The following is a 70,543-nucleotide window of genomic DNA, read 5'->3' as shown; positions in this document are numbered from 1 at the left end:
CTATTTGATGGAGCGCCCCTTAGAAATAAGAATAAGTCATTGGCTGGGAATGAAAAAAGCTTGCGTTTGACGCAGAAGCAGTTCGCATCATGAGGTCTTGCCGGTCAGCCCAACATTTCCCCGGGACCCCTTAAAAAAGGAGCTTGGTTTTAAGTTTGGTTTGATTGAACAGTACATTTTGTTGGCTGGGCTGGGACCCTCTCCTATTTAGCGCAAGAGTGGAACGAGGCAGCAAGTTCAAGGAATGACATTGCATCCAGGCACTTACAGCTCTTTGTGCCCTAATGCCATGACACAAAAACATAATTTGAAAAAACTTAGCAGAGGATGGTTTCAATCCATCGACCTCTGGGTTATGGGCCCAGCACGCTTCCGCTGCGCCACTCTGCTGGTTGGAGAACAAGAGCTTTTCTGGGCTTTTACAGCCTACAAACCGACAACCCTAGACCCAGTTTCGAGTGAAGCGGGCAGTAGGCCTTACAAAGCCAAACAACCTGCAACCACGCACTCCCATCCCATGGCCTTTTGCAGACAGGCCTCATTTCTCTAGCTCACACCCTAACTGCCAACACCCCTTCCCCTTCTCTCTCTGTCTCTCTCTCTCTGTCTCTCTCTCTCGCAAATAGATACTTTACTTCCCAGGTGCAACAAAACAAGCCTTCTCGAGCTGGCAGATATGGGAAGGAAGGAAGGAAGGGCCAGTTTGGAAACTCAACTCAATTACCATAAATCCCCTGCTAAGGGTTATGGGAGGGAGGAATGAAGGAACTTTGCTTCAGGGAAAGGGCTGCTGCTGCTTCAGCATGTGAGGAGCGCAGCCACACGTTTCACCTTCCTCAGTATGTTGGTTTACAGGATGAGAGAGATCCTGAAACCTCACTCTAATAGGCTGAAGTGATGTGCTCGGTGGCCTGCTGGGACCTTTGCCCGTCAGGGCAAGGCGAATAGGCCTTTGTCAGGCCTTCGTCAGGGCTTTGTCGGGGAGGGGCCAGGAGCCCTGCTCGCTTCAATCCCCTCACCGATAGACAGTTGCAGAAACTAGGATGCAAGAACCTTTCCTGGATGGGGTTTTGATTTTCACGAAAAGTGTGTCAGCTTTGCTTTCAGCATGAGTCTGATTTCCAAAAAATGCATTTTGAACAATTTAAAGATTTGACCTGCGTTGGCCGGGAATCGAACCCGGGTCAACTGCTTGGAAGGCAGCTATGCTCACCACTATACCACCAACGCCTGCCTGTCTGGGCTGTCTGATGGAGCGCCCCTTAGAAATAAGAATAAGTCACTGGCTGGGAATGAAAAAAGCTTGCGTTTGACGCAGAAGCAGTTCGCATCATGAGGTCTTGCCGGTCAGCCCAACATTTCCCCGGGACCCCTTAAAAAAGGAGCTTGGTTTTAAGTTTGGTTTGATTGAACATTACATTTTGTTGGCTGGGCTGGGACCCTCTCCTATTTAGCGCAAGAGTGGAACGAGGCAGCAAGTTCAAGGAATGACATTGCATCCATGCACTTACAGCTCTTTGTGCCCTAATGCCATGACACAAAAACATAATTTGAAAAAAGTTAGCAGAGGATGGTTTCGATCCATCGACCTCTGGGTTATGGGCCCAGCACGCTTCCGCTGCGCCACTCTGCTGGTTGGAGAACAAGAGCTTTTATGGGCTTTTACAGCCTACAAACCGACAACCCTAGACCCAGTTTCGAGTGAAGCGGGCAGTAGGCCTTACAAAGCCAAACAACCTGCAACCACGCACTCCCATCCCATGGCCTTTTGCAGACAGGCCTCATTTCTCTAGCTCACACCCTAACTGCCAACACACCTTCCCCTTCTCTCTCTGTCTCTCTCTCTCTGTCTCTCTCTCTCATTCTCTCTCTCTCGCAAATAGATACTTTACTTCCCAGGTGCAACAAAACAAGCCTTCTCGAGCTGGCAGATATGGGAAGGAAGGAAGGAAGGGCCAGTTTGGAAACTCAACTCAATTACCATAAATCCCCTGCTAAGGGTTATGGGAGGGAGGAATGAAGGAACTTTGCTTCAGGGAAAGGGCTGCTGCTGCTTCAGCATGTGAGGAGCGCAGCCACACGTTTCACCTTCCTCAGTATGTTGGTTTACAGGATGAGAGAGATCCTGAAACCTCACTCTAATAGGCTGAGGTGCTGTGCTCGGTGGCCTGCTGGGACCTTTGCCCGTCAGGGCAAGGCGAATAGGCCTTTGTCAGGCCTTCGTCAGGGCTTTGTCGGGGAGGGGCCAGGAGCCCTGCTCGCTTCAATCCCCTCACCGATAGACAGTTGCAGAAACTAGGATGCAAGAACCTTTCCTGGATGGGGTTTTGATTTTCACGAAAAGTGTGTCAGCTTTGCTTTCAGCATGAGTCTGATTTCCAAAAAATGAATTTTGAACAATTTAAAGATTTGATCTGCGTTGGCCGAACCCGGGTCAACTGCTTGGAAGGCCGCTATGCTCACCACTATACCACCAACGCCTGCCTGTCTGGGCTATCTGATGGAGTGCCCCTTAGAAATAAGAATAAGTCATTGGCTGGGAATGAAAAAAGCTTGCGTTTGACGCAGAAGCAGTTCGCATCATGAGGTCTTGCCGGTCAGCCCAACATTTCCCCGGGACCCCTTAAAAAAGGAGCTTGGTTTTAAGTTTGGTTTGATTGAACAGTACATTTTGTTGGCTGGGCTGGGACCCTCTCCTATTTAGCGCAAGAGTGGAACGAAGCAGCAAGTTCAAGGAATGACATTGCATCCAGGCACTTACAGCTCTTTGTGCCCTAATGCCATGACACAAAAACATAATTTGAAAAAACTTAGCAGAGGATGGTTTCGATCCATCGACCTCTGGGTTATGGGCCCAGCACGCTTCCGCTGCGCCACTCTGCTGGTTGGAGAACAAGAGCTTTTCTGGGCTTTTACAGCCTACAAACCGACAACCCTAGACCCAGTTTCGAGTGAAGCGGGCAGTAGGCCTTACAAAGCCAAACAACCTGCAACCACGCACTCCCATCCCATGGCCTTTTGCAGACAGGCCTCATTTCTCTAGCTCACACCCTAACTGCCAACACCCCTTCCCCTTCTCTCTCTGTCTCTCTCTCTCTGTCTCTCTCTCTCGCAAATAGATACTTTACTTCCCAGGTGCAACAAAACAAGCCTTCTCGAGCTGGCAGATATGGGAAGGAAGGAAGGAAGGGCCAGTTTGGAAACTCAACTCAATTACCATAAATCCCCTGCTAAGGGTTATGGGAGGGAGGAATGAAGGAACTTTGCTTCAGGGAAAGGGCTGCTGCTGCTTCAGCATGTGAGGAGCGCAGCCACACGTTTCACCTTCCTCAGTATGTTGGTTTACAGGATGAGAGAGATCCTGAAACCTCACTCTAATAGGCTGAGGTGCTGTGCTCGGTGGCCTGCTGGGACCTTTGCCCGTCAGGGCAAGGCGAATAGGCCTTTGTCAGGCCTTCGTCAGGGCTTTGTCGGGGAGGGGCCAGGAGCCCTGCTCGCTTCAATCCCCTCACCGATAGACAGTTTCAGAAACTAGGATGCAAGAACCTTTCCTGGATGGGGTTTTGATTTTCACGAAAAGTGTGTCAGCTTTGCTTTCAGCATGAGTCTGATTTCCAAAAAATGAATTTTGAACAATTTAAAGATTTGACCTGCGTTGGCCGGGAATCGAACACGGGTCAACTGCTTGGAAGGCAGCTATGCTCACCACTATACCACCAACGCCTGCCTGTCTGGGCTATCTGATGGAGCGCCCCTTAGAAATAAGAATAAGTCATTGGCTGGGAATGAAAAAAGCTTGCGTTTGACGCAGAAGCAGTTCGCATCATGAGGTCTTGCCGGTCAGCCCAACATTTCCCCGGGACCCCTTAAAAAAGGAGCTTGGTTTTAAGTTTGGTTTGATTGAACAGTACATTTTGTTGGCTGGGCTGGGACCCTCTCCTATTTAGCGCAAGAGTGGAACGAGGCAGCAAGTTCAAGGAATGACATTGCATCCAGGCACTTACAGCTCTTTGTGCCCTAATGCCATGACACAAAAACATAATTTGAAAAAATTTAGCAGAGGATGGTTTAGATCCATCGACCTCTGGGTTATGGGCCCAGCATGCTTCCGCTGTGCCACTCTGCTGGTTGGAGAACAAGAGCTTTTCTGGGCTTTTACAGCCTACAAACCGACAACCCTAGACCCAGTTTCGAGTGAAGCGGGCAGTAGGCCTTACAAAGCCAAACAACCTGCAACCACGCACTCCCATCCCATGGCCTTTTGCAGACAGGCCTCATTTCTCTAGCTCACACCCTAACTGCCAACACCCCTTCCCCTTCTCTCTCTGTCTCTCTCTCCCTGTCTCTCTCTCTCATTCTCTCTCTCTCGCAAATAGATACTTTACTTCCCAGGTGCAACAAAACAAGCCTGCTCGAGCTGGCAGATATGGGAAGGAAGGAAGGAAGGGCCAGTTTGGAAACTCAACTCAATTACCATAAATCCCCTGCTAAGGGTTATGGGAGGGAGGAATGAAGGAACTTTGCTTCAGGGAAAGGGCTGCTGCTGCTTCAGCATGTGAGGAGCGCAGCCACACGTTTCACCTTCCTCAGTATGTTGGTTTACAGGATGAGAGAGATCCTGAAACCTCACTCTAATAGGCTGAAGTGATGTGCTCGGTGGCCTGCTGGGACCTTTGCCCGTCAGGGCAAGGCGAATAGGCCTTCGTCAGGGCTTTGTCGGGGAGGGGCCAGGAGCCCTGCTCGCTTCAATCCCCTCACCGATAGACAGTTGCGGAAACTAGGATGCAAGAACCTTTCCTGGATGGGGTTTTGATTTTCGCGAAAAGTGTGTCAGCTTTGCTTTCAGCATGAGTCTGATTTCCCAAAAATGCATTTTGAACAATTTAAAGATTTGATCTGTGTTAACTGCTTGGAAGGCAGCTATGCTCACCACTATACCACCAACTCCTGCCTGTCTGGGCTATGTGATGGAGCGCCCCTTAGAAATAAGAATAAGTCATTGGCTGGGAATGAAAAAAGCTTGCATTTGACGCAGAAGCAGTTCGCATCATGAGGTCTTGCCGGTCAGCCCAACATTTCCCCGGGACCCCTTAAAAAAAGAGCTTGGTTTTAAGTTTGGTTTGATTGAACAGTACATTTTGTTGGCTGGGCTGGGACCCTCTCCTATTTAGCGCAAGAGTGGAACGAGGCAGCAAGTTCAAGGAATGACATTGCATCCAGGCACTTACAGCTCTTTGTGCCCTAATGCCATGACACAAAAACATAATTTGAAAAAACTTAGCAGAGGATGGTTTCAATCCATCGATCTCTGGGTTATGGGCCCAGCACGCTTCCGCTGCGCCACTCTGCTGGTTGGAGAACAAGAGCTTTTCTGGGCTTTTACAGCCTACAAACCGACAACCCTAGACCCAGTTTCGAGTGAAGCGGCAGTAGGCCTTACAAAGCCAAACAAACTGCAACCACGCACTCCCATCCCATGGCCTTTTGCAGACAGGCCTCATTTCTCTAGCTCACACCCTAACTGCCAACACCCCTTCCCCTTCTCTCTCTGTCTCTCTCTCTCTGTCTCTCTCTCTCGCAAATAGATACTTTACTTCCCAGGTGCAACAAAACAAGCCTTCTCGAGCTGGCAGATATGGGAAGGAAGGAAGGAAGGGCCAGTTTGGAAACTCAACTCAATTACCATAAATCCCCTGCTAAGGGTTATGGGAGGGAGGAATGAAGGAACTTTGCTTCAGGGAAAGGGCTGCTGCTGCTTCAGCATGTGAGGAGCGCAGCCACACGTTTCACCTTCCTCAGTATGTTGGTTTACAGGATGAGAGAGATCCTGAAACCTCACTCTAATAGGCTGAAGTGATGTGCTCGGTGGCCTGCTGGGACCTTTGCCCGTCAGGGCAAGGCGAATAGGCCTTTGTCAGGCCTTCGTCAGGGCTTTGTCGGGGAGGGGCCAGGAGCCCTGCTCGCTTCAATCCCCTCACCGATAGACAGTTGCAGAAACTAGGATGCAAGAACCTTTCCTGGATGGGGTTTTGATTTTCACGAAAAGTGTGTCAGCTTTGCTTTCAGCATGAGTCTGATTTCCAAAAAATGCATTTTGAACAATTTAAAGATTTGACCTGCGTTGGCAGGGAATCGAACCCGGGTCAACTGCTTGGAAGGCAGCTATGCTCACCACTATACCACCAACGCCTGCCTGTCTGGGCTGTCTGATGGAGCGCCCCTTAGAAATAAGAATAAGTCATTGGCTGGGAATGAAAAAAGCTTGCGTTTGACGCAGAAGCAGTTCGCATCATGAGGTCTTGCCGGTCAGCCCAACATTTCCCCGGGACCCCTTAAAAAAGGAGCTTGGTTTTAAGTTTGGTTTGATTGAACAGTACATTTTGTTGGCTGGGCTGGGACCCTCTCCTATTTAGCGCAAGAGTGGAACGAGGCAGCAAGTTCAAGGAATGACATTGCATCCAGGCACTTACAGCTCTTTGTGCCCTAATGCCATGACACAAAAACATAATTTGAAAAAAGTTAGCAGAGGATGGTTTCGATCCATCGACCTCTGGGTTATGGGCCCAGCACGCTTCCGCTGCGCCACTCTGCTGGTTGGAGAACAAGAGCTTTTCTGGGCTTTTACAGCCTACAAACCGACAACCCTAGACCCAGTTTCGAGTGAAGCGGGCAGTAGGCCTTACAAAGCCAAACAACCTGCAACCACGCACTCCCATCCCATGGCCTTTTGCAGACAGGCCTCATTTCTCTAGCTCACACCCTAACTGCCAACACCCCTTCCCCTTCTCTCTCTGTCTCTCTCTCTCTGTCTCTCTCTCTCATTCTCTCTCTCTCGCAAATAGATACTTTACTTCCCAGGTGCAACAAAACAAGCCTTCTCGAGCTGGCAGATATGGGAAGGAAGGAAGGAAGGGCCAGTTTGGAAACTCAACTCAATTACCATAAATCCCCTGCTAAGGGTTATGGGAGGGAGGAATGAAGGAACTTTGCTTCAGGGAAAGGGCTGCTGCTGCTTCAGCATGTGAGGAGCGCAGCCACACGTTTCACCTTCCTCAGTATGTTGGTTTACAGGATGAGAGAGATCCTGAAACCTCACTCTAATAGGCTGAGGTGCTGTGCTCGGTGGCCTGCTGGGACCTTTGCCCGTCAGGGCAAGGCGAATAGGCCTTTGTCAGGCCTTTGTCGGGGAGGGGCCAGGAGCCCTGCTCGCTTCAATCCCCTCACCGATAGACAGTTGCAGAAACTAGGATGCAAGAACCTTTCCTGGATGGGGTTTTGATTTTCACGAAAAGTGTGTCAGCTTTGCTTTCAGCATAAGTCTGATTTCCAAAAAATGCATTTTGAACAATTTAAAGATTTGATCTGCGTTGGCCGGGAATGGAACCCGGGTCAACTGCTTGGAAGGCAGCTATGCTCACCACTATACCACCAACGCCTGCCTGTCTGGGCTATCTGATGGAGCGCCCCTTAGAAATAAGAATAAGTCATTGGCTGGGAATGAAAAAAGCTTGCGTTTGACGCAGAAGCAGTTCGCATCATGAGGTCTTGCCGGTCAGCCCAACATTTCCCCGGGACCCCTTAAAAAAAGAGCTTGGTTTTAAGTTTGGTTTGATTGAACAGTACATTTTGTTGGCTGGGCTGGGACCCTCTCCTATTTAGCGCAAGAGTGGAACGAGGCAGCAAGTTCAAGGAATGACATTGCATCCAGGCACTTACAGCTCTTTGTGCCCTAATGCCATGACACAAAAACATAATTTGAAAAAACTTAGCAGAGGATGGTTTCGATTCATCGACCTCTGGGTTATGGGCCCAGCACGCTTCCGCTGCGCCACTCTGCTTGTTGGAGACAAGAGCTTTTCTGGGCTTTTACAGCCTACAAACCGACAACCATAGACCCAGTTTCGAGTGAAGCGGGCAGTAGGCCTTACAAAGCCAAACAACCTGCAACCACGCACTCCCATCCCATGGCCTTTTGCAGACAGGCCTCATTTCTCTAGCTCACACCCTAACTGCCAACACACCTTCCCCTTCTCTCTCTGTCTCTCTCTCTCTGTCTCTCTCTCTCATTCTCTCTCTCTCGCAAATAGATACTTTACTTCCCAGGTGCAACAAAACAAGCCTTCTCGAGCTGGCAGATATGGGAAGGAAGGAAGGAAGGGCCAGTTTGGAAACTCAACTCAATTACCATAAATCCCCTGCTAAGGGTTATGGGAGGGAGGAATGAAGGAACTTTGCTTCAGGGAAAGGGCTGCTGCTGCTTCAGCATGTGAGGAGCGCAGCCACACGTTTCACCTTCCTCAGTATGTTGGTTTACAGGATGAGAGAGATCCTGAAACCTCACTCTAATAGGCTGAGGTGCTGTGCTCGGTGGCCTGCTGGGACCTTTGCCCGTCAGGGCAAGGCGAATAGGCCTTTGTCAGGCCTTCGTCAGGGCTTTGTCGGGGAGGGGCCAGGAGCCCTGCTCGCTTCAATCCCCTCACCGATAGACAGTTGCAGAAACTAGGATGCAAGAACCTTTCCTGGATGGGGTTTTGATTTTCACGAAAAGTGTGTCAGCTTTGCTTTCAGCATGAGTCTGATTTCCAAAAAATGAATTTTGAACAATTTAAAGATTTGATCTGCGTTGGCCGAACCCGGGTCAACTGCTTGGAAGGCCGCTATGCTCACCACTATACCACCAACGCCTGCCTGTCTGGGCTATCTGATGGAGTGCCCCTTAGAAATAAGAATAAGTCATTGGCTGGGAATGAAAAAAGCTTGCGTTTGACGCAGAAGCAGTTCGCATCATGAGGTCTTGCCGGTCAGCCCAACATTTCCCCGGGACCCCTTAAAAAAGGAGCTTGGTTTTAAGTTTGGTTTGATTGAACAGTACATTTTGTTGGCTGGGCTGGGACCCTCTCCTATTTAGCGCAAGAGTGGAACGAGGCAGCAAGTTCAAGGAATGACATTGCATCCAGGCACTTACAGCTCTTTGTGCCCTAATGCCATGACACAAAAACATAATTTGAAAAAAGTTAGCAGAGGATGGTTTCGATCCATCGACCTCTGGGTTATGGGCCCAGCACGCTTCCGCTGCGCCACTCTGCTGGTTGGAGAACAAGAGCTTTTCTGGGCTTTTACAGCCTACAAACCGACAACCCTAGACCCAGTTTCGAGTGAAGCGGGCAGTAGGCCTTACAAAGCCAAACAACCTGCAACCACGCACTCCCATCCCATGGCCTTTTGCAGACAGGCCTCATTTCTCTAGCTCACACCCTAACTGCCAACACCCCTTCCCCTTCTCTCTCTGTCTCTCTCTCCCTGTCTCTCTCTCTCATTCTCTCTCTCTCGCAAATAGATACTTTACTTCCCAGGTGCAACAAAACAAGCCTGCTCGAGCTGGCAGATATGGGAAGGAAGGAAGGAAGGGCCAGTTTGGAAACTCAACTCAATTACCATAAATCCCCTGCTAAGGGTTATGGGAGGGAGGAATGAAGGAACTTTGCTTCAGGGAAAGGGCTGCTGCTGCTTCAGCATGTGAGGAGCGCAGCCACACGTTTCACCTTCCTCAGTATGTTGGTTTACAGGATGAGAGAGATCCTGAAACCTCACTCTAATAGGCTGAGGTGCTGTGCTCGGTGGCCTGCTGGGACCTTTGCCCGTCAGGGCAAGGCGAATAGGCCTTTGTCAGGCCTTTGTCGGGGAGGGGCCAGGAGCCCTGCTCTCTTCAATCCCCTCACCGATAGACAGTTGCAGAAACTAGGATGCAAGAACCTTTCCTGGATGGGGTTTTGATTTTCACGAAAAGTGTGTCAGCTTTGCTTTCAGCATAAGTCTGATTTCCAAAAAATGCATTTTGAACAATTTAAAGATTTGATCTGCGTTGGCCGGGAATGGAACCCGGGTCAACTGCTTGGAAGGCAGCTATGCTCACCACTATACCACCAACGCCTGCCTGTCTGGGCTATCTGATGGAGCGCCCCTTAGAAATAAGAATAAGTCATTGGCTGGGAATGAAAAAAGCTTGCGTTTGACGCAGAAGCAGTTCGCATCATGAGGTCTTGCCGGTCAGCCCAACATTTCCCCGGGACCCCTTAAAAAAAGAGCTTGGTTTTAAGTTTGGTTTGATTGAACAGTACATTTTGTTGGCTGGGCTGGGACCCTCTCCTATTTAGCGCAAGAGTGGAACGAGGCAGCAAGTTCAAGGAATGACATTGCATCCAGGCACTTACAGCTCTTTGTGCCCTAATGCCATGACACAAAAACATAATTTGAAAAAACTTAGCAGAGGATGGTTTCGATTCATCGACCTCTGGGTTATGGGCACAGCACGCTTCCGCTGCGCCACTCTGCTGGTTGGAGACAAGAGCTTTTCTGGGCTTTTACAGCCTACAAACCGACAACCATAGACCCAGTTTCGAGTGAAGCGGGCAGTAGGCCTTACAAAGCCAAACAACCTGCAACCACGCACTCCCATCCCATGGCCTTTTGCAGACAGGCCTCATTTCTCTAGCTCACACCCTAACTGCCAACACACCTTCCCCTTCTCTCTCTGTCTCTCTCTCTCTGTCTCTCTCTCTCGCAAATAGATACTTTACTTCCCAGGTGCAACAAAACAAGCCTTCTCGAGCTGGCAGATATGGGAAGGAAGGAAGGAAGGGCCAGTTTGGAAACTCAACTCAATTACCATAAATCCCCTGCTAAGGGTTATGGGAGGGAGGAATGAAGGAACTTTGCTTCAGGGAAAGGGCTGCTGCTGCTTCAGCATGTGAGGAGCGCAGCCACACGTTTCACCTTCCTCAGTATGTTGGTTTACAGGATGAGAGAGATCCTGAAACCTCACTCTAATAGGCTGAGGTGCTGTGCTCGGTGGCCTGCTGGGACCTTTGCCCGTCAGGGCAAGGCGAATAGGCCTTTGTCAGGCCTTCGTCAGGGCTTTGTCGGGGAGGGGCCAGGAGCCCTGCTCGCTTCAATCCCCTCACCGATAGACAGTTGCAGAAACTAGGATGCAAGAACCTTTCCTGGATGGGGTTTTGATTTTCACGAAAAGTGTGTCAGCTTTGCTTTCAGCATGAGTCTGATTTCCAAAAAATGAATTTTGAACAATTTAAAGATTTGATCTGCGTTGGCCGAACCCGGGTCAACTGCTTGGAAGGCCGCTATGCTCACCACTATACCACCAACGCCTGCCTGTCTGGGCTATCTGATGGAGTGCCCCTTAGAAATAAGAATAAGTCATTGGCTGGGAATGAAAAAAGCTTGCGTTTGACGCAGAAGCAGTTCGCATCATGAGGTCTTGCCGGTCAGCCCAACATTTCCCCGGGACCCCTTAAAAAAGGAGCTTGGTTTTAAGTTTGGTTTGATTGAACAGTACATTTTGTTGGCTGGGCTGGGACCCTCTCCTATTTAGCGCAAGAGTGGAACGAGGCAGCAAGTTCAAGGAATGACATTGCATCCAGGCACTTACAGCTCTTTGTGCCCTAATGCCATGACACAAAAACATAATTTGAAAAAACTTAGCAGAGGATGGTTTCGATCCATCGACCTCTGGGTTATGGGCCCAGCACGCTTCCGCTGCGCCACTCTGCTGGTTGGAGAACAAGAGCTTTTCTGGGCTTTTACAGCCTACAAACCGACAACCCTAGACCCAGTTTCGAGTGAAGCGGGCAGTAGGCCTTACAAAGCCAAACAACCTGCAACCACGCACTCCCATCCCATGGCCTTTTGCAGACAGGCCTCATTTCTCTAGCTCACACCCTAACTGCCAACACCCCTTCCCCTTCTCTCTCTGTCTCTCTCTCTCTGTCTCTCTCTCTCGCAAATAGATACTTTACTTCCCAGGTGCAACAAAACAAGCCTTCTCGAGCTGGCAGATATGGGAAGGAAGGAAGGAAGGGCCAGTTTGGAAACTCAACTCAATTACCATAAATCCCCTGCTAAGGGTTATGGGAGGGAGGAATGAAGGAACTTTGCTTCAGGGAAAGGGCTGCTGCTGCTTCAGCATGTGAGGAGCGCAGCCACACGTTTCACCTTCCTCAGTATGTTGGTTTACAGGATGAGAGAGATCCTGAAACCTCACTCTAATAGGCTGAGGTGCTGTGCTCGGTGGCCTGCTGGGACCTTTGCCCGTCAGGGCAAGGCGAATAGGCCTTTGTCAGGCCTTCGTCAGGGCTTTGTCGGGGAGGGGCCAGGAGCCCTGCTCGCTTCAATCCCCTCACCGATAGACAGTTGCAGAAACTAGGATGCAAGAACCTTTCCTGGATGGGGTTTTGATTTTCACGAAAAGTGTGTCAGCTTTGCTTTCAGCATGAGTCTGATTTCCAAAAAATGAATTTTGAACAATTTAAAGATTTGACCTGCGTTGGCCGGGAATCGAACACGGGTCAACGGCTTGGAAGGCAGCTATGCTCACCACTATACCACCAACGCCTGCCTGTCTGGGCTATCTGATGGAGCGCCCCTTAGAAATAAGAATAAGTCATTGGCTGGGAATGAAAAAAGCTTGCGTTTGACGCAGAAGCAGTTCGCATCATGAGGTCTTGCCGGTCAGCCCAACATTTCCCCGGGACCCCTTAAAAAAGGAGCTTGGTTTTAAGTTTGGTTTGATTGAACAGTACATTTTGTTGGCTGGGCTGGGACCCTCTCCTATTTAGCGCAAGAGTGGAACGAGGCAGCAAGTTCAAGGAATGACATTGCATCCAGGCACTTACAGCTCTTTGTGCCCTAATGCCATGACACAAAAACTTAATTTGAAAAAACTTAGCAGAGGATGGTTTCGATCCATCGACCTCTGGGTTATGGGCCCAGCACGCTTCCGCTGCGCCACTCTGCTGGTTGGAGAACAAGAGCTTTTCTGGGCTTTTACAGCCTACAAACCGACAACCCTAGACCCAGTTTCGAGTGAAGCGGGCAGTAGGCCTTACAAAGCCAAACAACCTGCAACCACGCACTCCCATCCCATGGCCTTTTGCAGACAGGCCTCATTTCTCTAGCTCACACCCTAACTGCCAACACCCCTTCCCCTTCTCTCTCTGTCTCTCTCTCTCTGTCTCTCTCTCTCGCAAATAGATACTTTACTTCCCAGGTGCAACAAAACAAGCCTTCTCGAGCTGGCAGATATGGGAAGGAAGGAAGGAAGGGCCAGTTTGGAAACTCAACTCAATTACCATAAATCCCCTGCTAAGGGTTATGGGAGGGAGGAATGAAGGAACTTTGCTTCAGGGAAAGGGCTGCTGCTGCTTCAGCATGTGAGGAGCGCAGCCACACGTTTCACCTTCCTCAGTATGTTGGTTTACAGGATGAGAGAGATCCTGAAACCTGACTCTAATAGGCTGAGGTGCTGTGCTCGGTGGCCTGCTGGGACCTTTGCCCGTCAGGGCAAGGCGAATAGGCCTTTGTCAGGCCTTCGTCAGGGCTTTGTCGGGGAGGGGCCAGGAGCCCTGCTCGCTTCAATCCCCTCACCGATAGACAGTTGCAGAAACTAGGATGCAAGAACCTTTCCTGGATGGGGTTTTGATTTTCACGAAAAGTGTGTCAGCTTTGCTTTCAGCATGAGTCTGATTTCCAAAAAATGCATTTTGAACAATTTAAAGATTTGACCTGCGTTAGCCGGGAATCGAACACGGGTCAACTGCTTGGAAGGCAGCTATGCTCACCACTATACCACCAACGCCTGCCTGTCTGGGCTATCTGATGGAGCGCCCCTTAGAAATAAGAATAAGTAATTGGCTGGGAATGAAAAAAGCTTGCGTTTGACGCAGAAGCAGTTCGCATCATGAGGTCTTGCCGGTCAGCCCAACATTTCTCCGGGACCCCTTAAAAAAGGAGCTTGGTTTTAAGTTTGGTTTGATTGAACAGTACATTTTGTTGGCTGGGCTGGGACCCTCTCCTATTTAGCGCAAGAGTGGAACGAGGCAGCAAGTTCAAGGAATGACATTGCATCCAGGCACTTACAGCTCTTTGTGCCCTAATGCCATGACACAAAAACATAATTTGAAAAAATTTAGCAGAGGATGGTTTAGATCCATCGACCTCTGGGTTATGGGCCCAGCATGCTTCCGCTGTGCCACTCTGCTGGTTGGAGAACAAGAGCTTTTCTGGGCTTTTACAGCCTACAAACCGACAACCCTAGACCCAGTTTCGAGTGAAGCGGGCAGTAGGCCTTACAAAGCCAAACAACCTGCAACCACGCACTCCCATCCCATGGCCTTTTGCAGACAGGCCTCATTTCTCTAGCTCACACCCTAACTGCCAACACCCCTTCCCCTTCTCTCTCTGTCTCTCTCTCCCTGTCTCTCTCTCTCATTCTCTCTCTCTCGCAAATAGATACTTTACTTCCCAGGTGCAACAAAACAAGCCTGCTCGAGCTGGCAGATATGGGAAGGAAGGAAGGAAGGGCCAGTTTGGAAACTCAACTCAATTACCATAAATCCCCTGCTAAGGGTTATGGGAGGGAGGAATGAAGGAACTTTGCTTCAGGGAAAGGGCTGCTGCTGCTTCAGCATGTGAGGAGCGCAGCCACACGTTTCACCTTCCTCAGTATGTTGGTTTACAGGATGAGAGAGATCCTGAAACCTCACTCTAATAGGCTGAAGTGATGTGCTCGGTGGCCTGCTGGGACCTTTGCCCGTCAGGGCAAGGCGAATAGGCCTTCGTCAGGGCTTTGTCGGGGAGGGGCCAGGAGCCCTGCTCGCTTCAATCCCCTCACCGATAGACAGTTGCGGAAACTAGGATGCAAGAACCTTTCCTGGATGGGGTTTTGATTTTCGCGAAAAGTGTGTCAGCTTTGCTTTCAGCATGAGTCTGATTTCCCAAAAATGCATTTTGAACAATTTAAAGATTTGATCTGTGTTAACTGCTTGGAAGGCAGCTATGCTCACCACTATACCACCAACTCCTGCCTGTCTGGGCTATGTGATGGAGCGCCCCTTAGAAATAAGAATAAGTCATTGGCTGGGAATGAAAAAAGCTTGCATTTGACGCAGAAGCAGTTCGCATCATGAGGTCTTGCCGGTCAGCCCAACATTTCCCCGGGACCCCTTAAAAAAAGAGCTTGGTTTTAAGTTTGGTTTGATTGAACAGTACATTTTGTTGGCTGGGCTGGGACCCTCTCCTATTTAGCGCAAGAGTGGAACGAGGCAGCAAGTTCAAGGAATGACATTGCATCCAGGCACTTACAGCTCTTTGTGCCCTAATGCCATGACACAAAAACATAATTTGAAAAAACTTAGCAGAGGATGGTTTCAATCCATCGATCTCTGGGTTATGGGCCCAGCACACTTCCGCTGCGCCACTCTGCTGGTTGGAGAACAAGAGCTTTTCTGGGCTTTTACAGCCTACAAACCGACAACCCTAGACCCAGTTTCGAGTGAAGCGGCAGTAGGCCTTACAAAGCCAAACAAACTGCAACCACGCACTCCCATCCCATGGCCTTTTGCAGACAGGCCTCATTTCTCTAGCTCACACCCTAACTGCCAACACCCCTTCCCCTTCTCTCTCTGTCTCTCTCTCTCTGTCTCTCTCTCTCATTCTCTCTCTCTCGCAAATAGATACTTTACTTCCCAGGTGCAACAAAACAAGCCTTCTCGAGCTGGCAGATATGGGAAGGAAGGAAGGAAGGGCCAGTTTGGAAACTCAACTCAATTACCATAAATCCCCTGCTAAGGGTTATGGGAGGGAGGAATGAAGGAACTTTGCTTCAGGGAAAGGGCTGCTGCTGCTTCAGCATGTGAGGAGCGCAGCCACACGTTTCACCTTCCTCAGTATGTTGGTTTACAGGATGAGAGAGATCCTGAAACCTCACTCTAATAGGCTGAGGTGCTGTGCTCGGTGGCCTGCTGGGACCTTTGCCCGTCAGGGCAAGGCGAATAGGCCTTTGTCAGGCCTTCGTCAGGGCTTTGTCGGGGAGGGGCCAGGAGCCCTGCTCGCTTCAATCCCCTCACCGATAGACAGTTGCAGAAACTAGGATGCAAGAACCTTTCCTGGATGGGGTTTTGATTTTCACGAAAAGTGTGTCAGCTTTGCTTTCAGCATAAGTCTGATTTCCAAAAAATGCATTTTGAACAATTTAAAGATTTGATCTGCGTTGGCCGGGAATGGAACCCGGGTCAACTGCTTGGAAGGCAGCTATGCTCACCACTATACCACCAACGCCTGCCTGTCTGGGCTATCTGATGGAGCGCCCCTTAGAAATAAGAATAAGTCATTGGCTGGGAATGAAAAAAGCTTGCGTTTGACGCAGAAGCAGTTCGCATCATGAGGTCTTGCCGGTCAGCCCAACATTTCCCCGGGACCCCTTAAAAAAAGAGCTTGGTTTTAAGTTTGGTTTGATTGAACAGTACATTTTGTTGGCTGGGCTGGGACCCTCTCCTATTTAGCGCAAGAGTGGAACGAGGCAGCAAGTTCAAGGAATGACATTGCATCCAGGCACTTACAGCTCTTTGTGCCCTAATGCCATGACACAAAAACATAATTTGAAAAAACTTAGCAGAGGATGGTTTCGATTCATCGACCTCTGGGTTATGGGCCCAGCACGCTTCCGCTGCGCCACTCTGCTGGTTGGAGACAAGAGCTTTTCTGGGCTTTTACAGCCTACAAACCGACAACCATAGACCCAGTTTCGAGTGAAGCGGGCAGTAGGCCTTACAAAGCCAAACAACCTGCAACCACGCACTCCCATCCCATGGCCTTTTGCAGACAGGCCTCATTTCTCTAGCTCACACCCTAACTGCCAACACACCTTCCCCTTCTCTCTCTGTCTCTCTCTCTCTGTCTCTCTCTCTCATTCTCTCTCTCTCGCAAATAGATACTTTACTTCCCAGGTGCAACAAAACAAGCCTTCTCGAGCTGGCAGATATGGGAAGGAAGGAAGGAAGGGCCAGTTTGGAAACTCAACTCAATTACCATAAATCCCCTGCTAAGGGTTATGGGAGGGAGGAATGAAGGAACTTTGCTTCAGGGAAAGGGCTGCTGCTGCTTCAGCATGTGAGGAGCGCAGCCACACGTTTCACCTTCCTCAGTATGTTGGTTTACAGGATGAGAGAGATCCTGAAACCTCACTCTAATAGGCTGAGGTGCTGTGCTCGGTGGCCTGCTGGGACCTTTGCCCGTCAGGGCAAGGCGAATAGGCCTTTGTCAGGCCTTCGTCAGGGCTTTGTCGGGGAGGGGCCAGGAGCCCTGCTCGCTTCAATCCCCTCACCGATAGACAGTTGCAGAAACTAGGATGCAAGAACCTTTCCTGGATGGGGTTTTGATTTTCACGAAAAGTGTGTCAGCTTTGCTTTCAGCATGAGTCTGATTTCCAAAAAATGAATTTTGAACAATTTAAAGATTTGATCTGCGTTGGCCGAACCCGGGTCAACTGCTTGGAAGGCCGCTATGCTCACCACTATACCACCAACGCCTGCCTGTCTGGGCTATCTGATGGAGTGCCCCTTAGAAATAAGAATAAGTCATTGGCTGGGAATGAAAAAAGCTTGCGTTTGACGCAGAAGCAGTTCGCATCATGAGGTCTTGCCGGTCAGCCCAACATTTCCCCGGGACCCCTTAAAAAAGGAGCTTGGTTTTAAGTTTGGTTTGATTGAACAGTACATTTTGTTGGCTGGGCTGGGACCCTCTCCTATTTAGCGCAAGAGTGGAACGAGGCAGCAAGTTCAAGGAATGACATTGCATCCAGGCACTTACAGCTCTTTGTGCCCTAATGCCATGACACAAAAACATAATTTGAAAAAACTTAGCAGAGGATGGTTTCGATCCATCGACCTCTGGGTTATGGGCCCAGCACGCTTCCGCTGCGCCACTCTGCTGGTTGGAGAACAAGAGCTTTTCTGGGCTTTTACAGCCTACAAACCGACAACCCTAGACCCAGTTTCGAGTGAAGCGGGCAGTAGGCCTTACAAAGCCAAACAACCTGCAACCACGCACTCCCATCCCATGGCCTTTTGCAGACAGGCCTCATTTCTCTAGCTCACACCCTAACTGCCAACACCCCTTCCCCTTCTCTCTCTGTCTCTCTCTCTCTGTCTCTCTCTCTCGCAAATAGATACTTTACTTCCCAGGTGCAACAAAACAAGCCTTCTCGAGCTGGCAGATATGGGAAGGAAGGAAGGAAGGGCCAGTTTGGAAACTCAACTCAATTACCATAAATCCCCTGCTAAGGGTTATGGGAGGGAGGAATGAAGGAACTTTGCTTCAGGGAAAGGGCTGCTGCTGCTTCAGCATGTGAGGAGCGCAGCCACACGTTTCACCTTCCTCAGTATGTTGGTTTACAGGATGAGAGAGATCCTGAAACCTGACTCTAATAGGCTGAGGTGCTGTGCTCGGTGGCCTGCTGGGACCTTTGCCCGTCAGGGCAAGGCGAATAGGCCTTTGTCAGGCCTTCGTCAGGGCTTTGTCGGGGAGGGGCCAGGAGCCCTGCTCGCTTCAATCCCCTCACCGATAGACAGTTGCAGAAACTAGGATGCAAGAACCTTTCCTGGATGGGGTTTTGATTTTCACGAAAAGTGTGTCAGCTTTGCTTTCAGCATGAGTCTGATTTCCAAAAAATGCATTTTGAACAATTTAAAGATTTGACCTGCGTTGGCCGGGAATCGAACACGGGTCAACTGCTTGGAAGGCAGCTATGCTCACCACTATACCACCAACGCCTGCCTGTCTGGGCTATCTGATGGAGCGCCCCTTAGAAATAAGAATAAGTCATTGGCTGGGAATGAAAAAAGCTTGCGTTTGACGCAGAAGCAGTTCGCATCATGAGGTCTTGCCGGTCAGCCCAACATTTCCCCGGGACCCCTTAAAAAAGGAGCTTGGTTTTAAGTTTGGTTTGATTGAACAGTACATTTTGTTGGCTGGGCTGGGACCCTCTCCTATTTAGCGCAAGAGTGGAACGAGGCAGCAAGTTCAAGGAATGACATTGCATCCAGGCACTTACAGCTCTTTGTGCCCTAATGCCATGACACAAAAACATAATTTGAAAAAATTTAGCAGAGGATGGTTTAGATCCATCGACCTCTGGGTTATGGGCCCAGCATGCTTCCGCTGTGCCACTCTGCTGGTTGGAGAACAAGAGCTTTTCTGGGCTTTTACAGCCTACAAACCGACAACCCTAGACCCAGTTTCGAGTGAAGCGGGCAGTAGGCCTTACAAAGCCAAACAATCTGCAACCACGCACTCCCATCCCATGGCCTTTTGCAGACAGGCCTCATTTCTCTAGCTCACACCCTAACTGCCAACACCCCTTCCCCTTCTCTCTCTGTCTCTCTCTCCCTGTCTCTCTCTCTCATTCTCTCTCTCTCGCAAATAGATACTTTACTTCCCAGGTGCAACAAAACAAGCCTGCTCGAGCTGGCAGATATGGGAAGGAAGGAAGGAAGGGCCAGTTTGGAAACTCAACTCAATTACCATAAATCCCCTGCTAAGGGTTATGGGAGGGAGGAATGAAGGAACTTTGCTTCAGGGAAAGGGCTGCTGCTGCTTCAGCATGTGAGGAGCGCAGCCACACGTTTCACCTTCCTCAGTATGTTGGTTTACAGGATGAGAGAGATCCTGAAACCTCACTCTAATAGGCTGAGGTGCTGTGCTCGGTGGCCTGCTGGGACCTTTGCCCGTCAGGGCAAGGCGAATAGGCCTTTGTCAGACCTTCGTCAGGGCTTTGTCGGGGAGGGGCCAGGAGCCCTGCTCGCTTCAATCCCCTCACCGATAGACAGTTGCAGAAACTAGGATGCAAGAACCTTTCCTGGATGGGGTTTTGATTTTCACGAAAAGTGTGTCAGCTTTGCTTTCAGCATGAGTCTGATTTCCAAAAAATGCATTTTGAACAATTTAAAGATTTGATTTGCGTTGGCCAGGAATGGAACCCGGGTCAACTGCTTGGAAGGCAGCTATGCTCACCACTATACCACCAACGCCTGCCTGTCTGGGCTATCTGATGGAGCGCCCCTTAGAAATAAGAATAAGTCATTGGCTGGGAATGAAAAAAGCTTGCGTTTGACGCAGAAGCAGTTCGCATCATGAGGTCTTGCCGGTCAGCCCAACATTTCCCCGGGACCCCTTAAAAAAGGAGCTTGGTTTTAAGTTTGGTTTGATTGAACAGTACATTTTGTTGGCTGGGCTGGGACCCTCTCCTATTTAGCGCAAGAGTGGAACGAGGCAGCAAGTTCAAGGAATGACATTGCATCCAGGCACTTACAGCTCTTTGTGCCCTAATGCCATGACACAAAAACATAATTTGAAAAAACTTAGCAGAGGATGGTTTCGATCCATCGACCTCTGGGTTATGGGCCCAGCACGCTTCCGCTGCGCCACTCTGCTGGTTGGAGAACAAGAGCTTTTCTGGGCTTTTACAGCCTACAAACCGACAACCCTAGACCCAGTTTCGAGTGAAGCGGGCAGTAGGCCTTACAAAGCCAAACAACCTGCAACCACGCACTCCCATCCCATGGCCTTTTGCAGACAGGCCTCATTTCTCTAGCTCACACCCTAACTGCCAACACCCCTTCCCCTTCTCTCTCTGTCTCTCTCTCTCTGTCTCTCTCTCTCGCAAATAGATACTTTACTTCCCAGGTGCAACAAAACAAGCCTTCTCGAGCTGGCAGATATGGGAAGGAAGGAAGGGCCAGTTTGGAAACTCAACTCAATTACCATAAATCCCCTGCTAAGGGTTATGGGAGGGAGGAATGAAGGAACTTTGCTTCAGGGAAAGGGCTGCTGCTGCTTCAGCATGTGAGGAGCGCAGCCACACGTTTCACCTTCCTCAGTATGTTGGTTTACAGGATGAGAGAGATCCTGAAACCTGACTCTAATAGGCTGAGGTGCTGTGCTCGGTGGCCTGCTGGGACCTTTGCCCGTCAGGGCAAGGCGAATAGGCCTTTGTCAGGCCTTCGTCAGGGCTTTGTCGGGGAGGGGCCAGGAGCCCTGCTCGCTTCAATCCCCTCACCGATAGACAGTTGCAGAAACTAGGATGCCAGAACCTTTCCTGGATGGGGTTTTGATTTTCACGAAAAGTGTGTCAGCTTTGCTTTCAGCATGAGTCTGATTTCCAAAAAATGCATTTTGAACAATTTAAAGATTTGACCTGCGTTGGCCGGGAATCGAACACGGGTCAACTGCTTGGAAGGCAGCTATGCTCACCACTATACCACCAACGCCTGCCTGTCTGGGCTATCTGATGGAGCGCCCCTTAGAAATAAGAATAAGTCATTGGCTGGGAATGAAAAAAGCTTGCGTTTGACGCAGAAGCAGTTCGCATCATGAGGTCTTGCCGGTCAGCCCAACATTTCCCCGGGACCCCTTAAAAAAGGAGCTTGGTTTTAAGTTTGGTTTGATTGAACAGTACATTTTGTTGGCTGGGCTGGGACCCTCTCCTATTTAGCGCAAGAGTGGAACGAGGCAGCAAGTTCAAGGAATGACATTGCATCCAGGCACTTACAGCTCTTTGTGCCCTAATGCCATGACACAAAAACATAATTTGAAAAAATTTAGCAGAGGATGGTTTAGATCCATCGACCTCTGGGTTATGGGCCCAGCATGCTTCCGCTGTGCCACTCTGCTGGTTGGAGAACAAGAGCTTTTCTGGGCTTTTACAGCCTACAAACCGACAACCCTAGACCCAGTTTCGAGTGAAGCGGGCAGTAGGCCTTACAAAGCCAAACAACCTGCAACCACGCACTCCCATCCCATGGCCTTTTGCAGACAGGCCTCATTTCTCTAGCTCACACCCTAACTGCCAACACCCCTTCCCCTTCTCTCTCTGTCTCTCTCTCCCTGTCTCTCTCTCTCATTCTCTCTCTCTCGCAAATAGATACTTTACTTCCCAGGTGCAACAAAACAAGCCTGCTCGAGCTGGCAGATATGGGAAGGAAGGAAGGAAGGGCCAGTTTGGAAACTCAACTCAATTACCATAAATCCCCTGCTAAGGGTTATGGGAGGGAGAAATGAAGGAACTTTGCTTCAGGGAAAGGGCTGCTGCTGCTTCAGCATGTGAGGAGCGCAGCCACACGTTTCACCTTCCTCAGTATGTTGGTTTACAGGATGAGAGAGATCCTGAAACCTCACTCTAATAGGCTGAAGTGATGTGCTCGGTGGCCTGCTGGGACCTTTGCCCGTCAGGGCAAGGTGAATAGGCCTTCGTCAGGGCTTTGTCGGGGAGGGGCCAGGAGCCCTGCTCGCTTCAATCCCCTCACCGATAGACAGTTGCGGAAACTAGGATGCAAGAACCTTTAAGGGATGGGGTTTTGATTTTCGCGAAAAGTGTGTCAGCTTTGCTTTCAGCATGAGTCTGATTTCGCAAAAATGCATTTTGAACAATTTAAAGATTTGATCTGTGTTAACTGCTTGGAAGGCAGCTATGCTCACCACTATACCACCAACTCCTGCCTGTCTGGGCTATGTGATGGAGCGCCCCTTAGAAATAAGAATAAGTCATTGGCTGGGAATGAAAAAAGCTTGCATTTGACGCAGAAGCAGTTCGCATCATGAGGTCTTGCCGGTCAGCCCAACATTTCCCCGGGACCCCTTAAAAAAAGAGCTTGGTTTTAAGTTTGGTTTGATTGAACAGTACATTTTGTTGGCTGGGCTGGGACCCTCTCCTATTTAGCGCAAGAGTGGAACGAGGCAGCAAGTTCAAGGAATGACATTGCATCCAGGCACTTACAGCTCTTTGTGCCCTAATGCCATGACACAAAAACATAATTTGAAAAAACTTAGCAGAGGATGGTTTCAATCCATCGATCTCTGGGTTATGGGCCCAGCACGCTTCCTCTGCGCCACTCTGCTGGTTGGAGAACAAGAGCTTTTCTGGGCTTTTACAGCCTACAAACCGACAACCCTAGACCCAGTTTCGAGTGAAGCGGCAGTAGGCCTTACAAAGCCAAACAAACTGCAACCACGCACTCCCATCCCATGGCCTTTTGCAGACAGGCCTCATTTCTCTAGCTCACACCCTAACTGCCAACACCCCTTCCCCTTCTCTCTCTGTCTCTCTCTCTCTGTCTCTCTCTCTCGCAAATAGATACTTTACTTCCCAGGTGCAACAAAACAAGCCTTCTCGAGCTGGCAGATATGGGAAGGAAGGAAGGAAGGGCCAGTTTGGAAACTCAACTCAATTACCATAAATCCCCTGCTAAGGGTTATGGGAGGGAGGAATGAAGGAACTTTGCTTCAGGGAAAGGGCTGCTGCTGCTTCAGCATGTGAGGAGCGCAGCCACACGTTTCACCTTCCTCAGTATGTTGGTTTACAGGATGAGAGAGATCCTGAAACCTCACTCTAATAGGCTGAAGTGATGTGCTCGGTGGCCTGCTGGGACCTTTGCCCGTCAGGGCAAGGCGAATAGGCCTTTGTCAGGCCTTCGTCAGGGCTTTGTCGGGGAGGGGCCAGGAGCCCTGCTCGCTTCAATCCCCTCACCGATAGACAGTTGCAGAAACTAGGATGCAAGAACCTTTCCTGGATGGGGTTTTGATTTTCACGAAAAGTGTGTCAGCTTTGCTTTCAGCATGAGTCTGATTTCCAAAAAATGCATTTTGAACAATTTAAAGATTTGACCTGCGTTGGCCGGGAATCGAACCCGGGTCAACTGCTTGGAAGGCAGCTATGCTCACCACTATACCACCAACGCCTGCCTGTCTGGGCTGTCTGATGGAGCGCCCCTTAGAAATAAGAATAAGTCATTGGCTGGGAATGAAAAAAGCTTGCGTTTGACGCAGAAGCAGTTCGCATCATGAGGTCTTGCCGGTCAGCCCAACATTTCCCCGGGACCCCTTAAAAAAGGAGCTTGGTTTTAAGTTTGGTTTGATTGAACAGTACATTTTGTTGGCTGGGCTGGGACCCTCTCCTATTTAGCGCAAGAGTGGAACGAGGCAGCAAGTTCAAGGAATGACATTGCATCCAGGCACTTACAGCTCTTTGTGCCCTAATGCCATGACACAAAAACATAATTTGAAAAAACTTAGCAGAGGATGGTTTCGATCCATCGACCTCTGGGTTATGGGCCCAGCACGCTTCCGCTGCGCCACTCTGCTGGTTGGAGAACAAGAGCTTTTCTGGGCTTTTACAGCCTACAAACCGACAACCCTAGACCCAGTTTCGAGTGAAGCGGGCAGTAGGCCTTACAAAGCCAAACAACCTGCAACCACGCACTCCCATCCCATGGCCTTTTGCAGACAGGCCTCATTTCTCTAGCTCACACCCTAACTGACAACACCCCTTCCCCTTCTCTCTCTGTCTCTCTCTCTCTGTCTCTCTCTCTCATTCTCTCTCTCTCGCAAATAGATACTTTACTTCCCAGGTGCAACAAAACAAGCCTTCTCGAGCTGGCAGATATGGGAAGGAAGGAAGGAAGGGCCAGTTTGGAAACTCAACTCAATTACCATAAATCCCCTGCTAAGGGTTATGGGAGGGAGGAATGAAGGAACTTTGCTTCAGGGAAAGGGCTGCTGCTGCTTCAGCATGTGAGGAGCGCAGCCACACGTTTCACCTTCCTCAGTATGTTGGTTTACAGGATGAGAGAGATCCTGAAACCTCACTCTAATAGGCTGAGGTGCTGTGCTCGGTGGCCTGCTGGGACCTTTGCCCGTCAGGGCAAGGCGAATAGGCCTTTGTCAGGCCTTTGTCGGGGAGGGGCCAGGAGCCCTGCTCGCTTCAATCCCCTCACCGATAGACAGTTGCAGAAACTAGGATGCAAGAACCTTTCCTGGATGGGGTTTTGATTTTCACGAAAAGTGTGTCAGCTTTGCTTTCAGCATAAGTCTGATTTCCAAAAAATGCATTTTGAACAATTTAAAGATTTGATCTGCGTTGGCCGGGAATGGAACCCGGGTCAACTGCTTGGAAGGCAGCTATGCACACCACTATACCACCAACGCCTGCCTGACTGGGCTATCTGATGGAGCGCCCCTTAGAAATAAGAATAAGTCATTGGCTGGGAATGAAAAAAGCTTGCGTTTGACGCAGAAGCAGTTCGCATCATGAGGTCTTGCCGGTCAGCCCAACATTTCCCCGGGACCCCTTAAAAAAAGAGCTTGGTTTTAAGTTTGGTTTGATTGAACAGTACATTTTGTTGGCTGGGCTGGGACCCTCTCCTATTTAGCGCAAGAGTGGAACGAGGCAGCAAGTTCAAGGAATGACATTGCATCCAGGCACTTACAGCTCTTTGTGCCCTAATGCCATGACACAAAAACATAATTTGAAAAAACTTAGCAGAGGATGGTTTCGATTCATCGACCTCTGGGTTATGGGCCCAGCACGCTTCCGCTGCGCCACTCTGCTGGTTGGAGACAAGAGCTTTTCTGGGCTTTTACAGCCTACAAACCGACAACCATAGACCCAGTTTCGAGTGAAGCGGGCAGTAGGCCTTACAAAGCCAAACAACCTGCAACCACGCACTCCCATCCCATGGCCTTTTGCAGACAGGCCTCATTTCTCTAGCTCACACCCTAACTGCCAACACACCTTCCCCTTCTCTCTCTGTCTCTCTCTCTCTGTCTCTCTCTCTCATTCTCTCTCTCTCGCAAATAGATACTTTACTTCCCAGGTGCAACAAAACAAGCCTTCTCGAGCTGGCAGATATGGGAAGGAAGGAAGGAAGGGCCAGTTTGGAAACTCAACTCAATTACCATAAATCCCCTGCTAAGGGTTATGGGAGGGAGGAATGAAGGAACTTTGCTTCAGGGAAAGGGCTGCTGCTGCTTCAGCATGTGAGGAGCGCAGCCACACGTTTCACCTTCCTCAGTATGTTGGTTTACAGGATGAGAGAGATCCTGAAACCTCACTCTAATAGGCTGAGGTGCTGTGCTCGGTGGCCTGCTGGGACCTTTGCCCGTCAGGGCAAGGCGAATAGGCCTTTGTCAGGCCTTCGTCAGGGCTTTGTCGGGGAGGGGCCAGGAGCCCTGCTCGCTTCAATCCCCTCACCGATAGACAGTTGCAGAAACTAGGATGCAAGAACCTTTCCTGGATGGGGTTTTGATTTTCACGAAAAGTGTGTCAGCTTTGCTTTCAGCATGAGTCTGATTTCCAAAAAATGAATTTTGAACAATTTAAAGATTTGATCTGCGTTGGCCGAACCCGGGTCAACTGCTTGGAAGGCCGCTATGCTCACCACTATACCACCAACGCCTGCCTGTCTGGGCTATCTGATGGAGTGCCCCTTAGAAATAAGAATAAGTCATTGGCTGGGAATGAAAAAAGCTTGCGTTTGACGCAGAAGCAGTTCGCATCATGAGGTCTTGCCGGTCAGCCCAACATTTCCCCGGGACCCCTTAAAAAAGGAGCTTGGTTTTAAGTTTGGTTTGATTGAACAGTACATTTTGTTGGCTGGGCTGGGACCCTCTCCTATTTAGCGCAAGAGTGGAACGAGGCAGCAAGTTCAAGGAATGACATTGCATCCAGGCACTTACAGCTCTTTGTGCCCTAATGCCATGACACAAAAACATAATTTGAAAAAACTTAGCAGAGGATGGTTTCGATCCATCGACCTCTGGGTTATGGGCCCAGCACGCTTCCGCTGCGCCACTCTGCTGGTTGGAGAACAAAAGCTTTTCTGGGCTTTTACAGCCTACAAACCGACAACCCTAGACCCAGTTTCGAGTGAAGCGGGCAGTAGGCCTTACAAAGCCAAACAACCTGCAACCACGCACTCCCATCCCATGGCCTTTTGCAGACAGGCCTCATTTCTCTAGCTCACACCCTAACTGCCAACACCCCTTCCCCTTCTCTCTCTGTCTCTCTCTCCCTGTCTCTCTCTCTCATTCTCTCTCTCTCGCAAATAGATACTTTACTTCCCAGGTGCAACAAAACAAGCCTGCTCGAGCTGGCAGATATGGGAAGGAAGGAAGGAAGGGCCAGTTTGGAAACTCAACTCAATTACCATAAATCCCCTGCTAAGGGTTATGGGAGGGAGGAATGAAGGAACTTTGCTTCAGGGAAAGGGCTGCTGCTGCTTCAGCATGTGAGGAGCGCAGCCACACGTTTCACCTTCCTCAGTATGTTGGTTTACAGGATGAGAGAGATCCTGAAACCTCACTCTAATAGGCTGAGGTGCTGTGCTCGGTGGCCTGCTGGGACCTTTGCCCGTCAGGGCAAGGCGAATAGGCCTTTGTCAGGCCTTTGTCGGGGAGGGGCCAGGAGCCCTGCTCGCTTCAATCCCCTCACCGATAGACAGTTGCAGAAACTAGGATGCAAGAACCTTTCCTGGATGGGGTTTTGATTTTCACGAAAAGTGTGTCAGCTTTGCTTTCAGCATAAGTCTGATTTCCAAAAAATGCATTTTGAACAATTTAAAGATTTGATCTGCGTTGGCCGGGAATGGAACCCGGGTCAACTGCTTGGAAGGCAGCTATGCTCACCACTATACCACCAACGCCTGCCTGTCTGGGCTATCTGATGGAGCGCCCCTTAGAAATAAGAATAAGTCATTGGCTGGGAATGAAAAAAGCTTGCGTTTGACGCAGAAGCAGTTCGCATCATGAGGTCTTGCCGGTCAGCCCAACATTTCCCCGGGACCCCTTAAAAAAGGAGCTTGGTTTTAAGTTTGGTTTGATTGAACAGTACATTTTGTTGGCTGGGCTGGGACCCTCTCCTATTTAGCGCAAGAGTGGAACGAGGCAGCAAGTTCAAGGAATGACATTGCATCCAGGCACTTACAGCTCTTTGTGCCCTAATGCCATGACACAAAAACATAATTTGAAAAAACTTAGCAGAGGATGGTTTCGATCCATCGACCTCTGGGTTATGGGCCCAGCACGCTTCCGCTGCGCCACTCTGCTGGTTGGAGAACAAGAGCTTTTCTGGGCTTTTACAGCCTACAAACCGACAACCCTAGACCCAGTTTCGAGTGAAGCGGGCAGTAGGCCTTACAAAGCCAAACAACCTGCAACCACGCACTCCCATCCCATGGCCTTTTGCAGACAGGCCTCATTTCTCTAGCTCACACCCTAACTGCCAACACCCCTTCCCCTTCTCTCTCTGTCTCTCTCTCTCTGTCTCTCTCTCTCGCAAATAGATACTTTACTTCCCAGGTGCAACAAAACAAGCCTTCTCGAGCTGGCAGATATGGGAAGGAAGGAAGGAAGGGCCAGTTTGGAAACTCAACTCAATTACCATAAATCCCCTGCTAAGGGTTATGGGAGGGAGGAATGAAGGAACTTTGCTTCAGGGAAAGGGCTGCTGCTGCTTCAGCATGTGAGGAGCGCAGCCACACGTTTCACCTTCCTCAGTATGTTGGTTTACAGGATGAGAGAGATCCTGAAACCTGACTCTAATAGGCTGAGGTGCTGTGCTCGGTGGCCTGCTGGGACCTTTGCCCGTCAGGGCAAGGCGAATAGGCCTTTGTCAGGCCTTTGTCAGGGCTTTGTCGGGGAGGGGCCAGGAGCCCTGCTCGCTTCAATCCCCTCACCGATAGACAGTTGCAGAAACTAGGATGCAAGAACCTTTCCTGGATGGGGTTTTGATTTTCACGAAAAGTGTGTCAGCTTTGCTTTCAGCATGAGTCTGATTTCCAAAAAATGCATTTTGAACAATTTAAAGATTTGACCTGCGTTGGCCGGGAATCGAACACGGGTCAACTGCTTGGAAGGCAGCTATGCTCACCACTATACCACCAACGCCTGCCTGTCTGGGCTATCTGATGGAGCGCCCCTTAGAAATAAGAATAAGTCATTGGCTGGGAATGAAAAAAGCTTGCGTTTGACGCAGAAGCAGTTCGCATCATGAGGTCTTGCCGGTCAGCCCAACATTTCCCCGGGACCCCTTAAAAAAGGAGCTTGGTTTTAAGTTTGGTTTGATTGAACAGTACATTTTGTTGGCTGGGCTGGGACCCTCTCCTATTTAGCGCAAGAGTGGAACGAGGCAGCAAGTTCAAGGAATGACATTGCATCCAGGCACTTACAGCTCTTTGTGCCCTAATGCCATGACACAAAAACATAATTTGAAAAAATTTAGCAGAGGATGGTTTAGATCCATCGACCTCTGGGTTATGGGCCCAGCATGCTTCCGCTGTGCCACTCTGCTGGTTGGAGAACAAGAGCTTTTCTGGGCTTTTACAGCCTACAAACCGACAACCCTAGACCCAGTTTCGAGTGAAGCGGGCAGTAGGCCTTACAAAGCCAAACAACCTGCAACCACGCACTCCCATCCCATGGCCTTTTGCAGACAGGCCTCATTTCTCTAGCTCACACCCTAACTGCCAACACCCCTTCCCCTTCTCTCTCTGTCTCTCTCTCCCTGTCTCTCTCTCTCATTCTCTCTCTCTCGCAAATAGATACTTTACTTCCCAGGTGCAACAAAACAAGCCTGCTCGAGCTGGCAGATATGGGAAGGAAGGAAGGAAGGGCCAGTTTGGAAACTCAACTCAATTACCATAAATCCCCTGCTAAGGGTTATGGGAGGGAGGAATGAAGGAACTTTGCTTCAGGGAAAGGGCTGCTGCTGCTTCAGCATGTGAGGAGCGCAGCCACACGTTTCACCTTCCTCAGTATGTTGGTTTACAGGATGAGAGAGATCCTGAAACCTCACTCTAATAGGCTGAAGTGATGTGCTCGGTGGCCTGCTGGGACCTTTGCCCGTCAGGGCAAGGCGAATAGGCCTTCGTCAGGGCTTTGTCGGGGAGGGGCCAGGAGCCCTGCTCGCTTCAATCCCCTCACCGATAGACAGTTGCGGAAACTAGGATGCAAGAACCTTTCCTGGATGGGGTTTTGATTTTCGCGAAAAGTGTGTCAGCTTTGCTTTCAGCATGAGTCTGATTTCCCAAAAATGCATTTTGAACAATTTAAAGATTTGATCTGTGTTAACTGCTTGGAAGGCAGCTATGCTCACCACTATACCACCAACTCCTGCCTGTCTGGGCTATGTGATGGAGCGCCCCTTAGAAATAAGAATAAGTCATTGGCTGGGAATGAAAAAAGCTTGCATTTGACGCAGAAGCAGTTCGCATCATGAGGTCTTGCCGGTCAGCCCAACATTTCCCCGGGACCCCTTAAAAAAAGAGCTTGGTTTTAAGTTTGGTTTGATTGAACAGTACATTTTGTTGGCTGGGCTGGGACCCTCTCCTATTTAGCGCAAGAGTGGAACGAGGCAGCAAGTTCAAGGAATGACATTGCATCCAGGCACTTACAGCTCTTTGTGCCCTAATGCCATGACACAAAAACATAATTTGAAAAAACTTAGCAGAGGATGGTTTCAATCCATCGATCTCTGGGTTATGGGCCCAGCACGCTTCCGCTGCGCCACTCTGCTGGTTGGAGAACAAGAGCTTTTCTGGGCTTTTACAGCCTACAAACCGACAACCCTAGACCCAGTTTCGAGTGAAGCGGCAGTAGGCCTTACAAAGCCAAACAAACTGCAACCACGCACTCCCATCCCATGGCCTTTTGCAGACAGGCCTCATTTCTCTAGCTCACACCCTAACTGCCAACACCCCTTCCCCTTCTCTCTCTGTCTCTCTCTCTCTGTCTCTCTCTCTCATTCTCTCTCTCTCGCAAATAGATACTTTACTTCCCAGGTGCAACAAAACAAGCCTTCTCGAGCTGGCAGATATGGGAAGGAAGGAAGGAAGGGCCAGTTTGGAAACTCAACTCAATTACCATAAATCCCCTGCTAAGGGTTATGGGAGGGAGGAATGAAGGAACTTTGCTTCAGGGAAAGGGCTGCTGCTGCTTCAGCATGTGAGGAGCGCAGCCACACGTTTCACCTTCCTCAGTATGTTGGTTTACAGGATGAGAGAGATCCTGAAACCTCACTCTAATAGGCTGAGGTGCTGTGCTCGGTGGCCTGCTGGGACCTTTGCCCGTCAGGGCAAGGCGAATAGGCCTTTGTCAGGCCTTCGTCAGGGCTTTGTCGGGGAGGGGCCAGGAGCCCTGCTCGCTTCAATCCCCTCACCGATAGACAGTTGCAGAAACTAGGATGCAAGAACCTTTCCTGGATGGGGTTTTGATTTTCGCGAAAAGTGTGTCAGCTTTGCTTTCAGCATGAGTCTGATTTCCCAAAAATACATTTTGAACAATTTAAAGATTTGATCTGCGTTGGCCGGGAATAGAACCTGGATCAACTGTTTAGAAGGCAGCTATGCTCACCACTATACCACCAACTCCTGCCTGTCTGGGCTATGTGATGGAGCGCCCCTTAGAAATAAGAATAAGTCATTGGCTGGGAATGAAAAAAGCTTGCGTTTGACGCAGAAGCAGTTCGCATCATGAGGTCTTGCCGGTCAGCCCAACATTTCCCCGGGACCCCTTAAAAAAGGAGCTTGGTTTTAAGTTTGGTTTGATTGAACAGTACATTTTGTTGGCTGGGCTGGGACCCTCTCCTATTTAGCGCAAGAGTGGAACGAGGCAGCAAGTTCAAGGAATGACATTGCATCCAGGCACTTACAGCTCTTTGTGCCCTAATGCCATGACACAAAAACATAATTTGAAAAAACTTAGCAGAGGATGGTTTCAATCCATCGACCTCTGGGTTATGGGCCCAGCACGCTTCCGCTGCGCCACTCTGCTGGTTGGAGAACAAGAGCTTTTCTGGGCTTTTACAGCCTACAAACCGACAACCCTAGACCCAGTTTCGAGTGAAGCGGGCAGTAGGCCTTACAAAGCCAAACAACCTGCAACCACGCACTCCCATCCCATGGCCTTTTGCAGACAGGCCTCATTTCTCTAGCTCACACCCTAACTGCCAACACCCCTTCCCCTTCTCTCTCTGTCTCTCTCTCTCTGTCTCTCTCTCTCGCAAATAGATACTTTACTTCCCAGGTGCAACAAAACAAGCCTTCTCGAGCTGGCAGATATGGGAAGGAAGGAAGGAAGGGCCAGTTTGGAAACTCAACTCAATTACCATAAATCCCCTGCTAAGGGTTATGGGAGGGAGGAATGAAGGAACTTTGCTTCAGGGAAAGGGCTGCTGCTGCTTCAGCATGTGAGGAGCGCAGCCACACGTTTCACCTTCCTCAGTATGTTGGTTTACAGGATGAGAGAGATCCTGAAACCTCACTCTAATAGGCTGAAGTGATGTGCTCGGTGGCCTGCTGGGACCTTTGCCCGTCAGGGCAAGGCGAATAGGCCTTTGTCAGGCCTTCGTCAGGGCTTTGTCGGGGAGGGGCCAGGAGCCCTGCTCGCTTCAATCCCCTCACCGATAGACAGTTGCAGAAACTAGGATGCAAGAACCTTTCCTGGATGGGGTTTTGATTTTCACGAAAAGTGTGTCAGCTTTGCTTTCAGCATGAGTCTGATTTCCAAAAAATGCATTTTGAACAATTTAAAGATTTGACCTGCGTTGGCCGGGAATCGAACCCGGGTCAACTGCTTGGAAGGCAGCTATGCTCACCACTATACCACCAACGCCTGCCTGTCTGGGCTGTCTGATGGAGCGCCCCTTAGAAATAAGAATAAGTCATTGGCTGGGAATGAAAAAAGCTTGCGTTTGACGCAGAAGCAGTTCGCATCATGAGGTCTTGCCGGTCAGCCCAACATTTCCCCGGGACCCCTTAAAAAAGGAGCTTGGTTTTAAGTTTGGTTTGATTGAACAGTACATTTTGTTGGCTGGGCTGGGACCCTCTCCTATTTAGCGCAAGAGTGGAACGAGGCAGCAAGTTCAAGGAATGACATTGCATCCAGGCACTTACAGCTCTTTGTGCCCTAATGCCATGACACAAAAACATAATTTGAAAAAAGTTAGCAGAGGATGGTTTCGATCCATCGACCTCTGGGTTATGGGCCCAGCACGCTTCCGCTGCGCCACTCTGCTGGTTGGAGAACAAGAGCTTTTATGGGCTTTTACAGCCTACAAACCGACAACCCTAGACCCAGTTTCGAGTGAAGCGGGCAGTAGGCCTTACAAAGCCAAACAACCTGCAACCACGCACTCCCATCCCATGGCCTTTTGCAGACAGGCCTCATTTCTCTAGCTCACACCCTAACTGCCAACACCCCTTCCCCTTCTCTCTCTGTCTCTCTCTCTCTGTCTCTCTCTCTCATTCTCTCTCTCTCGCAAATAGATACTTTACTTCCCAGGTGCAACAAAACAAGCCTTCTCGAGCTGGCAGATATGGGAAGGAAGGAAGGAAGGGCCAGTTTGGAAACTCAACTCAATTACCATAAATCCCCTGCTAAGGGTTATGGGAGGGAGGAATGAAGGAACTTTGCTTCAGGGAAAGGGCTGCTGCTGCTTCAGCATGTGAGGAGCGCAGCCACACGTTTCACCTTCCTCAGTATGTTGGTTTACAGGATGAGAGAGATCCTGAAACCTCACTCTAATAGGCTGAGGTGCTGTGCTCGGTGGCCTGCTGGGACCTTTGCCCGTCAGGGCAAGGCGAATAGGCCTTTGTCAGGCCTTTGTCGGGGAGGGGCCAGGAGCCCTGCTCGCTTCAATCCCCTCACCGATAGACAGTTGCAGAAACTAGGATGCAAGAACCTTTCCTGGATGGGGTTTTGATTTTCACGAAAAGTGTGTCAGCTTTGCTTTCAGCATAAGTCTGATTTCCAAAAAATGCATTTTGAACAATTTAAAGATTTGATCTGCGTTGGCCGGGAATGGAACCCGGGTCAACTGCTTGGAAGGCAGCTATGCTCACCACTATACCACCAACGCCTGCCTGTCTGGGCTATCTGATGGAGCGCCCCTTAGAAATAAGAATAAGTCATTGGCTGGGAATGAAAAAAGCTTGCGTTTGACGCAGAAGCAGTTCGCATCATGAGGTCTTGCCGGTCAGCCCAACATTTCCCCGGGACCCCTTAAAAAAAGAGCTTGGTTTTAAGTTTGGTTTGATTGAACAGTACATTTTGTTGGCTGGGCTGGGACCCTCTCCTATTTAGCGCAAGAGTGGAACGAGGCAGCAAGTTCAAGGAATGACATTGCATCCAGGCACTTACAGCTCTTTGTGCCCTAATGCCATGACACAAAAACATAATTTGAAAAAACTTAGCAGAGGATGGTTTCGATTCATCGACCTCTGGGTTATGGGCCCAGCACGCTTCCGCTGCGCCACTCTGCTGGTTGGAGACAAGAGCTTTTCTGGGCTTTTACAGCCTACAAACCGACAACCATAGACCCAGTTTCGAGTGAAGCGGGCAGTAGGCCTTACAAAGCCAAACAACCTGCAACCACGCACTCCCATCCCATGGCCTTTTGCAGACAGGCCTCATTTCTCTAGCTCACACCCTAACTGCCAACACACCTTCCCCTTCTCTCTCTGTCTCTCTCTCTCTGTCTCTCTCTCTCATTCTCTCTCTCTCGCAAATAGATACTTTACTTCCCAGGTGCAACAAAACAAGCCTTCTCGAGCTGGCAGATATGGGAAGGAAGGAAGGAAGGGCCAGTTTGGAAACTCAACTCAATTACCATAAATCCCCTGCTAAGGGTTATGGGAGGGAGGAATGAAGGAACTTTGCTTCAGGGAAAGGGCTGCTGCTGCTTCAGCATGTGAGGAGCGCAGCCACACGTTTCACCTTCCTCAGTATGTTGGTTTACAGGATGAGAGAGATCCTGAAACCTCACTCTAATAGGCTGAGGTGCTGTGCTCGGTGGCCTGCTGGGACCTTTGCCCGTCAGGGCAAGGCGAATAGGCCTTTGTCAGGCCTTCGTCAGGGCTTTGTCGGGGAGGGGCCAGGAGCCCTGCTCGCTTCAATCCCCTCACCGATAGACAGTTGCAGAAACTAGGATGCAAGAACCTTTCCTGGATGGGGTTTTGATTTTCACGAAAAGTGTGTCAGCTTTGCTTTCAGCATGAGTCTGATTTCCAAAAAATGAATTTTGAACAATTTAAAGATTTGATCTGCGTTGGCCGAACCCGGGTCAACTGCTTGGAAGGCCGCTATGCTCACCACTATACCACCAACGCCTGCCTGTCTGGGCTATCTGATGGAGTGCCCCTTAGAAATAAGAATAAGTCATTGGCTGGGAATGAAAAAAGCTTGCGTTTGACGCAGAAGCAGTTCGCATCATGAGGTCTTGCCGGTCAGCCCAACATTTCCCCGGGACCCCTTAAAAAAGGAGCTTGGTTTTAAGTTTGGTTTGATTGAACAGTACATTTTGTTGGCTGGGCTGGGACCCTCTCCTATTTAGCGCAAGAGTGGAACGAGGCAGCAAGTTCAAGGAATGACATTGCATCCAGGCACTTACAGCTCTTTGTGCCCTAATGCCATGACACAAAAACATAATTTGAAAAAACTTAGCAGAGGATGGTTTCGATCCATCGACCTCTGGGTTATGGGCCCAGCACGCTTCCGCTGCGCCACTCTGCTGGTTGGAGAACAAGAGCTTTTCTGGGCTTTTACAGCCTACAAACCGACAACCCTAGACCCAGTTTCGAGTGAAGCGGGCAGTAGGCCTTACAAAGCCAAACAACCTGCAACCACGCACTCCCATCCCATGGCCTTTTGCAGACAGGCCTCATTTCTCTAGCTCACACCCTAACTGCCAACACCCCTTCCCCTTCTCTCTCTGTCTCTCTCTCTCTGTCTCTCTCTCTCGCAAATAGATACTTTACTTCCCAGGTGCAACAAAACAAGCCTTCTCGAGCTGGCAGATATGGGAAGGAAGGAAGGAAGGGCCAGTTTGGAAACTCAACTCAATTACCATAAATCCCCTGCTAAGGGTTATGGGAGGGAGGAATGAAGGAACTTTGCTTCAGGGAAAGGGCTGCTGCTGCTTCAGCATGTGAGGAGCGCAGCCACACGTTTCACCTTCCTCAGTATGTTGGTTTACAGGATGAGAGAGATCCTGAAACCTGACTCTAATAGGCTGAGGTGCTGTGCTCGGTGGCCTGCTGGGACCTTTGCCCGTCAGGGCAAGGCGAATAGGCCTTTGTCAGGCCTTCGTCAGGGCTTTGTCGGGGAGGGGCCAGGAGCCCTGCTCGCTTCAATCCCCTCACCGATAGACAGTTGCAGAAACTAGGATGCAAGAACCTTTCCTGGATGGGGTTTTGATTTTCACGAAAAGTGTGTCAGCTTTGCTTTCAGCATGAGTCTGATTTCCAAAAAATGAATTTTGAACAATTTAAAGATTTGATCTGCGTTGGCCGAACCCGGGTCAACTGCTTGGAAGGCCGCTATGCTCACCACTATACCACCAACGCCTGCTTGTCTGGGCTATCTGATGGAGTGCCCCTTAGAAATAAGAATAAGTCATTGGCTGGGAATGAAAAAAGCTTGCGTTTGACGCAGAAGCAGTTCGCATCATGAGGTCTTGCCGGTCAGCCCAACATTTCCCCGGGACCCCTTAAAAAAGGAGCTTGGTTTTAAGTTTGGTTTGATTGAACAGTACATTTTGTTGGCTGGGCTGGGACCCTCTCCTATTTAGCGCAAGAGTGGAACGAGGCAGCAAGTTCAAGGAATGACATTGCATCCAGGCACTTACAGCTCTTTGTGCCCTAATGCCATGACACAAAAACATAATTTGAAAAAACTTAGCAGAGGATGGTTTCGATCCATCGACCTCTGGGTTATGGGCCCAGCACGCTTCCGCTGCGCCACTCTGCTGGTTGGAGAACAAGAGCTTTTCTGGGCTTTTACAGCCTACAAACCGACAACCCTAGACCCAGTTTCGAGTGAAGCGGGCAGTAGGCCTTACAAAGCCAAACAACCTGCAACCACGCACTCCCATCCCATGGCCTTTTGCAGACAGGCCTCATTTCTCTAGCTCACACCCTAACTGCCAACACCCCTTCCCCTTCTCTCTCTGTCTCTCTCTCTCTGTCTCTCTCTCTCGCAAATAGATACTTTACTTCCCAGGTGCAACAAAACAAGCCTTCTCGAGCTGGCAGATATGGGAAGGAAGGAAGGAAGGGCCAGTTTGGAAACTCAACTCAATTACCATAAATCCCCTGCTAAGGGTTATGGGAGGGAGGAATGAAGGAACTTTGCTTCAGGGAAAGGGCTGCTGCTGCTTCAGCATGTGAGGAGCGCAGCCACACGTTTCACCTTCCTCAGTATGTTGGTTTACAGGATGAGAGAGATCCTGAAACCTGACTCTAATAGGCTGAGGTGCTGTGCTCGGTGGCCTGCTGGGACCTTTGCCCGTCAGGGCAAGGCGAATAGGCCTTTGTCAGGCCTTCGTCAGGGCTTTGTCGGGGAGGGGCCAGGAGCCCTGCTCGCTTCAATCCCCTCACCGATAGACAGTTGCAGAAACTAGGATGCAAGAACCTTTCCTGGATGGGGTTTTGATTTTCACGAAAAGTGTGTCAGCTTTGCTTTCAGCATGAGTCTGATTTCCAAAAAATGCATTTTGAACAATTTAAAGATTTGACCTGCGTTGGCCGGGAATCGAACACGGGTCAACTGCTTGGAAGGCAGCTATGCTCACCACTATACCACCAACGCCTGCCTGTCTGGGCTATCTGATGGAGCGCCCCTTAGAAATAAGAATAAGTCATTGGCTGGGAATGAAAAAAGCTTGCGTTTGACGCAGAAGCAGTTCGCATCATGAGGTCTTGCCGGTCAGCCCAACATTTCCCCGGGACCCCTTAAAAAAGGAGCTTGGTTTTAAGTTTGGTTTGATTGAACAGTACATTTTGTTGGCTGGGCTGGGACCCTCTCCTATTTAGCGCAAGAGTGGAACGAGGCAGCAAGTTCAAGGAATGACATTGCATCCAGGCACTTACAGCTCTTTGTGCCCTAATGCCATGACACAAAAACATAATTTGAAAAAATTTAGCAGAGGATGGTTTAGATCCATCGACCTCTGGGTTATGGGCCCAGCATGCTTCCGCTGTGCCACTCTGCTGGTTGGAGAACAAGAGCTTTTCTGGGCTTTTACAGCCTACAAACCGACAACCCTAGACCCAGTTTCGAGTGAAGCGGGCAGTAGGCCTTACAAAGCCAAACAATCTGCAACCACGCACTCCCATCCCATGGCCTTTTGCAGACAGGCCTCATTTCTCTAGCTCACACCCTAACTGCCAACACCCCTTCCCCTTCTCTCTCTGTCTCTCTCTCCCTGTCTCTCTCTCTCATTCTCTCTCTCTCGCAAATAGATACTTTACTTCCCAGGTGCAACAAAACAAGCCTGCTCGAGCTGGCAGATATGGGAAGGAAGGAAGGAAGGGCCAGTTTGGAAACTCAACTCAATTACCATAAATCCCCTGCTAAGGGTTATGGGAGGGAGGAATGAAGGAACTTTGCTTCAGGGAAAGGGCTGCTGCTGCTTCAGCATGTGAGGAGCGCAGCCACACGTTTCACCTTCCTCAGTATGTTGGTTTACAGGATGAGAGAGATCCTGAAACCTCACTCTAATAGGCTGAGGTGCTGTGCTCGGTGGCCTGCTGGGACCTTTGCCCGTCAGGGCAAGGCGAATAGGCCTTTGTCAGACCTTCGTCAGGGCTTTGTCGGGGAGGGGCCAGGAGCCCTGCTCGCTTCAATCCCCTCACCGATAGACAGTTGCAGAAACTAGGATGCAAGAACCTTTCCTGGATGGGGTTTTGATTTTCACGAAAAGTGTGTCAGCTTTGCTTTCAGCATGAGTCTGATTTCCAAAAAATGCATTTTGAACAATTTAAAGATTTGATTTGCGTTGGCCGGGAATGGAACCCGGGTCAACTGCTTGGAAGGCAGCTATGCTCACCACTATACCACCAACGCCTGCCTGTCTGGGCTATCTGATGGAGCGCCCCTTAGAAATAAGAATAAGTCATTGGCTGGGAATGAAAAAAGCTTGCGTTTGACGCAGAAGCAGTTCGCATCATGAGGTCTTGCCGGTCAGCCCAACATTTCCCCGGGACCCCTTAAAAAAGGAGCTTGGTTTTAAGTTTGGTTTGATTGAACAGTACATTTTGTTGGCTGGGCTGGGACCCTCTCCTATTTAGCGCAAGAGTGGAACGAGGCAGCAAGTTCAAGGAATGACATTGCATCCAGGCACTTACAGCTCTTTGTGCCCTAATGCCATGACACAAAAACATAATTTGAAAAAAGTTAGCAGAGGATGGTTTCGATCCATCGACCTCTGGGTTATGGGCCCAGCACGCTTCCGCTGCGCCACTCTGCTGGTTGGAGAACAAGAGCTTTTCTGGGCTTTTACAGCCTACAAACCGACAACCCTAGACCCAGTTTCGAGTGAAGCGGGCAGTAGGCCTTACAAAGCCAAACAACCTGCAACCACGCACTCCCATCCCATGGCCTTTTGCAGACAGGCCTCATTTCTCTAGCTCACACCCTAACTGCCAACACCCCTTCCCCTTCTCTCTCTGTCTCTCTCTCTCTGTCTCTCTCTCTCGCAAATAGATACTTTACTTCCCAGGTGCAACAAAACAAGCCTTCTCGAGCTGGCAGATATGGGAAGGAAGGAAGGAAGGGCCAGTTTGGAAACTCAACTCAATTACCATAAATCCCCTGCTAAGGGTTATGGGAGGGAGGAATGAAGGAACTTTGCTTCAGGGAAAGGGCTGCTGCTGCTTCAGCATGTGAGGAGCGCAGCCACACGTTTCACCTTCCTCAGTATGTTGGTTTACAGGATGAGAGAGATCCTGAAACCTCACTCTAATAGGCTGAGGTGCTGTGCTCGGTGGCCTGCTGGGACCTTTGCCCGTCAGGGCAAGGCGAATAGGCCTTTGTCAGGCCTTCGTCAGGGCTTTGTCGGGGAGGGGCCAGGAGCCCTGCTCGCTTCAATCCCCTCACCGATAGACAGTTGCAGAAACTAGGATGCAAGAACCTTTCCTGGATGGGGTTTTGATTTTCACGAAAAGTGTGTCAGCTTTGCTTTCAGCATGAGTCTGATTTCCAAAAAATGCATTTTGAACAATTTAAAGATTTGATTTGCGTTGGCCGGGAATGGAACCCGGGTCAACTGCTTGGAAGGCAGCTATGCTCACCACTATACCACCAACGCCTGCCTGTCTGGGCTATCTGATGGAGCGCCCCTTAGAAATAAGAATAAGTCATTGGCTGGGAATGAAAAAAGCTTGCGTTTGACGCAGAAGCAGTTCGCATCATGAGGTCTTGCCGGTCAGCCCAACATTTCCCCGGGACCCCTTAAAAAAGGAGCTTGGTTTTAAGTTTGGTTTGATTGAACAGTACATTTTGTTGGCTGGGCTGGGACCCTCTCCTATTTAGCGCAAGAGTGGAACGAGGCAGCAAGTTCAAGGAATGACATTGCATCCAGGCACTTACAGCTCTTTGTGCCCTAATGCCATGACACAAAAACATAATTTGAAAAAATTTAGCAGAGGATGGTTTAGATCCATCGACCTCTGGGTTATGGGCCCAGCATGCTTCCGCTGTGCCACTCTGCTGGTTGGAGAACAAGAGCTTTTCTGGGCTTTTACAGCCTACAAACCGACAACCCTAGACCCAGTTTCGAGTGAAGCGGGCAGTAGGCCTTACAAAGCCAAACAACCTGCAACCACGCACTCCCATCCCATGGCCTTTTGCAGACAGGCCTCATTTCTCTAGCTCACACCCTAACTGCCAACACCCCTTCCCCTTCTCTCTCTGTCTCTCTCTCCCTGTCTCTCTCTCTCATTCTCTCTCTCTCGCAAATAGATACTTTACTTCCCAGGTGCAACAAAACAAGCCTGCTCGAGCTGGCAGATATGGGAAGGAAGGAAGGAAGGGCCAGTTTGGAAACTCAACTCAATTACCATAAATCCCCTGCTAAGGGTTATGGGAGGGAGGAATGAAGGAACTTTGCTTCAGGGAAAGGGCTGCTGCTGCTTCAGCATGTGAGGAGCGCAGCCACACGTTTCACCTTCCTCAGTATGTTGGTTTACAGGATGAGAGAGATCCTGAAACCTCACTCTAATAGGCTGAAGTGATGTGCTCGGTGGCCTGCTGGGACCTTTGCCCGTCAGGGCAAGGCGAATAGGCCTTCGTCAGGGCTTTGTCGGGGAGGGGCCAGGAGCCCTGCTCGCTTCAATCCCCTCACCGATAGACAGTTGCGGAAACTAGGATGCAAGAACCTTTCCTGGATGGGGTTTTGATTTTCGCGAAAAGTGTGTCAGCTTTGCTTTCAGCATGAGTCTGATTTCCCAAAAATGCATTTTGAACAATTTAAAGATTTGATCTGTGTTAACTGCTTGGAAGGCAGCTATGCTCACCACTATACCACCAACTCCTGCCTGTCTGGGCTATGTGATGGAGCGCCCCTTAGAAATAAGAATAAGTCATTGGCTGGGAATGAAAAAAGCTTGCATTTGACGCAGAAGCAGTTCGCATCATGAGGTCTTGCCGGTCAGCCCAACATTTCCCCGGGACCCCTTAAAAAAAGAGCTTGGTTTTAAGTTTGGTTTGATTGAACAGTACATTTTGTTGGCTGGGCTGGGACCCTCTCCTATTTAGCGCAAGAGTGGAACGAGGCAGCAAGTTCAAGGAATGACATTGCATCCAGGCACTTACAGCTCTTTGTGCCCTAATGCCATGACACAAAAACATAATTTGAAAAAACTTAGCAGAGGATGGTTTCAATCCATCGATCTCTGGGTTATGGGCCCAGCACGCTTCCGCTGCGCCACTCTGCTGGTTGGAGAACAAGAGCTTTTCTGGGCTTTTACAGCCTACAAACCGACAACCCTAGACCCAGTTTCGAGTGAAGCGGCAGTAGGCCTTACAAAGCCAAACAAACTGCAACCACGCACTCCCATCCCATGGCCTTTTGCAGACAGGCCTCATTTCTCTAGCTCACACCCTAACTGCCAACACCCCTTCCCCTTCTCTCTCTGTCTCTCTCTCTCTGTCTCTCTCTCTCGCAAATAGATACTTTACTTCCCAGGTGCAACAAAACAAGCCTTCTCGAGCTGGCAGATATGGGAAGGAAGGAAGGAAGGGCCAGTTTGGAAACTCAACTCAATTACCATAAATCCCCTGCTAAGGGTTATGGGAGGGAGGAATGAAGGAACTTTGCTTCAGGGAAAGGGCTGCTGCTGCTTCAGCATGTGAGGAGCGCAGCCACACGTTTCACCTTCCTCAGTATGTTGGTTTACAGGATGAGAGAGATCCTGAAACCTCACTCTAATAGGCTGAAGTGATGTGCTCGGTGGCCTGCTGGGACCTTTGCCCGTCAGGGCAAGGCGAATAGGCCTTTGTCAGGCCTTCGTCAGGGCTTTGTCGGGGAGGGGCCAGGAGCCCTGCTCGCTTCAATCCCCTCACCGATAGACAGTTGCAGAAACTAGGATGCAAGAACCTTTCCTGGATGGGGTTTTGATTTTCACGAAAAGTGTGTCAGCTTTGCTTTCAGCATGAGTCTGATTTCCAAAAAATGCATTTTGAACAATTTAAAGATTTGATCTGCGTTGGCAGGGAATGGAACCCGGGTCAACTGCTTGGAAGGCAGCTATGCTCACCACTATACCACCAACGCCTGCCTGTCTGGGCTGTCTGATGGAGCGCCCCTTAGAAATAAGAATAAGTCATTGGCTGGGAATGAAAAAAGCTTGCGTTTGACGCAGAAGCAGTTCGCATCATGAGGTCTTGCCGGTCAGCCCAACATTTCCCCGGGACCCCTTAAAAAAGGAGCTTGGTTTTAAGTTTGGTTTGATTGAACAGTACATTTTGTTGGCTGGGCTGGGACCCTCTCCTATTTAGCGCAAGAGTGGAACGAGGCAGCAAGTTCAAGGAATGACATTGCATCCAGGCACTTACAGCTCTTTGTGCCCTAATGCCATGACACAAAAACATAATTTGAAAAAACTTAGCAGAGGATGGTTTCGATTCATCGACCTCTGGGTTATGGGCCCAGCACGCTTCCGCTGCGCCACTCTGCTGGTTGGCGACAAGAGCTTTTCTGGGCTTTTACAGCCTACAAACCGACAACCATAGACCCAGTTTCGAGTGAAGCGGGCAGTAGGCCTTACAAAGCCAAACAACCTGCAACCACGCACTCCCATCCCATGGCCTTTTGCAGACAGGCCTCATTTCTCTAGCTCACACCCTAACTGCCAACACCCCTTCCCCTTCTCTCTCTGTCTCTCTCTCTCTGTCTCTCTCTCTCATTCTCTCTCTCTCGCAAATAGATACTTTACTTCCCAGGTGCAACAAAACAAGCCTTCTCGAGCTGGCAGATATGGGAAGGAAGGAAGGAAGGGCCAGTTTGGAAACTCAACTCAATTACCATAAATCCCCTGCTAAGGGTTATGGGAGGGAGGAATGAAGGAACTTTGCTTCAGGGAAAGGGCTGCTGCTGCTTCAGCATGTGAGGAGCGCAGCCACACGTTTCACCTTCCTCAGTATGTTGGTTTACAGGATGAGAGAGATCCTGAAACCTCACTCTAATAGGCTGAGGTGCTGTGCTCGGTGGCCTGCTGGGACCTTTGCCCGTCAGGGCAAGGCGAATAGGCCTTTGTCAGACCTTCGTCAGGGCTTTGTCGGGGAGGGGCCAGGAGCCCTGCTCGCTTCAATCCCCTCACCGATAGACAGTTGCAGAAACTAGGATGCAAGAACCTTTCCTGGATGGGGTTTTGATTTTCACGAAAAGTGTGTCAGCTTTGCTTTCAGCATGAGTCTGATTTCCAAAAAATGCATTTTGAACAATTTAAAGATTTGATCTGCGTTGGCCGGGAATGGAACCCGGGTCAACTGCTTGGAAGGCAGCTATGCTCACCACTATACCACCAACGCCTGCCTGTCTGGGCTATCTGATGGAGCGCCCCTTAGAAATAAGAATAAGTCATTGGCTGGGAATAAAAAAAGCTTGCGTTTGACGCAGAAGCAGTTTGCATCATGAGGTCTTGCCGGTCAGCCCAACATTTCCCCGGGACCCCTTAAAAAAGGAGCTTGGTTTTAAGTTTGGTTTGATTGAACAGTACATTTTGTTGGCTGGGCTGGGACCCTCTCCTATTTAGCGCAAGAGTGGAACGAGGCAGCAAGTTCAAGGAATGACATTGCATCCAGGCACTTACAGCTCTTTGTGCCCTAATGCCATGACACAAAAACATAATTTGAAAAAACTTAGCAGAGGATGGTTTCGATCCATCGACCTCTGGGTAATGGGCCCAGCACGCTTCCGCTGCGCCACTCTGCTGGCTGGAGAACGAGAGCTTTTCGGGGCTTTTACAGCCTACAAACCGACAACCCTAGACCCAGTTTCGAGTGAAGCGGGCAGTAGGCCTTACAAAGCCAAACAACCTGCAACCACGCACTCCCATCCCATGGCCTTTTGCAGACAGGCCTCATTTCTCTAGCTCACACCCTAACTGCCAACACCCCTTCCCCTTCTCTCTCTGTCTCTCTCTCTCTGTCTCTCTCTCTCATTCTCTCTCTCTCGCAAATAGATACTTTACTTCCCAGGTGCAACAAAACAAGCCTTCTCGAGCTGGCAGATATGGGAAGGAAGGAAGGAAGGGCCAGTTTGGAAACTCAACTCAATTACCATAAATTCCCTGCTAAGGGTTATGGGAGGGAGGAATGAAGGAACTTTGCTTCAGGGAAAGGGCTGCTGCTGCTTCAGCATGTTAGGAGCGCAGCCACACGTTTCACCTTCCTCAGTATGTTGGTTTACAGGATGAGAGAGATCCTGAAACCTCACTCTAATAGGCTGAGGTGCTGTGCTCGGTGGCCTGCTGGGACCTTTGCCCGTCAGGGCAAGGCGAATAGGCCTTTGTCAGACCTTCGTCAGGGCTTTGTCGGGGAGGGGCCAGGAGCCCTGCTCGCTTCAATCCCCTCACCGATAGACAGTTGCAGAAACTAGGATGCAAGAACCTTTCCTGGATGGGGTTTTGATTTTCACGAAAAGTGTGTCAGCTTTGCTTTCAGCATGAGTCTGATTTCCAAAAAATGCATTTTGAACAATTTAAAGATTTGATTTGCGTTGGCCGGGAATGGAACCCGGGTCAACTGCTTGGAAGGCAGCTATGCTCACCACTATACCACCAACGCCTGCCTGTCTGGGCTATCTGATGGAGCGCCCCTTAGAAATAAGAATAAGTCATTGGCTGGGAATGAAAAAAGCTTGCGTTTGACGCAGAAGCAGTTCGCATCATGAGGTCTTGCCGGTCAGCCCAACATTTCCCCGGGACCCCTTAAAAAAGGAGCTTGGTTTTAAGTTTGGTTTGATTGAACAGTACATTTTGTTGGCTGGGCTGGGACCCTCTCCTATTTAGCGCAAGAGTGGAACGAGGCAGCAAGTTCAAGGAATGACATTGCATCCAGGCACTTACAGCTCTTTGTGCCCTAATGCCATGACACAAAAACATAATTTGAAAAAACTTAGCAGAGGATGGTTTCGATCCATCGACCTCTGGGTTATGGGCCCAGCACGCTTCCGCTGTTCTGCTGGTTGGAGAACAAGAGCTTTTCTGGGCTTTTACAGCCTACAAACCGACAACCCTAGACCCAGTTTCGAGTGAAGCGGGCAGTAGGCCTTACAAAGCCAAACAACCTGCAACCACGCACTCCCATCCCATGGCCTTTTGCAGACAGGCCTCATTTCTCTAGCTCACACCCTAACTGCCAACACCCCTTCCCCTTCTCTCTCTGTCTCTCTCTCTGTCTCTCTCTCTCATTCTCTCTCTCTCGCAAATAGATACTTTACTTCCCAGGTGCAACAAAACAAGCCTTCTCGAGCTGGCAGATATGGGAAGGAAGGAAGGAAGGGCCAGTTTGGAAACTCAACTCAATTACCATAAATCCCCTGCTAAGGGTTATGGGAGGGAGGAATGAAGGAACTTTGCTTCAGGGAAAGGGCTGCTGCTGCTTCAGCATGTGAGGAGCACAGCCACACGTTTCACCTTCCTCAGTATGTTGGTTTACAGGATGAGAGAGATCCTGAAACCTCACTCTAATAGGCTGAGGTGCTGTGCTCGGTGGCCTGCTGGGACCTTTGCCCGTCAGGGCAAGGCGAATAGGCCTTTGTCAGGCCTTTGTCGGGGAGGGGCCAGGAGCCCTGCTCGCTTCAATCCCCTCACCGATAGACAGTTGCAGAAACTAGGATGCAAGAACCTTTCCTGGATGGGGTTTTGATTTTCACGAAACGTGTGTCAGCTTTGCTTTCAGCATGAGTCTGATTTCCAAAAAATGCATTTTGAACAATTTAAAGATTTGATCTGCGTTGGCCGGGAATCGAACCCGGGTCAACTGCTTGGAAGGCAGCTATGCTCACCACTATACCACCAACGCCTGCCTGGCTGGGCTATCTGATGGAGTGCCCCTTATAAATAAGAATAAATCATTGGCTGGGAATGAAAAAAGCTTGCGTTTGACGCAGAAGCAGTTCGCATCATGAGGTCTTGCCGGTCAGCCCAACATTTCCCCGGGACCCCTTAAAAAAGGAGCTTGGTTTTAAGTTTGGTTTGATTGAACAGTACATTTTGTTGGCTGGGCTGGGACCCTCTCCTATTTAGCGCAAGAGTGGAACGAGGCAGCAAGTTCAAGGAATGACATTGCATCCAGGCACTTACAGCTCTTTGTGCCCTAATGCCATGACACAAAAACATAATTTGAAAAAACTTAGCAGAGGATGGTTTCGATCCATCGACCTCTGGGTTATGGGCCCAGCACGCTTCCGCTGCGCCACTCTGCTGGATGGAGAACAAGAGCTTTTCTGGGCTTTTACAGCCTACAAACCGACAACCCTAGACCCAGTTTCGAGTGAAGCGGGCAGTAGGCCTTACAAAGCCAAACAACCTGCAACCACGCACTCCCATCCCATGGCCTTTTGCAGACAGGCCTCATTTCTCTAGCTCACACCCTAACTGCCAACACCCCTTCCCCTTCTCTCTCTGTCTCTCTCTCTCTGTCTCTCTCTCTCATTCTCTCTCTCTCGCAAGTAGATACTTTACTTCCCAGGTGCAACAAAACAAGCCTTCTCGAGCTGGCAGATATGGGAAGGAAGGAAGGAAGGGCCAGTTTGGAAACTCAACTCAATTACCATAAATCCCCTGCTAAGGGTTATGGGGGGGAGGAATGAAGGAACTTTGCTTCAGGGAAAGGGCTGCTGCTGCTTCAGCATGTGAGGAGCGCAGCCACACGTTTCACCTTCCTCAGTATGTTGGTTTACAGGATGAGAGAGATCCTGAAACCTCACTCTAATAGGCTGAGGTGCTGTGCTCGGTGGCCTGCTGGGACCTTTGCCCGTCAGGGCAAGGCGAATAGGCCTTTGTCAGGCCTTCGTCAGGGCTTTGTCGGGGAGGGGCCAGGAGCCCTGCTCGCTTCAATCCCCTCACCGATAGACAGTTGCAGAAAGTAGGATGCAAGAACCTTTCCTGGATGGGGTTTTGATTTTCACGAAAAGTGTGTCAGCTTTGCTTTCAGCATGAGTCTGATTTCCAAAAAATGCATTTTGAACAATTTAAAGATTTGATCTGCGTTGGCCGGGAACCGAACCCGGGTCAACTGCTTGGAAGGCAGCTATGCTCACCACTATACCACCAACATCTGCCTGTCTGGGCTATGTGATGGAGCGCCCCTTAGAAATAAGAATAAGTCATTGGCTGGGAATGAAAAAAGCTTGCGTTTGACGCAGAAGCAGCTCGCATCATGAGGTCTTGCCGGTCAGCCCAACATTTCCCCGGGACCCCTTAAAAAAGGAGCTTGGTTTTAAGTTTGGTTTGATTGAACAGTACATTTTGTTGGCCGGGCTGGGACCCTCTCCTATTTAGCGCAAGAGTGGAACGAGGCAGCAAGTTCAAGGAATGACATTGGATCCAGGCACTTACAGCTCTTTTTGCCCTAATGCCATGACACAAAAACATAATTTGAAAAAACTTAGCAGAGTATGGTTTCGATCCATCGACCTCTGGGTTATGGGCCCAGCACGCTTCCGCTGCGCCACTCTGCTGGTTGGAGAACAAGAGCTTTTCTGGGCTTTTACAGCCTACAAACCGACAACCCTAGACCCAGTTTCGAGTGAAGCGGGCAGTAGGCCTTACAAAGCGAAACAACCTGCAACCACGCACTCCCATCCCATGGCCTTTTGCAGACAGGCCTCATTTCTCTAGCTCACACCCTAACTGCCAACACCCCTTCCCCTTCTCTCTCTGTCTCTCTCTCTCTGTCTCTCTCTCTCATTCTCTCTCTCTCGCAAATAGATACTTTACTTCCCAGGTGCAACAAAACAAGCCTTCTCGAGCTGGCAGATATGGGAAGGAAGGAAGGAAGGGCCAGTTTGGAAACTCAACTCAATTACCATAAATCCCCTGCTAAGGGTTATGGGAGGGAGGAATGAAGGAACTTTGCTTCAGGGAAAGGGCTGCTGCTGCTTCAGCATGTGAGGAGCGCAGCCACACGTTTCACCTTCCTCAGTATGTTGGTTTACAGGATGAGAGAGATCCTGAAACCTCACTCTAATAGGCTGAGGTGCTGTGCTCGGTGGCCTGCTGGGACCTTTGCCTGTCAGGGCAAGGCGAATACTCCTTTGTCAGGCCTTCGTCAGGGCTTTGTCGGGGAGGGGCCAGGAGCCCTGCTCGCTTCAATCCCCTCACCGATAGACAGTTGCAGAAACTAGGATGCAAGAACCTTTCCTGGATGGGGTTTTGATTTTCACGAAAAGTGTGTCAGCTTTGCTTTCAGCATGAGTCTGATTTCCAAAAAATGCATTTTGAACAATTTAAAGATTTGATCTGCGTTGGCAGGGAAGCGAACCCGGGTCAACTGCTTGGAAGGCAGCTATGCTCACCACTATACCACCAACGCCTGCCTGTCTGGGCTATCTGATGGAGCGCCCCTTAGAAATAAGAATAAGTCATTGGCTGGGAATGAAAAAAGCTTGCGTTTGACGCAGAAGCAGTTCGCATCATGAGGTCTTGCCGGTCAGCCCAACATTTCCCCGGGACCCCTTAAAAAAGGAGCTTGGTTTTAAGTTTGGTTTGATTGAACAGTACATTTTGTTGGCTGGGCTGGGACCCTCTCCTATTTAGCGCAAGAGTGGAACGAGGCAGCAAGTTCAAGGAATGACATTGCATCCAGGCACTTACAGCTCTTTGTGCCCTAATGCCATGACACAAAAACATAATTTGAAAAAATTTAGCAGAGGATGGTTTAGATCCATCGACCTCTGGGTTATGGGCCCAGCATGCTTCCGCTGTGCCACTCTGCTGGTTGGAGAACAAGAGCTTTTCTGGGCTTTTACAGCCTACAAACCGACAACCCTAGACCCAGTTTCGAGTGAAGCGGGCAGTAGGCCTTACAAAGCCAAACAACCTGCAACCACGCACTCCCATCCCATGGCCTTTTGCAGACAGGCCTCATTTCTCTAGCTCACACCCTAACTGCCAACACCCCTTCCCCTTCTCTCTCTGTCTCTCTCTCCCTGTCTCTCTCTCTCATTCTCTCTCTCTCGCAAATAGATACTTTACTTCCCAGGTGCAACAAAACAAGCCTGCTCGAGCTGGCAGATATGGGAAGGAAGGAAGGAAGGGCCAGTTTGGAAACTCAACTCAATTACCATAAATCCCCTGCTAAGGGTTATGGGAGGGAGGAATGAAGGAACTTTGCTTCAGGGAAAGGGCTGCTGCTGCTTCAGCATGTGAGGAGCGCAGCCACACGTTTCACCTTCCTCAGTATGTTGGTTTACAGGATGAGAGAGATCCTGAAACCTCACTCTAATAGGCTGAAGTGATGTGCTCGGTGGCCTGCTGGGACCTTTGCCCGTCAGGGCAAGGCGAATAGGCCTTCGTCAGGGCTTTGTCGGGGAGGGGCCAGGAGCCCTGCTCGCTTCAATCCCCTCACCGATAGACAGTTGCGGAAACTAGGATGCAAGAACCTTTCCTGGATGGGGTTTTGATTTTCGCGAAAAGTGTGTCAGCTTTGCTTTCAGCATGAGTCTGATTTCCCAAAAATGCATTTTGAACAATTTAAAGATTTGATCTGTGTTAACTGCTTGGAAGGCAGCTATGCTCACCACTATACCACCAAATCCTGCCTGTCTGGGCTATGTGATGGAGCGCCCCTTAGAAATAAGAATAGGTCATTGGCTGGGAATGAAAAAAGCTTGCATTTGACGCAGAAGCAGTTCGCATCATGAGGTCTTGCCGGTCAGCCCAACATTTCCCCGGGACCCCTTAAAAAAAGAGCTTGGTTTTAAGTTTGGTTTGATTGAACAGTACATTTTGTTGGCTGGGCTGGGACCCTCTCCTATTTAGCGCAAGAGTGGAACGAGGCAGCAAGTTCAAGGAATGACATTGCATCCAGGCACTTACAGCTCTTTGTGCCCTAATGCCATGACACAAAAACATAATTTGAAAAAACTTAGCAGAGGATGGTTTCAATCCATCGATCTCTGGGTTATGGGCCCAGCACGCTTCCGCTGCGCCACTCTGCTGGTTGGAGAACAAGAGCTTTTCTGGGCTTTTACAGCCTACAAACCGACAACCCTAGACCCAGTTTCGAGTGAAGCGGCAGTAGGCCTTACAAAGCCAAACAAACTGCAACCACGCACTCCCATCCCATGGCCTTTTGCAGACAGGCCTCATTTCTCTAGCTCACACCCTAACTGCCAACACCCCTTCCCCTTCTCTCTCTGTCTCTCTCTCTCTGTCTCTCTCTCTCATTCTCTCTCTCTCGCAAATAGATACTTTACTTCCCAGGTGCAACAAAACAAGCCTTCTCGAGCTGGCAGATATGGGAAGGAAGGAAGGAAGGGCCAGTTTGGAAACTCAACTCAATTACCATAAATCCCCTGCTAAGGGTTATGGGAGGGAGGAATGAAGGAACTTTGCTTCAGGGAAAGGGCTGCTGCTGCTTCAGCATGTGAGGAGCGCAGCCACACGTTTCACCTTCCTCAGTATGTTGGTTTACAGGATGAGAGAGATCCTGAAACCTCACTCTAATAGGCTGAGGTGCTGTGCTCGGTGGCCTGCTGGGACCTTTGCCCGTCAGGGCAAGGCGAATAGGCCTTTGTCAGGCCTTCGTCAGGGCTTTGTCGGGGAGGGGCCAGGAGCCCTGCTCGCTTCAATCCCCTCACCGATAGACAGTTGCAGAAACTAGGATGCAAGAACCTTTCCTGGATGGGGTTTTGATTTTCGCGAAAAGTGTGTCAGCTTTGCTTTCAGCATGAGTCTGATTTCCCAAAAATACATTTTGAACAATTTAAAGATTTGATCTGCGTTGGCCGGGAATAGAACCTGGATCAACTGTTTAGAAGGCAGCTATGCTCACCACTATACCACCAACTCCTGCCTGTCTGGGCTATGTGATGGAGCGCCCCTTAGAAATAAGAATAAGTCATTGGCTGGGAATGAAAAAAGCTTGCGTTTGACGCAGAAGCAGTTCGCATCATGAGGTCTTGCCGGTCAGCCCAACATTTCCCCGGGACCCCTTAAAAAAGGAGCTTGGTTTTAAGTTTGGTTTGATTGAACAGTACATTTTGTTGGCTGGGCTGGGACCCTCTCCTATTTAGCGCAAGAGTGGAACGAGGCAGCAAGTTCAAGGAATGACATTGCATCCAGGCACTTACAGCTCTTTGTGCCCTAATGCCATGACACAAAAACATAATTTGAAAAAACTTAGCAGAGGATGGTTTCGATCCATCGACCTCTGGGTTATGGGCCCAGCACGCTTCCGCTGCGCCACTCTGCTGGTTGGAGAACAAGAGCTTTTCTGGGCTTTTACAGCCTACAAACCGACAACCCTAGACCCAGTTTCGAGTGAAGCGGGCAGTAGGCCTTACAAAGCCAAACAACCTGCAACCACGCACTCCCATCCCATGGCCTTTTGCAGACAGGCCTCATTTCTCTAGCTCACACCCTAACTGCCAACACCCCTTCCCCTTCTCTCTCTGTCTCTCTCTCTCTGTCTCTCTCTCTCGCAAATAGATACTTTACTTCCCAGGTGCAACAAAACAAGCCTTCTCGAGCTGGCAGATATGGGAAGGAAGGAAGGAAGGGCCAGTTTGGAAACTCAACTCAATTACCATAAATCCCCTGCTAAGGGTTATGGGAGGGAGGAATGAAGGAACTTTGCTTCAGGGAAAGGGCTGCTGCTGCTTCAGCATGTGAGGAGCGCAGCCACACGTTTCACCTTCCTCAGTATGTTGGTTTACAGGATGAGAGAGATCCTGAAACCTCACTCTAATAGGCTGAAGTGATGTGCTCGGTGGCCTGCTGGGACCTTTGCCCGTCAGGGCAAGGCGAATAGGCCTTTGTCAGGCCTTCGTCAGGGCTTTGTCGGGGAGGGGCCAGGAGCCCTGCTCGCTTCAATCCCCTCACCGATAGACAGTTGCAGAAACTAGGATGCAAGAACCTTTCCTGGATGGGGTTTTGATTTTCACGAAAAGTGTGTCAGCTTTGCTTTCAGCATGAGTCTGATTTCCAAAAAATGCATTTTGAACAATTTAAAGATTTGACCTGCGTTGGCCGGGAATCGAACCTGGGTCAACTGCTTGGAAGGCAGCTATGCTCACCACTATACCACCAACGCCTGCCTGTCTGGGCTGTCTGATGGAGCGCCCCTTAGAAATAAGAATAAGTCATTGGCTGGGAATGAAAAAAGCTTGCGTTTGACGCAGAAGCAGTTCGTATCATGAGGTCTTGCCGGTCAGCCCAACATTTCCCCGGGACCCCTTAAAAAAGGAGCTTGGTTTTAAGTTTGGTTTGATTGAACAGTACATTTTGTTGGCTGGGCTGGGACCCTCTCCTATTTAGCGCAAGAGTGGAACGAGGCAGCAAGTTCAAGGAATGACATTGCATCTAGGCACTTACAGCTCTTTGTGCCCTAATGCCATGACACAAAAACATAATTTGAAAAAAGTTAGCAGAGGATGGTTTCGATCCATCGACCTCTGGGTTATGGGCCCAGCACGCTTCCGCTGCGCCACTCTGCTGGTTGGAGAACAAGAGCTTTTCTGGGCTTTTACAGCCTACAAACCGACAACCCTAGACCCAGTTTCGAGTGAAGCGGGCAGTAGGCCTTACAAAGCCAAACAACCTGCAACCACGCACTCCCATCCCATGGCCTTATGCAGACAGGCCTCATTTATCTAGCTCACACCCTAACTGCCAACACCCCTTCCCCTTCTCTCTCTGTCTCTCTCTCTCTGTCTCTCTCTCTCATTCTCTCTCTCTCGCAAATAGATACTTTACTTCCCAGGTGCAACAAAACAAGCCTTCTCGAGCTGGCAGATATGGGAAGGAAGGAAGGAAGGGTCAGTTTGGAAACTCAACTCAATTACCATAAATCCCCTGCTAAGGGTTATGGGAGGGAGGAATGAAGGAACTTTGCTTCAGGGAAAGGGCTGCTGCTGCTTCAGCATGTGAGGAGCGCAGCCACACGTTTCACCTTCCTCAGTATGTTGGTTTACAGGATGAGAGAGATCCTGAAACCTCACTCTAATAGGCTGAGGTGCTGTGCTCGGTGGCCTGCTGGGACCTTTGCCCGTCAGGGCAAGGCGAATAGGCCTTTGTCAGGCCTTTGTCGGGGAGGGGCCAGGAGCCCTGCTCGCTTCAATCCCCTCACCGATAGACAGTTGCAGAAACTAGGATGCAAGAACCTTTCCTGGATGGGGTTTTGATTTTCACGAAAAGTGTGTCAGCTTTGCTTTCAGCATAAGTCTGATTTCCAAAAAATGCATTTTGAACAATTTAAAGATTTGATCTGCGTTGGCCGGGAATGGAACCCGGGTCAACTGCTTGGAAGGCAGCTATGCTCACCACTATACCACCAACGCCTGCCTGTCTGGGCTATCTGATGGAGCGCCCCTTAGAAATAAGAATAAGTCATTGGCTGGGAATGAAAAAAGCTTGCGTTTGACGCAGAAGCAGTTCGCATCATGAGGTCTTGCCGGTCAGCCCAACATTTCCCCGGGACCCCTTAAAAAAAGAGCTTGGTTTTAAGTTTGGTTTGATTGAACAGTACATTTTGTTGGCTGGGCTGGGACCCTCTCCTATTTAGCGCAAGAGTGGAACGAGGCAGCAAGTTCAAGGAATGACATTGCATCCAGGCACTTACAGCTCTTTGTGCCCTAATGCCATGACACAAAAACATAATTTGAAAAAACTTAGCAGAGGATGGTTTCGATTCATCGACCTCTGGGTTATGGGCCCAGCACGCTTCCGCTGCGCCACTCTGCTGGTTGGAGACAAGAGCTTTTCTGGGCTTTTACAGCCTACAAACCGACAACCATAGACCCAGTTTCGAGTGAAGCGGGCAGTAGGCCTTACAAAGCCAAACAACCTGCAACCACGCACTCCCATCCCATGGCCTTTTGCAGACAGGCCTCATTTCTCTAGCTCACACCCTAACTGCCAACACACCTTCCCCTTCTCTCTCTGTCTCTCTCTCTCTGTCTCTCTCTCTCATTCTCTCTCTCTCGCAAATAGATACTTTACTTCCCAGGTGCAACAAAACAAGCCTTCTCGAGCTGGCAGATATGGGAAGGAAGGAAGGAAGGGCCAGTTTGGAAACTCAACTCAATTACCATAAATCCCCTGCTAAGGGTTATGGGAGGGAGGAATGAAGGAACTTTGCTTCAGGGAAAGGGCTGCTGCTGCTTCAGCATGTGAGGAGCGCAGCCACACGTTTCACCTTCCTCAGTATGTTGGTTTACAGGATGAGAGAGATCCTGAAACCTCACTCTAATAGGCTGAGGTGCTGTGCTCGGTGGCCTGCTGGGACCTTTGCCCGTCAGGGCAAGGCGAATAGGCCTTTGTCAGGCCTTCGTCAGGGCTTTGTCGGGGAGGGGCCAGGAGCCCTGCTCGCTTCAATCCCCTCACCGATAGACAGTTGCAGAAACTAGGATGCAAGAACCTTTCCTGGATGGGGTTTTGATTTTCACGAAAAGTGTGTCAGCTTTGCTTTCAGCATGAGTCTGATTTCCAAAAAATGAATTTTGAACAATTTAAAGATTTGATCTGCGTTGGCCGAACCCGGGTCAACTGCTTGGAAGGCCGCTATGCTCACCACTATACCACCAACGCCTGCCTGTCTGGGCTATCTGATGGAGTGCCCCTTAGAAATAAGAATAAGTCATTGGCTGGGAATGAAAAAAGCTTGCGTTTGACGCAGAAGCAGTTCGCATCATGAGGTCTTGCCGGTCAGCCCAACATTTCCCCGGGACCCCTTAAAAAAGGAGCTTGGTTTTAAGTTTGGTTTGATTGAACAGTACATTTTGTTGGCTGGGCTGGGACCCTCTCCTATTTAGCGCAAGAGTGGAACGAGGCAGCAAGTTCAAGGAATGACATTGCATCCAGGCACTTACAGCTCTTTGTGCCCTAATGCCATGACACAAAAACATAATTTGAAAAAAGTTAGCAGAGGATGGTTTCGATCCATTGATCTCTGGGTTATGGGCCCAGCACGCTTCCGCTGCGCCACTCTGCTGGTTGGAGAACAAGAGCTTTTCTGGGCTTTTACAGCCTACAAACCGACAACCCTAGACCCAGTTTCGAGTGAAGCGGGCAGTAGGCCTTACAAAGCCAAACAACCTGCAACCACGCACTCCCATCCCATGGCCTTTTGCAGACAGGCCTCATTTCTCTAGCTCACACCCTAACTGCCAACACCCCTTCCCCTTCTCTCTCTGTCTCTCTCTCTCTGTCTCTCTCTCTCGCAAATAGATACTTTACTTCCCAGGTGCAACAAAACAAGCCTTCTCGAGCTGGCAGATATGGGAAGGAAGGAAGGAAGGGCCAGTTTGGAAACTCAACTCAATTACCATAAATCCCCTGCTAAGGGTTATGGGAGGGAGGAATGAAGGAACTTTGCTTCAGGGAAAGGGCTGCTGCTGCTTCAGCATGTGAGGAGCGCAGCCACACGTTTCACCTTCCTCAGTATGTTGGTTTACAGGATGAGAGAGATCCTGAAACCTCACTCTAATAGGCTGAGGTGCTGTGCTCGGTGGCCTGCTGGGACCTTTGCCCGTCAGGGCAAGGCGAATAGGCCTTTGTCAGGCCTTCGTCAGGGCTTTGTCGGGGAGGGGCCAGGAGCCCTGCTCGCTTCAATCCCCTCACCGATAGACAGTTGCAGAAACTAGGATGCAAGAACCTTTCCTGGATGGGGTTTTGATTTTCACGAAAAGTGTGTCAGCTTTGCTTTCAGCATGAGTCTGATTTCCAAAAAATGCATTTTGAACAATTTAAAGATTTGACCTGCGTTGGCCGGGAATCGAACACGGGTCAACTGCTTGGAAGGCAGCTATGCTCACCACTATACCACCAACGCCTGCCTGTCTGGGCTATTTGATGGAGCGCCCCTTAGAAATAAGAATAAGTCATTGGCTGGGAATGAAAAAAGCTTGCGTTTGACGCAGAAGCAGTTCGCATCATGAGGTCTTGCCGGTCAGCCCAACATTTCCCCGGGACCCCTTAAAAAAGGAGCTTGGTTTTAAGTTTGGTTTGATTGAACAGTACATTTTGTTGGCTGGGCTGGGACCCTCTCCTATTTAGCGCAAGAGTGGAACGAGGCAGCAAGTTCAAGGAATGACATTGCATCCAGGCACTTACAGCTCTTTGTGCCCTAATGCCATGACACAAAAACATAATTTGAAAAAATTTAGCAGAGGATGGTTTAGATCCATCGACCTCTGGGTTATGGGCCCAGCATGCTTCCGCTGTGCCACTCTGCTGGTTGGAGAACAAGAGCTTTTCTGGGCTTTTACAGCCTACAAACCGACAACCCTAGACCCAGTTTCGAGTGAAGCGGGCAGTAGGCCTTACAAAGCCAAACAACCTGCAACCACGCACTCCCATCCCATGGCCTTTTGCAGACAGGCCTCATTTCTCTAGCTCACACCCTAACTGCCAACACCCGTTCCCCTTCTCTCTCTGTCTCTCTCTCCCTGTCTCTCTCTCTCATTCTCTCTCTCTCGCAAATAGATACTTTACTTCCCAGGTGCAACAAAACAAGCCTGCTCGAGCTGGCAGATATGGGAAGGAAGGAAGGAAGGGCCAGTTTGGAAACTCAACTCAATTACCATAAATCCCCTGCTAAGGGTTATGGGAGGGAGGAATGAAGGAACTTTGCTTCAGGGAAAGGGCTGCTGCTGCTTCAGCATGTGAGGAGCGCAGCCACACGTTTCACCTTCCTCAGTATGTTGGTTTACAGGATGAGAGAGATCCTGAAACCTCACTCTAATAGGCTGAGGTGCTGTGCTCGGTGGCCTGCTGGGACCTTTGCCCGTCAGGGCAAGGCGAATAGGCCTTTGTCAGACCTTCGTCAGGCCTTTGTCGGGGAGGGGCCAGGAGCCCTGCTCGCTTCAATCCCCTCACCGATAGACAGTTGCAGAAACTAGGATGCAAGAACCTTTCCTGGATGGGGTTTTGATTTTCACGAAAAGTGTGTCAGCTTTGCTTTCAGCATGAGTCTGATTTCCAAAAAATGCATTTTGAACAATTTAAAGATTTGATCTGCGTTGGCCGGGAATGGAACCCGGGTCAACTGCTTGGAAGGCAGCTATGCTCACCACTATACCACCAACGCCTGCCTGTCTGGGCTATCTGATGGAGCGCCCCTTAGAAATAAGAATAAGTCATTGGCTGGGAATGAAAAAAGCTTGCGTTTGACGCAGAAGCAGTTCGCATCATGAGGTCTTGCCGGTCAGCCCAACATTTCCCCGGGACCCCTTAAAAAAGGAGCTTGGTTTTAAGTTTGGTTTGATTGAACAGTACATTTTGTTGGCTGGGCTGGGACCCTCTCCTATTTAGCGCAAGAGTGGAACGAGGCAGCAAGTTCAAGGAATGACATTGCATCCAGGCACTTACAGCTCTTTGTGCCCTAATGCCATGACACAAAAACATAATTTGAAAAAACTTAGCAGAGGATGGTTTCGATTCATCGACCTCTGGGTTATGGGCCCAGCACGCTTCCGCTGCGCCACTCTGCTGGTTGGCGACAAGAGCTTTTCTGGGCTTTTACAGCCTACAAACCGACAACCATAGACCCAGTTTCGAGTGAAGCGGGCAGTAGGCCTTACAAAGCCAAACAACCTGCAACCACGCACTCCCATCCCATGGCCTTTTGCAGACAGGCCTCATTTCTCTAGCTCACACCCTAACTGCCAACACCCCTTCCCCTTCTCTCTCTGTCTCTCTCTCTCTGTCTCTCTCTCTCATTCTCTCTCTCTCGCAAATAGATACTTTACTTCCCAGGTGCAACAAAACAAGCCTTCTCGAGCTGGCAGATATGGGAAGGAAGGAAGGAAGGGCCAGTTTGGAAACTCAACTCAATTACCATAAATCCCCTGCTAAGGGTTATGGGAGGGAGGAATGAAGGAACTTTGCTTCAGGGAAAGGGCTGCTGCTGCTTCAGCATGTGAGGAGCGCAGCCACACGTTTCACCTTCCTCAGTATGTTGGTTTACAGGATGAGAGAGATCCTGAAACCTCACTCTAATAGGCTGAGGTGCTGTGCTCGGTGGCCTGCTGGGACCTTTGCCCGTCAGGGCAAGGCGAATAGGCCTTTGTCAGACCTTCGTCAGGGCTTTGTCGGGGAGGGGCCAGGAGCCCTGCTCGCTTCAATCCCCTCACCGATAGACAGTTGCAGAAACTAGGATGCAAGAACCTTTCCTGGATGGGGTTTTGATTTTCACGAAAAGTGTGTCAGCTTTGCTTTCAGCATGAGTCTGATTTCCAAAAAATGCATTTTGAACAATTTAAAGATTTGATCTGCGTTGGCCGGGAATGGAACCCGGGTCAACTGCTTGGAAGGCAGCTATGCTCACCACTATACCACCAACGCCTGCCTGTCTGGGCTATCTGATGGAGCGCCCCTTAGAAATAAGAATAAGTCATTGGCTGGGAATAAAAAAAGCTTGCGTTTGACGCAGAAGCAGTTCGCATCATGAGGTCTTGCCGGTCAGCCCAACATTTCCCCGGGACCCCTTAAAAAAGGAGCTTGGTTTTAAGTTTGGTTTGATTGAACAGTACATTTTGTTGGCTGGGCTGGGACCCTCTCCTATTTAGCGCAAGAGTGGAACGAGGCAGCAAGTTCAAGGAATGACATTGCATCCAGGCACTTACAGCTCTTTGTGCCCTAATGCCATGACACAAAAACATAATTTGAAAAAACTTAGCAGAGGATGGTTTCGATCCATCGACCTCTGGGTTATGGGCCCAGCACGCTTCCGCTGCGCCACTCTGCTGGCTGGAGAACGAGAGCTTTTCGGGGCTTTTACAGCCTACAAACCGACAACCCTAGACCCAGTTTCGAGTGAAGCGGGCAGTAGGCCTTACAAAGCCAAACAACCTGCAACCACGCACTCCCATCCCATGGCCTTTTGCAGACAGGCCTCATTTCTCTAGCTCACACCCTAACTGCCAACACCCCTTCCCCTTCTCTCTCTGTCTCTCTCTCTCTGTCTCTCTCTCTCATTCTCTCTCTCTCGCAAATAGATACTTTACTTCCCAGGTGCAACAAAACAAGCCTTCTCGAGCTGGCAGATATGGGAAGGAAGGAAGGAAGGGCCAGTTTGGAAACTCAACTCAATTACCATAAATTCCCTGCTAAGGGTTATGGGAGGGAGGAATGAAGGAACTTTGCTTCAGGGAAAGGGCTGCTGCTGCTTCAGCATGTTAGGAGCGCAGCCACACGTTTCACCTTCCTCAGTATGTTGGTTTACAGGATGAGAGAGATCCTGAAACCTCACTCTAATAGGCTGAGGTGCTGTGCTCGGTGGCCTGCTGGGACCTTTGCCCGTCAGGGCAAGGCGAATAGGCCTTTGTCAGACCTTCGTCAGGGCTTTGTCGGGGAGGGGCCAGGAGCCCTGCTCGCTTCAATCCCCTCACCGATAGACAGTTGCAGAAACTAGGATGCAAGAACCTTTCCTGGATGGGGTTTTGATTTTCACGAAAAGTGTGTCAGCTTTGCTTTCAGCATGAGTCTGATTTCCAAAAAATGCATTTTGAACAATTTAAAGATTTGATTTGCGTTGGCCGGGAATGGAACCCGGGTCAACTGCTTGGAAGGCAGCTATGCTCACCACTATACCACCAACGCCTGCCTGTCTGGGCTATCTGATGGAGCGCCCCTTAGAAATAAGAATAAGTCATTGGCTGGGAATGAAAAAAGCTTGCGTTTGACGCAGAAGCAGTTCGCATCATGAGGTCTTGCCGGTCAGCCCAACATTTCCCCGGGACCCCTTAAAAAAGGAGCTTGGTTTTAAGTTTGGTTTGATTGAACAGTACATTTTGTTGGCTGGGCTGGGACCCTCTCCTATTTAGCGCAAGAGTGGAACGAGGCAGCAAGTTCAAGGAATGACATTGCATCCAGGCACTTACAGCTCTTTGTGCCCTAATGCCATGACACAAAAACATAATTTGAAAAAACTTAGCAGAGGATGGTTTCGATCCATCGACCTCTGGGTTATGGGCCCAGCACGCTTCCGCTGTTCTGCTGGTTGGAGAACAAGAGCTTTTCTGGGCTTTTACAGCCTACAAACCGACAACCCTAGACCCAGTTTCGAGTGAAGCGGGCAGTAGGCCTTACAAAGCCAAACAACCTGCAACCACGCACTCCCATCCCATGGCCTTTTGCAGACAGGCCTCATTTCTCTAGCTCACACCCTAACTGCCAACACCCCTTCCCCTTCTCTCTCTGTCTCTCTCTCTGTCTCTCTCTCTCATTCTCTCTCTCTCGCAAATAGATACTTTACTTCCCAGGTGCAACAAAACAAGCCTTCTCGAGCTGGCAGATATGGGAAGGAAGGAAGGAAGGGCCAGTTTGGAAACTCAACTCAATTACCATAAATCCCCTGCTAAGGGTTATGGGAGGGAGGAATGAAGGAACTTTGCTTCAGGGAAAGGGCTGCTGCTGCTTCAGCATGTGAGGAGCACAGCCACACGTTTCACCTTCCTCAGTATGTTGGTTTACAGGATGAGAGAGATCCTGAAACCTCACTCTAATAGGCTGAGGTGCTGTGCTCGGTGGCCTGCTGGGACCTTTGCCCGTCAGGGCAAGGCGAATAGGCCTTTGTCAGGCCTTTGTCGGGGAGGGGCCAGGAGCCCTGCTCGCTTCAATCCCCTCACCGATAGACAGTTGCAGAAACTAGGATGCAAGAACCTTTCCTGGATGGGGTTTTGATTTTCACGAAACGTGTGTCAGCTTTGCTTTCAGCATGAGTCTGATTTCCAAAAAATGCATTTTGAACAATTTAAAGATTTGATCTGCGTTGGCCGGGAATCGAACCCGGGTCAACTGCTTGGAAGGCAGCTATGCTCACCACTATACCACCAACGCCTGCCTGGCTGGGCTATCTGATGGAGTGCCCCTTAGAAATAAGAATAAATCATTGGCTGGGAATGAAAAAAGCTTGCGTTTGACGCAGAAGCAGTTCGCATCATGAGGTCTTGCCGGTCAGCCCAACATTTCCCCGGGACCCCTTAAAAAAGGAGCTTGGTTTTAAGTTTGGTTTGATTGAACAGTACATTTTGTTGGCTGGGCTGGGACCCTCTCCTATTTAGCGCAAGAGTGGAACGAGGCAGCAAGTTCAAGGAATGACATTGCATCCAGGCACTTACAGCTCTTTGTGCCCTAATGCCATGACACAAAAACATAATTTGAAAAAACTTAGCAGAGGATGGTTTCGATCCATCGACCTCTGGGTTATGGGCCCAGCACGCTTCCGCTGCGCCACTCTGCTGGATGGAGAACAAGAGCTTTTCTGGGCTTTTACAGCCTACAAACCGACAACCCTAGACCCAGTTTCGAGTGAAGCGGGCAGTAGGCCTTACAAAGCCAAACAACCTGCAACCACGCACTCCCATCCCATGGCCTTTTGCAGACAGGCCTCATTTCTCTAGCTCACACCCTAACTGCCAACACCCCTTCCCCTTCTCTCTCTGTCTCTCTCTCTCTGTCTCTCTCTCTCATTCTCTCTCTCTCGCAAGTAGATACTTTACTTCCCAGGTGCAACAAAACAAGCCTTCTCGAGCTGGCAGATATGGGAAGGAAGGAAGGAAGGGCCAGTTTGGAAACTCAACTCAATTACCATAAATCCCCTGCTAAGGGTTATGGGGGGGAGGAATGAAGGAACTTTGCTTCAGGGAAAGGGCTGCTGCTGCTTCAGCATGTGAGGAGCGCAGCCACACGTTTCACCTTCCTCAGTATGTTGGTTTACAGGATGAGAGAGATCCTGAAACCTCACTCTAATAGGCTGAGGTGCTGTGCTCGGTGGCCTGCTGGGACCTTTGCCCGTCAGGGCAAGGCGAATAGGCCTTTGTCAGGCCTTCGTCAGGGCTTTGTCGGGGAGGGGCCAGGAGCCCTGCTCGCTTCAATCCCCTCACCGATAGACAGTTGCAGAAAGTAGGATGCAAGAACCTTTCCTGGATGGGGTTTTGATTTTCACGAAAAGTGTGTCAGCTTTGCTTTCAGCATGAGTCTGATTTCCAAAAAATGCATTTTGAACAATTTAAAGATTTGATCTGCGTTGGCCGGGAACCGAACCCGGGTCAACTGCTTGGAAGGCAGCTATGCTCACCACTATACCACCAACACCTGCCTGTCTGGGCTATGTGATGGAGCGCCCCTTAGAAATAAGAATAAGTCATTGGCTGGGAATGAAAAAAGCTTGCGTTTGACGCAGAAGCAGCTCGCATCATGAGGTCTTGCCGGTCAGCCCAACATTTCCCCGGGACCCCTTAAAAAAGGAGCTTGGTTTTAAGTTTGGTTTGATTGAACAGTACATTTTGTTGGCCGGGCTGGGACCCTCTCCTATTTAGCGCAAGAGTGGAACGAGGCAGCAAGTTCAAGGAATGACATTGCATCCAGGCACTTACAGCTCTTTTTGCCCTAATGCCATGACACAAAAACATAATTTGAAAAAACTTAGCAGAGTATGGTTTCGATCCATCGACCTCTGGGTTATGGGCCCAGCACGCTTCCGCTGCGCCACTCTGCTGGTTGGAGAACAAGAGCTTTTCTGGGCTTTTACAGCCTACAAACCGACAACCCTAGACCCAGTTTCGAGTGAAGCGGGCAGTAGGCCTTACAAAGCGAAACAACCTGCAACCACGCACTCCCATCCCATGGCCTTTTGCAGACAGGCCTCATTTCTCTAGCTCACACCCTAACTGCCAACACCCCTTCCCCTTCTCTCTCTGTCTCTCTCTCTCTGTCTCTCTCTCTCATTCTCTCTCTCTCGCAAATAGATACTTTCCTTCCCAGGTGCAACAAAACAAGCCTTCTCGAGCTGGCAGATATGGGAAGGAAGGAAGGAAGGAAGGGCCAGTTTGGAAACTCAACTCAATTACCATAAATCCCCTGCTAAGGGTTATGGGAGGGAGGAATGAAGGAACTTTGCTTCAGGGAAAGGGCTGCTGCTGCTTCAGCATGTGAGGAGCGCAGCCACACGTTTCACCTTCCTCAGTATGTTGGTTTACAGGATGAGAGAGATCCTGAAACCTCACTCTAATAGGCTGAGGTGCTGTGCTCGGTGGCCTGCTGGGACCTTTGCCTGTCAGGGCAAGGCGAATAGGCCTTTGTCAGGCCTTCGTCAGGGCTTTGTCGGGGAGGGGCCAGGAGCCCTGCTCGCTTCAATCCCCTCACCGATAGACAGTTGCAGAAACTAGGATGCAAGAACCTTTCCTGGATGGGGTTTTGATTTTCACGAAAAGTGTGTCAGCTTTGCTTTCAGCATGAGTCTGATTTCCAAAAAATGCATTTTGAACAATTTAAAGATTTGATCTGCGTTGGCCGGGAATCGAACCCAGGTCAACTGCTTGGAAGGCAGCTATGCTCACCACTATACCACCAACGCCTGCCTGTCTGGACTATCTGATGGAGCGCCCCTTAGAAATAAGAATAAGTCATTGGCTGGGAATGAAAAAAGCTTGCGTTTGACGCAGAAGCAGTTCGCATCATGAGGTCTTGCCGGTCAGCCCAACATTTCCCCGGGACCCCTTAAAAAAGGAGCTTGGTTTTAAGTTTGGTTTGATTGAACAGTACATTTTGTTGACTGGGCTGGGACCCTCTCCTATTTAGCGCAAGAGTGGAACGAGGCAGCAAGTTCAAGGAATGACATTGCATCCAGGTACTTACAGCTCTTTGTGCCCTAATGCCATGACACAAAAACATAATTTGAAAAAACTTAGCAGAGGATGGTTTCGATCCATCGACCTCTGGGTTATGGGCCCAGCACGCTTCCGCTGCGCCACTCTGCTGGTTGGAGAACAAGAGCTTTTCTGGGCTTTTACAGCCTACAAACCGACAACCCTAGACCCAGTTTCGAGTGAAGCGGGCAGTAGGCCTTACAAAGCCAAACAACCTGCAACCACGCACTCCCATCCCATGGCCTTTTGCAGACAGGCCTCATTTCTCTAGCTCACACCCTAACTGCCAACACCCCTTCCCCTTCTCTCTCTGTCTCTCTCTCTCTCTCTCTCTCTCTCGCAAATAGATACTTTACTTCCCAGGTGCAACAAAACAAGCCTTCTCGAGCTGGCAGATATGGGAAGGAAGGAAGGAAGGGCCAGTTTGGAAACTCAACTCAATTACCATAAATCCCCTGCTAAGGGTTATGGGAGGGAGGAATGAAGGAACTTTGCTTCAGGGAAAGGGCTGCTGCTGCTTCAGCATGTGAGGAGCGCAGCCACACGTTTCACCTTCCTCAGTATGTTGGTTTACAGGATGAGAGAGATCCTGAAACCTGACTCTAATAGGCTGAGGTGCTGTGCTCGGTGGCCTGCTGGGACCTTTGCCCATCAGGGCAAGGCGAATAGGCCTTTGTCAGGCCTTCGTCAGGGCTTTGTCGGGGAGGGGCCAGGAGCCCTGCTCGCTTCAATCCCCTCACCGATAGACAGTTGCAGAAACTAGGATGCAAGAACCTTTCCTGGATGGGGTTTTGATTTTCACGAAAAGTGTGTCAGCTTTGCTTTCAGCATGAGTCTGATTTCCAAAAAATGCATTTTGAACAATTTAAAGATTTGACCTACGTTGGCCGGGAATCGAACCCGGGTCAACTGCTTGGAAGGCAGCTATGCTCACCACTATACCACCAACGCCTGCCTGTCTGGGCTATCTGATGGAGCGCCCCTTAGAAATAAGAATAAGTCATTGGCTGGGAATGAAAAAAGCTTGCGTTTGACGCAGAAGCAGTTCGCATCATGAGGTCTTGCCGGTCAGCCCAACATTTCCCCGGGACCCCTTAAAAAAGGAGCTTGGTTTTAAGTTTGGTTTGATTGAACAGTACATTTTGTTGGCTGGGCTGGGACCCTCTCCTATTTAGCGCAAGAGTGGAACGAGGCAGCAAGTTCAAGGAATGACATTGCATCCAGGCACTTACAGCTCTTTGTGCCCTAATGCCATGACACAAAAACATAATTTGAAAAAACTTAGCAGAGGATGGTTTAGATCCATCAACCTCTGGGTTATGGGGCCAGCATGCTTCCGCTGCGCCACTCTGCTGGTTGGAGAACAAGAGCTTTTCTGGGCTTTTACAGCCTACAAACCGACAACCCTAGACCCAGTTTCGAGTGAAGCGGGCAGTAGGCCTTACAAAGCCAAACAACCTGCAACCACGCACTCCCATCCCATGGCCTTTTGCAGACAGGCCTCATTTCTCTAGCTCACACCCTAACTGCCAACACCCCTTCCCCTTCTCTCTCTGTCTCTCTCTCCCTGTCTCTCTCTCTCATTCTCTCTCTCTCGCAAATAGATACTTTACTTCCCAGGTGCAACAAAACAAGCCTGCTCGAGCTGGCAGATATGGGAAGGAAGGAAGGAAGGGCCAGTTTGGAAACTCAACTCAATTACCATACATCCCCTGCTAAGGGTTATGGGAGGGAGGAATGAAGGAACTTTGCTTCAGGGAAAGGGCTGCTGCTGCTTCAGCATGTGAGGAGCGCAGCCACACGTTTCACCTTCCTCAGTATGTTGGTTTACAGGATGAGAGAGATCCTGAAACCTCACTCTAATAGGCTGAGTTGCTGTGCTCGGTGGCCTGCTGGGACCTTTGCCCGTCAGGGCAAGGCGAATAGGCCTTTGTCAGACCTTCGTCAGGGCTTTGTCGGGGAGGGGCCAGGAGCCCTGCTCGCTTCAATCCCCTCACCGATAGACAGTTGCAGAAACTAGGATGCAAGAACCTTTCCTGGATGGGGTTTTGATTTTCACGAAAAGTGTGTCAGCTTTGATTTCAGCATGAGTCTGATTTCCAAAAAATGCATTTTGAACAATTTAAAGATTTGACCTGCGTTGGCCGGGAATCGAACCCAGGTCAACTGCTTGGAAGGCAGCTATGCTCACCACTATACCACAAACGCCTGCCTGTCTGGGCTATCTGATGGAGCGCCCCTTAGAAATAAGAATAAGTCATTGGCTGGGAATGAAAAAAGCTTGCGTTTGACGCAGAAGCAGTTCGCATCATGAGGTCTTGCCGGTCAGCCCAACATTTCCCCGGGACCCCTTAAAAAAGGAGCTTGGTTTTAAGTTTGGTTTGATTGAACAGTACATTTTGTTGGCTGGGCTGGGACCCTCTCCTATTTAGCGCAAGAGTGGAACGAGGCAGCAAGTTCAAGGAATGACATTGCATCCAGGCACTTACAGCTCTTTGTGCCCTAATGCCATGACACAAAAACATAATTTGAAAAAACTTAGCAGAGGATGGTTTCGATCCATCGACCTCTGGGTTATGGGCCCAGCACGCCTCCGCTGCGCCACTCTGCTGGTTGGAGAACAAGAGCTTTTCTGGGCTTTTACAGCCTACAAACCGACAACCCTAGACCCAGTTTCGAGTGAAGCGGGCAGTAGGCCTTACAAAGCCAAACAACCTGCAACCACGCACTCCCATCCCATGGCCTTTTGCAGACAGGCCTCATTTCTCTAGCTCACACCCTAACTGCCAACACCCCTTCCCCTTCTCTCTCTGTCTCTCTCTCTCTGTCTCTCTCTCTCATTCTCTCTCTCTCGCAAATAGATACTTTACTTCCCAGGTGCAACAAAACAAGCCTTCTCGAGCTGGCAGATATGGGAAGGAAGGAAGGAAGGGCCAGTTTGGAAACTCAACTCAATTACCATAAATCCCCTGCTAAGGGTTATGGGAGGGAGGAATGAAGGAACTTTGCTTCAGGGAAAGGGCTGCTGCTGCTTCAGCATGTGAGGAGCGCAGCCACACGTTTCACCTTCCTCAGTATGTTGGTTTACAGGATGAGAGAGATCCTGAAACCTCACTCTAATAGGCTGAGGTGCTGTGCTCGGTGGCCTGCTGGGACCTTTGCCCGTCAGGGCAAGGCGAATAGGCCTTTGTCAGGCCTTTGTCGGGGAGGGGCCAGGAGCCCTGCTCGCTTCAATCCCCTCACCGATAGACAGTTGCAGAAACTAGGATGCAAGAACCTTTCCTGGATGGGGTTTTGATTTTCACGAAAAGTGTGTCAGCTTTGCTTTCAGCATAAGTCTGATTTCCAAAAAATGCATTTTGAACAATTTAAAGATTTGATCTGCGTTGGCCGGGAATGGAACCCGGGTCAACTGCTTGGAAGGCAGTTATGCTCACCACTATACCACCAACGCCTGCCTGTCTGGGCTATCTGATGGAGCGCCCCTTAGAAATAAGAATAAGTCATTGGCTGGGAATGAAAAAAGCTTGCGTTTGACGCAGAAGCAGTTCGCATCATGAGGTCTTGCCGGTCAGCCCAACATTTCCCCGGGACCCCTTAAAAAAAGAGCTTGGTTTTAAGTTTGGTTTGATTGAACAGTACATTTTGTTGGCTGGGCTGGGACCCTCTCCTATTTAGCGCAAGAGTGGAACGAGGCAGCAAGTTCAAGGAATGACATTGCATCCAGGCACTTACAGCTCTTTGTGCCCTAATGCCATGACACAAAAACATAATTTGAAAAAACTTAGCAGAGGATGGTTTCGATTCATCGACCTCTGGGTTATGGGCCCAGCACGCTTCCGCTGCGCCACTCTGCTGGTTGGAGACAAGAGCTTTTCTGGGCTTTTACAGCCTACAAACCGACAACCATAGACCCAGTTTCGAGTGAAGCGGGCAGTAGGCCTTACAAAGCCAAACAACCTGCAACCACGCACTCCCATCCCATGGCCTTTTGCAGACAGGCCTCATTTCTCTAGCTCACACCCTAACTGCCAACACACCTTCCCCTTCTCTCTCTGTCTCTCTCTCTCTGTCTCTCTCTCTCATTCTCTCTCTCTCGCAAATAGATACTTTACTTCCCAGGTGCAACAAAACAAGCCTTCTCGAGCTGGCAGATATGGGAAGGAAGGAAGGAAGGGCCAGTTTGGAAACTCAACTCAATTACCATAAATCCCCTGCTAAGGGTTATGGGAGGGAGGAATGAAGGAACTTTGCTTCAGGGAAAGGGCTGCTGCTGCTTCAGCATGTGAGGAGCGCAGCCACACGTTTCACCTTCCTCAGTATGTTGGTTTACAGGATGAGAGAGATCCTGAAACCTCACTCTAATAGGCTGAGGTGCTGTGCTCGGTGGCCTGCTGGGACCTTTGCCCGTCAGGGCAAGGCGAATAGGCCTTTGTCAGGCCTTCGTCAGGGCTTTGTCGGGGAGGGGCCAGGAGCCCTGCTCGCTTCAATCCCCTCACCGATAGACAGTTGCAGAAACTAGGATGCAAGAACCTTTCCTGGATGGGGTTTTGATTTTCACGAAAAGTGTGTCAGCTTTGCTTTCAGCATGAGTCTGATTTCCAAAAAATGCATTTTGAACAATTTAAAGATTTGATCTGCGTTGGCCGAACCCGGGTCAACTGCTTGGAAGGCAGCTATGCTCACCACTATACCACCTACGCCTGCCTGTCTGGGCTATCTGATGGAGTGCCCCTTAGAAATAAGAATAAGTCATTGGCTGGGAATGAAAAAAGCTTGCGTTTGACGCAGAAGCAGTTCGCATCATGAGGTCTTGCCGGTCAGCCCAACATTTCCCCGGGACCCCTTAAAAAAGGAGCTTGGTTTTAAGTTTGGTTTGATTGAACAGTACATTTTGTTGGCTGGGCTGGGACCCTCTCCTATTTAGCGCAAGAGTGGAACGAGGCAGCAAGTTCAAGGAATGACATTGCATCCAGGCACTTACAGCTCTTTGTGCCCTAATGCCATGACACAAAAACATAATTTGAAAAAACTTAGCAGAGGATGGTTTCGATCCATCGACCTCTGGGTTATGGGCCCAGCACGCTTCCGCTGCGCCACTCTGCTGGTTGGAGAACAAGAGCTTTTCTGGGCTTTTACAGCCTACAAACCGACAACCCTAGACCCAGTTTCGAGTGAAGCGGGCAGTAGGCCTTACAAAGCCAAACAACCTGCAACCACGCACTCCCATCCCATGGCCTTTTGCAGACAGGCCTCATTTCTCTAGCTCACACCCTAACTGCCAACACCCCTTCCCCTTCTCTCTCTGTCTCTCTCTCTCTGTCTCTCTCTCTCGCAAATAGATACTTTACTTCCCAGGTGCAACAAAACAAGCCTTCTCGAGCTGGCAGATATGGGAAGGAAGGAAGGAAGGGCCAGTTTGGAAACTCAACTCAATTACCATAAATCCCCTGCTAAGGGTTATGGGAGGGAGGAATGAAGGAACTTTGCTTCAGGGAAAGGGCTGCTGCTGCTTCAGCATGTGAGGAGCGCAGCCACACGTTTCACCTTCCTCAGTATGTTGGTTTACAGGATGAGAGAGATCCTGAAACCTGACTCTAATAGGCTGAGGTGCTGTGCTCGGTGGCCTGCTGGGACCTTTGCCCGTCAGGGCAAGGCGAATAGGCCTTTGTCAGGCCTTCGTCAGGGCTTTGTCGGGGAGGGGCCAGGAGCCCTGCTCGCTTCAATCCCCTCACCGATAGACAGTTGCAGAAACTAGGATGCAAGAACCTTTCCTGGATGGGGTTTTGATTTTCACGAAAAGTGTGTCAGCTTTGCTTTCAGCATGAGTCTGATTTCCAAAAAATGCATTTTGAACAATTTAAAGATTTGACCTGCGTTGGGAATCGAACCCGGGTCAACTGCTTGGAAGGCAGCTATGCTCACCACTATACCACCAACGCCTGCCTGTCTGGGCTATCTGATGGAGCGCCCCTTAGAAATAAGAATAAGTCATTGGCTGGGAATGAAAAAAGCTTGCGTTTGACGCAGAAGCAGTTCGCATCATGAGGTCTTGCCGGTCAGCCCAACATTTCCCCGGGACCCCTTAAAAAAGGAGCTTGGTTTTAAGTTTGGTTTGATTGAACAGTACATTTTGTTGGCTGGGCTGGGACCCTCTCCTATTTAGCGCAAGAGTGGAACGAGGCAGCAAGTTCAAGGAATGACATTGCATCCAGGCACTTACAGCTCTTTGTGCCCTAATGCCATGACACAAAAACATAATTTGAAAAAACTTAGCAGAGGATGGTTTAGATCCATAGACCTCTGGGTTATGGGCCCAGCATGCTTCCGCTGCGCCACTCTGCTGGTTGGAGAACAAGAGCTTTTCTGGGCTTTTACAGCCTACAAACCGACAACCCTAGACCCAGTTTCGAGTGAAGCGGGCAGTAGGCCTTACAAAGCCAAACAACCTGCAACCACGCACTCCCATCCCATGGCCTTTTGCAGACAGGCCTCATTTCTCTAGCTCACACCCTAACTGCCAACACCCCTTCCCCTTCTCTCTCTGTCTCTCTCTCCCTGTCTCTCTCTCTCATTCTCTCTCTCTCGCAAATAGATACTTTACTTCCCAGGTGCAACAAAACAAGCCTGCTCGAGCTGGCAGATATGGGAAGGAAGGAAGGAAGGGCCAGTTTGGAAACTCAACTCAATTACCATAAATCCCCTGCTAAGGGTTATGGGAGGGAGGAATGAAGGAACTTTGCTTCAGGGAAAGGGCTGCTGCTG

General features: G+C 49.8%; 5 non-coding genes across 5 annotated transcripts; all 5 read right to left on the bottom strand.

Moving 5' to 3' along the window:
- Positions 1 to 1,158: 1,158 nt before the first annotated feature.
- Positions 1,159 to 1,230, bottom strand: TRNAG-UCC (transfer RNA glycine (anticodon UCC)). Its single transcript has one exon. It is a non-coding gene; the product is annotated as a tRNA-Gly (tRNA).
- Positions 1,231 to 23,513: 22,283 nt separating this feature from the next.
- TRNAG-UCC (transfer RNA glycine (anticodon UCC)) lies at positions 23,514 to 23,585 on the bottom strand. The gene has a single exon. It is a non-coding gene; the product is annotated as a tRNA-Gly (tRNA).
- Positions 23,586 to 32,220: 8,635 nt separating this feature from the next.
- TRNAG-UCC (transfer RNA glycine (anticodon UCC)) lies at positions 32,221 to 32,292 on the bottom strand. Its single transcript has one exon. It is a non-coding gene; the product is annotated as a tRNA-Gly (tRNA).
- Positions 32,293 to 45,912: 13,620 nt separating this feature from the next.
- TRNAG-UCC (transfer RNA glycine (anticodon UCC)) lies at positions 45,913 to 45,984 on the bottom strand. Its single transcript has one exon. It is a non-coding gene; the product is annotated as a tRNA-Gly (tRNA).
- A 14,912-nt stretch (positions 45,985 to 60,896) lies between these two features.
- Positions 60,897 to 60,968, bottom strand: TRNAG-UCC (transfer RNA glycine (anticodon UCC)). The gene has a single exon. It is a non-coding gene; the product is annotated as a tRNA-Gly (tRNA).
- Positions 60,969 to 70,543: the final 9,575 nt, after the last annotated feature.

Source organism: Ambystoma mexicanum, chromosome 6q (genome assembly GCF_040938575.1).
Source record: "Ambystoma mexicanum isolate Mex_15411 chromosome 6q, UKY_AmexF1_1, whole genome shotgun sequence".
In the NCBI taxonomy this organism is placed as follows: Eukaryota; Metazoa; Chordata; class Amphibia; order Caudata; family Ambystomatidae; genus Ambystoma; species Ambystoma mexicanum.
The sequence above is the reverse complement of the archived record's forward strand: the minus strand, read 5'-3'. Positions and strand labels throughout refer to the sequence as shown.